The sequence below is a fragment of the Oreochromis niloticus genome, linkage group LG7 (assembly GCF_001858045.2).
Source record: "Oreochromis niloticus isolate F11D_XX linkage group LG7, O_niloticus_UMD_NMBU, whole genome shotgun sequence".
Classification (NCBI taxonomy): domain Eukaryota; kingdom Metazoa; phylum Chordata; class Actinopteri; order Cichliformes; family Cichlidae; genus Oreochromis; species Oreochromis niloticus.
Window position 1 is genome coordinate 8808748 of NC_031972.2, and position 60948 is coordinate 8869695.

The 60948-nt window shown below is 40.1% G+C and overlaps 5 protein-coding genes and 1 long non-coding RNA gene across 7 annotated transcripts; 3 read left to right on the forward strand and 3 right to left on the reverse strand.

Moving 5' to 3' along the window:
* Positions 1 to 17687: 17687 nt before the first annotated feature.
* Positions 17688 to 19298, reverse strand: LOC102076393 (uncharacterized). The gene is made up of 4 exons (XR_001222981.3): positions 19159 to 19298; positions 18558 to 18596; positions 17845 to 18029; positions 17688 to 17759 (listed from the first exon to the last, which is right to left on the reverse strand). It is a non-coding gene; the product is annotated as an uncharacterized LOC102076393 (long non-coding RNA).
* On the forward strand, positions 19289 to 29652 carry prrc1 (proline-rich coiled-coil 1). The gene is made up of 9 exons (XM_003439616.5): positions 19289 to 19382; positions 22331 to 22466; positions 23336 to 23719; positions 24217 to 24362; positions 24623 to 24725; positions 24814 to 24977; positions 25592 to 25695; positions 26070 to 26172; positions 28061 to 29652. Exons 2-9 carry the CDS (start codon positions 22370 to 22372, stop codon positions 28274 to 28276), a joined length of 1317 nt encoding a protein of 438 aa, XP_003439664.1. The 5' UTR covers positions 19289 to 19382; positions 22331 to 22369; the 3' UTR covers positions 28277 to 29652.
* A 7412-nt stretch (positions 29653 to 37064) lies between these two features.
* lage3 (L antigen family member 3) lies at positions 37065 to 39390 on the forward strand. Its single transcript, XM_003439469.5, has 3 exons — positions 37065 to 37182; positions 38353 to 38481; positions 38578 to 39390. Exons 1-3 carry the CDS (start codon positions 37136 to 37138, stop codon positions 38690 to 38692), a joined length of 291 nt encoding a protein of 96 aa, XP_003439517.1. The 5' UTR covers positions 37065 to 37135; the 3' UTR covers positions 38693 to 39390.
* Positions 39391 to 39947: 557 nt separating this feature from the next.
* Positions 39948 to 45630, reverse strand: wdr45 (WD repeat domain 45). The gene is made up of 11 exons (XM_025909242.1): positions 45473 to 45630; positions 45186 to 45284; positions 43685 to 43759; positions 43234 to 43338; positions 42968 to 43073; positions 42793 to 42887; positions 42631 to 42710; positions 42331 to 42539; positions 41746 to 41847; positions 41515 to 41660; positions 39948 to 40904 (listed from the first exon to the last, which is right to left on the reverse strand). Exons 2-11 carry the CDS (start codon positions 45232 to 45234, stop codon positions 40795 to 40797), a joined length of 1077 nt encoding a protein of 358 aa, XP_025765027.1. The 5' UTR covers positions 45235 to 45284; positions 45473 to 45630; the 3' UTR covers positions 39948 to 40794.
* A 1665-nt stretch (positions 45631 to 47295) lies between these two features.
* LOC100698461 (astacin-like metalloprotease toxin 5) lies at positions 47296 to 51246 on the reverse strand. The gene is made up of 10 exons (XM_005449448.4): positions 51093 to 51246; positions 50966 to 50998; positions 50817 to 50882; positions 50350 to 50399; positions 49823 to 49892; positions 49638 to 49752; positions 48900 to 49072; positions 48574 to 48655; positions 48366 to 48487; positions 47296 to 47567 (listed from the first exon to the last, which is right to left on the reverse strand). The coding sequence occupies exons 1-10, from the start codon at positions 51142 to 51144 to the stop codon at positions 47518 to 47520; spliced, it is 813 nt and encodes a 270-aa protein (XP_005449505.1). The 5' UTR covers positions 51145 to 51246; the 3' UTR covers positions 47296 to 47517.
* Positions 51247 to 51881: 635 nt separating this feature from the next.
* zcchc9 (zinc finger, CCHC domain containing 9) lies at positions 51882 to 58154 on the forward strand. 2 transcript variants are annotated; one of them, XM_003439471.4, is made up of 6 exons: positions 51882 to 51973; positions 53355 to 53758; positions 56405 to 56555; positions 56641 to 56733; positions 57179 to 57247; positions 57530 to 58154. In XM_003439471.4, exons 1-6 carry the CDS (start codon positions 51883 to 51885, stop codon positions 57640 to 57642), a joined length of 921 nt encoding a protein of 306 aa, XP_003439519.2. In that variant the 5' UTR covers position 51882; the 3' UTR covers positions 57643 to 58154. The 2 variants fall into 2 exon arrangements, with proteins under 2 accessions (XP_003439519.2, XP_005449506.1); XM_005449449.4 differs by lacking the exon at positions 51882 to 51973 and adding an exon at positions 51990 to 52141.
* Positions 58155 to 60948: the final 2794 nt, after the last annotated feature.

Below are 60948 nucleotides of genomic sequence, written 5' to 3' on the forward strand. Positions count from 1 at the left end.
ACTCTGTGCCTCTGCTCCTCATCAGGGCTGTGTGAAGCACAGCAAAGAATTCAGTCAAGGCCTTGAGCCATAAACAGACATCACGCACAGACATTGTTTTCATAACCAAACTGTTTCAGACCTTACCCCTAAAATCTACATAAATGCCCTTTGGGTGACATAAAACACATTTTAAGTAATCAATGGTAATCAATGGCTCCTCATAAAAATTATGTATTGGGATATTTGTGTGCAGCATTTTGCATATCAGCATAAGCATTTGTTAGCAAAGCATTCTTCATTGCGTCAGCGTGTGTGTGTGTGCGCATCACTCTCCGTTGCACAAGCGTGTGCATGTGTATGTGTATGTGTGTGGATCACTTCTCAGTGAATCAGCATTTCAATTTGTGTGCGTGTGTGTGTGTGTGTGTGTGTCATTTCTCACTCAAAAAACAAGTGCACATCTGTTCATGTGTGTGTTTCTTTTCATCAGTGTATGTAGATGTGTGTGTTTGTGTGTTTTTGTGCTCATCACTTTCCTGTTCTGGTGTCTTGGGTAAACCACAGCCTGAAGCATCCCCTGGGGTCCTGCCCTCCTCCTTTTCAGTCTATTTGCGACCATTGCTGCTGCTGCTGCTGCTCAAAGTTCTGTCCATCCTGGTTCTGACCCCAATTGGGGCAGTCCTTTCTCCAATGTCCATGCTCACTGCAGGTGAAACCTGCATCTTCTTCTGTGTTTTTGTCCATTCTGAGGTGCCTGTTGACCTCAGTTGCTCCTCCTGTCTTTGTCACACCCATTTTGCTGCCGTGTTGGTCCATCACTGTCCTGCACAATGTAAATGCAGAGTTATCAAGGTCAGCATTCTTTTGCTCGGCCTTACTTTTCATTCGGGCTTGGCGGGCGTCTCGTCACAGCTCTGTCAGCTGAAGCTGTCTGAGAATTTTCCCCCGTGTAGTGAACCGGGCCTTAGGTTTTAGTGCTCTCCGTCTCTGCTGCATGAGATCGCATTCCTGCAGCACTGTTGACCTTTTCAGGTTGTTGTTGTGGGTCCAGCTGTTGCAGCATTTGGTCAGGGTCACGTATAGGGGAGAGCAGGAGTCCAGGTCAGCCTCGGCTTCCAGGGCCGGCAAAGCAGCCTGTAATTAAACATAAAGAAAAAACAAAAACAAAAAACAAAACAAAACAAAACAAAACAAAAACAAACAGAAGTGTACGAACAGGAAAATGATGTTGTGTTGGCTGTGTTACAACGAGAGGGGAGAAACACCAGGCCAGGCCCTGTGTCAGCCTTCTCTCCCCCCTTTTTTTTTTTTTTTTTTTTTTCTCTCACGATATATTCAACTCATAACTCACCAAGTCGACAGGACAACATGCACATGTTCAAATTCTTAAGATCATGTTTAAATTCACAAAAGAGAATTTTCTTTCCATCAGTAATCACTTGTGTTGTTCAATCATCAGAAAACATCTCACAATTTGACTCTTAACCACTAAATTTGTTGTTTCATCACTGGTTGGTCATACCAGTCTCTTTATTTTCTTTTTCTTTGAAGCTAAATTGTTGTCCTGCAACCCAGAGGGTTTATTTGTTAGTAACGGATAAACTTCATCATTTAACAACAGATGTATGTTAATTTTTTTTTTGCTGCTTTAACCTTGCTGGAAAATCTTCACATGTTCATGAGTGTAAGCTGTTTCTTCATTGCATGTGTGTGCATTTTTAGGCAGGTTAATTTTAACTTTTTCTCAAACTAGGCATTACCTTAAAAGGAGCCTTTCTCTCACATTTCTCTGCTTGTGTGTGTTTTTGTTTCACCTTTTGTTGTGATGCTCCGGACGCCTTCCCAACCTCCACAAGTCCGTTGGCCCCAATTTTGTGTTAAAACTTCTCTTAATTTCTCCTCTAATTCTCTCCTCGCTGCTGTCTGTTTCACAGCTGCTGATTCTTGCTGGGTGTGGTTCCCCTTACTATAATTTTGCTTCGGCCGCTGTGCTTGTGGGGGCAGTTGGTCCAGGTCCGTAGCTTCCTGTATTAACACACTAAGAGATTTATTTAATATCATTTTCATCACTGTTAAACAGATAAGCAGGCAACACGCCCACCTTGACAGCGCAAACTGCACGCCAGTCTCCCAACACATTCCTCTCTCTGCTTCTCAATAATTCTCCACTACACACCTCTTACTATCTCTCACTCCTTTTTTTTTTTTTTTATTAAGATTACACCACAGAGTAATGCACCCAATTATGCCCGTCTGTCTCTATGTGGCTCCAAATTCCCTCTTTATTTAATTTCACGCTATCAGGGGACAGGCACACAACAATTTCAACCACTGAAACGTCACTGAAACGAGGACTCTAACCTCTATTTTAAGAAATGAGGACTCTAACCTCGGTTTTCTTTTTGACTACTCTAGAGCTCAACCTTTGATCGCAAAATGTGTCTTGGTCTAGTCCAGAATAAATGTGAACCCGTGATTACACGGCCGTTCCAGTGTTATTCTGTTATCGTTTGAGGGCCCTCAGCTCTCAGGTGATAAGCCTGGACCTCCAGACGCCGCTGGTCCGTACGCCGCGTCCAACGTACGGTGGGGGAGCCAACCCCAGGGCAAAATTAATTTCCACAGGTACACTAGGTATCAACCTTTGATCCTAAAATGTGTCTTTACTCTAGTGTCCTCCTAATCACACATCAACCGTCACTGTCACTGTGTTCACGCTTCACACACGGAAACACACCCAGAGCGCGTCTCACACGCAGAAACACACACAGAAACCTCTGAGCTCACCTTTGAAATGCAAGCGCACCACAAGTCAGACTCTATTTCACCTCTATTTCATATGCTAAACTTTGGTTGCGTCTTAGAAGTTTTCCCCGTTTCTTGCAACAGAAGCCAGTCTTAGACAAAGTTAAATGTGGAAGGTAACGTGGGCTGCAACTAGACTCAACGTAGTATATTATTAGTATCTTGCTAGAAGCAGTTCCTATGACACACTGGAATTCAGCCTCAACTTATGTTGTTAGTATCTTGCGCCGAAAACCAGACACCGACAAATTTAATGTGAAAATACGTGTAACTCAGCGAACAGATTAATTTGGAAAGCCCAATATGCACATTTGGTATTTATAATACAACAGGCTGTGCTTACCTTTTTGTTTAGGCCGGCCCTCTGTTCACCTCGCCCCACGATCTCACCACAGGCCAAATCTGCCCTTCCTCAGCACACCAAAGATCCGGGTCACCAGGCACCAAGTTGTTAAAATCTCCCAGTTCTTTTAATCTTTGGGCTGAAGGAAGGACAATACTCGGTGTATAAATGCTCAATCAACAATATTTTATTTCCATATAATTCAACACTTAAGAGCATAAGAACCATCATGATGGGGAGACCTGCCTGCAGAGGGTCACAGCAAGTCTCAAAATGGTGACGGGTTACTCAGCCTTTTATAGCCCCTAGTAGCCCCCGAAGAGACTGGAGTGCTCATCACCACACCAACCGCCTGTAAGATAGCAGAGAGACCATCTTGGATTCACCAAAGCCACTGCAAGAAAGTGAGTGACAGCCCAGACTCAGACTCCAGCACCCCTACCTTCTGGTGATCTACCTGGTGAAGAGAGGGCTGATTGGGTATATCCCGCCCTCTACTTCTCGCCAGTAGTCTACTCACCCGAGGATCTAGGTGTGTTTGGCTGTCATGAAGACACTCGCCATCCTAGCAGCTGTCCTCCTGCTCCTAGCAGGACTCCTCGCACTTTTCGAGGACAATAAAGAACAAAACACAAGCCAAACGTCCCGCCAGCTTTTCGGGCGTTGGCTATCAGCATAATAAAATCATCATCAACGAGACAAGCTCATCTACCATCTACTCCCTTAACTTCCTTAGTATCTTTCAGGGACCACCCCAACACAAGATAATCACCATTGAAGACGCTGGACTTGACAATGGAACGTGTGACCAACTTTTCTGGATCAACTTCAACGTGACAAACTTCGACAACACCTGCTGTACCTACATCCTGGACAATGTGCATTCCTCAAACATGACTGATGCTCTGAATGCCTTGAGGCAACTGAAGGAAGCCCAAAGTCAGGACTATGTGAAAAACACCACTGATTGGTTCACCTGGCTTTTCAACGGCTCATGGCTACAAGTACTGAAGAGACTACTCATTGGAGTTGGAGTGTTTTTAATTTTGTTCTGCTTCTTTGCCACATGTGTTATCCCATGTCTAAAAGCCATAATCAAACGAATGATTAACACCTCACTTGCAGCATATGTCAGTATTCCACTTGATTTAGAACCTAATGATGAGAGTGAAGATGAAAATGATGAAAATGCCACTGTTTAAAATTATAATGTGAATATAACCATGTTTGATTAAAATCACATACACAATGACGAGCTACTTGAAAATGCAGACAGCAAGAAAGTAGACTTTGATGTTTTAAGCATGTTTTATGAAGAAATTAAATCAGCAAAAACAGGAGGGAATGTTAAGAGATTTTTACATTTACTTACTTTGATAACTTTTATTTTGCTTAAGTATAATTTCTTGTGAGAACATGATGTGCCTGCAACCTACAGATTAAGGAACAGAAGCATGCGTGAGGAAGTTACAAAGTAATACACTCTCAGGCAGAGACCGTTCCAACCTGAAGCTGATATGACAAAAGATACTAGTTCCTCTTGTCTTATGGATAACGGCCACTCATGCGATAACCATATCTAGAGATGTTTTTCTATTACGTATGCTCCACCTAGAGATGCTGTGTAATCTATTCTCTGCTATAAAATAAAGAACGGACTGAGGCTCTGCGCTTCTTGCCTGTGTCTTGCCACGCAGTAAGCCTCGCCCATGTACATGCCATAAATTGAGTTTGTGTTTCTTGCTTCTCTAAGGTTTTTTCCTTTGACAGTAACGAAAAGCAGTTAACACCTCACGACCAGCTCCCAATCATCAATCGTATAGTCGCATGATAATCAAACCAGTTTGAAATCCTGTCGCCTCTCACACTGCGCATGCACAAACACAGAAATGAAAGAGAAAAGGCGGAGCAGCACGGCAGTGCAGCATGTGATCTGGACACAAGAGATGGAGGCACAACTTGTAGGAAGAGGCAAGCTCATCCAAGTACGTAAGCGTAGAGCTGCCACCCAGGCAAATGAAAAATAGAGCTATATCATGTTATAACGTAAAAAGTTTATTGTTCTAACAATATACCTTTCACGTTTGAACAATATAATATTTACATTGTACGAACGTGATAATTATGTATATTGTAATAACGTGATATTATATTGTTCAAACATAAAAGGTATATTGTACAAACATTAAAAGTATATTGTTAGAACAATAAACCTTTAACGTTATAACGTGATATAGCTCTATTTTTCTTTTGCCTGGGTGGCAGTTCTCTTTGTGATTTTCCTTGCTAACCATACTTTCTTGTGCTACAGTTCCTGGATTCACCTTGTCTCAAACCTCTGGCTTACGCTCCTCTCTCAGACTCAGGATACCAAACCACCATTTTGGAAATAGCACTGAGCCTCACCTGCCTGCTCTCCTGCCACCACACTCCATCAGGAACCTCCAGAGCTCAGGTCAGCCTTTCACACCACTCAGCTCACCCCGGATTCACGTCACCCTCTCTTTTTCTCCTCCTGCTAGTAAGAAAAGCTACATAATACACTTACTATCTTCAGAGCTCCACTCCACTGCTTCTCTAAGTCTGTGCTCTCTCCTCAGTGTGACCGCTAACTACTCTGTTCCAGTCTGCATCTCAGGCCCTATTTTCCCCTCTCTAGATCCACGTTCCCCTAGCCACGTTACCCAGGCCACGGAACGTCAAGTTCTGTGTTTCATTGCTTTTTGCCCTTGCCACGTTTTCTTATTCTAACCAATAAATATATTGTAAAACCATCTGCTGTCTCTGTTTTGGGTTTCTGCACCTGAGTCCAGTTTTGGTACTGACCACTCTGTCCTGTGATACAAATTCCCTAAATTTAATGTTTTCCTATTTAATTTTCAGTTTTTGTTCAGTTTTTTTGCTTTAACTGACAATTTCTCTTGAGTACGTGCTCTAACAATTGCCCCAAAAGTTCACTCTTGTTTATCTTTACTAAGATAACAAGAGTGAAATGCACTACAAAACAGTATTAACCTCTCCAGGCTTCTGAAGGATATCTAAAGATCTCCTTTGAATGTTGTCTGCCTTTCAATGTCTCCATTCGTTATAGTCATAGAATTCTACCTTGTAATTAAGTTGGGGTGCAGCATCTGGGAAGTTCATGTACTGTCTTCTCAATACACAAATGGCCTTGCATACTCTGTGAAAGACTTTACATGCTGTTGGTTCACTGAACCCACATAAATCCCCAGTTTCTCGGTGAAAGGTGCCACATGCCAAAAAAACCAGCACCTGCAGATTGGAACAGGCTGTCCTCTTTGGAAAACAGATGAAAGACTGGGTTCCAAAAGGGAAATGATCCCCACAGCATTTACGTTATGCATTCAAAAACGATCTCAAACTGATGTTTTGTAGTGTGTCACTTCTGTCAGCAAGAATTTGTCTAGCAGGTGGTATTCGTTGACCATCACTGAGATACTCAAAGTAATCCATGTGTCTTCTTCAGCAAACAACATTAATCTAAAGTTAGACCTGCCTGCTGGGAGGTTTTATTTAAACCTCAATTTATGCCTGAACTAGCTCTAATCTTCTTTCAGGAAACAAGCTTAGTTTAGTTAGGAAAAAGCTTAGTCTAGTACTGTTTGTGTGGTTTTATTCTTAGTTAGGGTTTGGTTGAAGCTTAGTCTAGTTGTGTTATCACCTATGTCTCCGTGTTTGTGAGTCTTTTCCTGTCTTGTGTGTTAGTCTAACATATGTTTCTTGTCTGTTTCATGTTGTCAAGCTTGTGTTATCGTGTCTACGTCTCTCCATTTTTCCATCTTTATTTTGACAGTCTTGTGTTTCCTTGTTCATTGTGTTTAGTTTTACTTTTTTCCTGTGGCATCATGTTCATTTGTGTCAGCTGTGTCTCCCCAGGTGTTTCCACTTCCCTCATTACCACCTTGTGTATTTAACCAAACAAGGACCAGTATGAGAAGAAAATGATCAGGGATGTAGTCTATCAGAATAAAAACTAACAAAAATGAACAATTGTCAACAACTGGAGCATTTATTCTTTCAAGGGAGCGAAAACATCAAATACAAGGTTTCATGCAAGTTCCTCGAACGGTGAACATTCCATAACACATTTTTTCCATCATTTCCCTCCTGTTTATGCAATTGTGCTTTAAAATAAAGCATGACACAACCCACATTACAGCTAAAAGGATATATACATATACATTCATTTAATCAAGGCTGCGTCTCATCTGGTTATGATTGTCAATTTGCTCATCCTAAGTGCTTTACACTTCAGCTACTGCCTTTACGTCTTTATAATCTCTGTTCTCCAGCTCATGATAATACTGGTCCATGTGTGGATTTGGTGATATAGGTACGTCTTCGCCACAGCAGTCTCTATCAATCTTTGGGCTTGTCTTTATTATGTTTTATCAATCCCACCCTCCTTTGCCTTAAAACTGTCACACAATGACACATTTCCTTCTATTGGCTTCTCAACAAACAATGATGAGTCTTTGGGCTGGTCCCTTCAGGCACGGGATGCAACAGCACCTGCAACTGCTGCAGAGACTAACACAGAACAGATTAGAGTGCTCCATCTCATCTAATGGATTGTCCGCCCCCTGAGTTTTCAGCTCCTCTGTTAGTGTAGTTAATCCCGCCAATGCTCTTGTCACAGATCCATCAGGGGTAGTATTGTTAGGTATGACAGTGCAACAGCTAGATCCGAACATTTTACTTACTCTATTAGCATATCTAATGCCATTCTGTTTTGCCATGTTATCAGAGAGGTTGCTTGCAGCTGTTCTGAAAACCCCTCTACTGTGATTCAAGGATCTTTGTTGATTATAATGAGGTAATTTATTCAATCAACATTTTTATTAATAGTCACCCACCAAAATACAGATTTGAAACCCCGTTGCTATCTGGTTACATGCTTTAAAGTCATCTGGGACTCCTCTTGGAACGCCTATAGTGTGTGTGTATGCATGTGTGTGTGTGTGTGTATATGTGTATATATATATATATATATATATATATATATATAATTCCTCCTGATTCAAATGTGGCCAGTTCTTTTCTATGGATTGTGTGGGAACGTTTACTTTCTGATGCCAAAGTGTTTACCTTTAGGCCTGGAAGCACTGTAAAAGGCATAACCAGATAAGTTAGGGCACACGTATCTTTCCACTGTGCAGGTAGTTTAGCGCGCAGCTTCTTATTCCCACACAGCCACCAAATATCTGCTCTGCCAATAGCATGGTTTAAAAACCAGTATGCCTTATAGAAATTGGTGTCAGAGGTTATGTTTATGGCAGTGTTGCACCACTCTAGCTTACCCAAGTTCCTACCTTCACTGGCCCTTGTGAAGGAAGTCTAGTTTCCAAGACTACATGAGTGCATCAGGAGGGACCTGTGGTTTAACTGCAGGAAATAAATAGTGGTGAGTGTGACAAGCAGTGTCATTAGGCAGTGAAGAGTTTGGGAACAGCTGCAGAACACATTTTAGGCTTTTTGGGTTGTTATTTCTATTAAGTCTAAATGGCACATTGGTGAGGTGTGGTCACACAGTCTGAGACCACAGATTGCTGGGCTGTCCAGAACAGCCAATCTTGCCATACATTCTTATCAGTGTAACCAGTTTCTATTTCTAATGCTTTCTCTGGATCTTGTTTTTGTTTTGTTTTACCTGCCTCAGAGTTTTCTGTAGTTTGGTTAGTGGTTAGTTAGTAGTCATGTTTTGGTTAGTGTCAGTAATCTGTGTATTTGTCTTCTGAAGCTTCAAGGGGGAGATCAATACTGCTGCTACAGAAAAGAAACCGTTAGTTAAGTCTATCACTGAAAAGCTTTCAGATTCTGGTAGAGATCATTTAACAGGGTGTCTGGGTCCGGCACACATGGGGCTCTGGGCAGCAGAGTATTGTTTAGTGGTTGGAGGCCCCACACTAGCTGCCATCTGTGTGATGGGGGTGCTTTCTTTATAGGAAACAGGTGTATTGCAAAGGGAATCTGGACACTCTCTTTTTAACCCTGCCTTCTTTAAACCTTCGACTATTGGTTTTATACCTTCTTTTATAAGCTTCTTTTTTTTTTAGTGGGTACTGTCTTTGTTGAGGCCAATAAAATTATTTTGGGTATGGCTTGAATGATTATTTTTACTGGTTCTATTCCTTTAATAATACCCATGTCCGCAAACCCTTTGGACCAGAATGTGTCTGGAATATCTTTGAGTTTTCTCTTCTTCTGTCATAAGAAAACACATGGATACCTGTCATTTTCTCTGATCATCTAGATGTATTTCTTTTTTTGTTTGTGTGCTCCAGTTTAACCTTTCAAAGAAGGACAGTACTGCCCCTTTTCATCTACTGCCTGTCTCATTTCATCATCCAAATCCTCTGTTTCCTCACATCTTGTTTTAAAGGCTCCTAAATCCTGCCACTTCTCAGTTTTTCTTTTTGCTCCTTTTTTGCACGTGAGGAGCTCCAAATCTTCTGTCCAAGGCTTTTTCTTCTGGGCCTAATTTACAGGCCACCACTACCCTCCCCCTGCACAGACCAATATAAATTTGTGAGCACTGTAATTTCTGGTACTGTAATTATACCTAAAGAAATGTTTTTGAATGTTGCACGGTAGTGCCATGTCCACAATCTGAGCAGGTGCATGCGAAACTAAGATGTGAAAACATGAACATGGACCTGAACAGAAATAAACGTGAGATCTCACAAGACATGAAGGGAGGAAAACAGATTAACCGACACTGAACAGGGGAAGACAGAGGACTTAAATACACAGAAGGATAATGAGGGAAGTGGAAAAACCTGGGGAAACACTGATACTGACACGAATGAACATGACGCCAGAGGGGAAGTAAAACTAAACATACTGAACATGGAAACACTCTTCAACATAAAACAGGAAACATAATGGGATGTAGACATGACAACACTAGCTTGACAACGGAACACGCAGTGATGAAACACATGACAGACTGGGGAGACACGGAACAGAGAGACACATGAGAACAGATAAGGGAGACGAAAGCACTGGCATAACTAAAATTAAAACACAGAGGACAGGAAAAGAGTCATAAATAAGGAGACATTGAAGAAACATAAACTAGAATAAAACTTAGCTAAACCCTAACTAAATAACACCACAGGAACTTAACATTATTGCAGTCTAACATAAGAAAATCAAAAATACAAAGTAAACTCAAAACTCTGGGTCACGCACCCAGCCCCCTGACAGATAACATTTGTATGGCCTAGGGTCCATTCATATCAGATTCATTCAGATATACAGAAAGCAGCATTCAGGAAACCAAAAACCAAAAACTGGATCATGTAAAAGCTAAAGGTAAGATAAATATGATGATTTGGTGAATTTGAGTAAATTAAATGAAGTCTATAACTTCGTCAAATTTTATGTTAAATCTTATGGCTTGTGTTAATTTGTCTTTTTCCTCAGTCATGACTCTGTTTATTCCCTCTCTATCTTATGTTTGTTTTTCCTTCTGTTCATGTCTGCCTCTTTTGCTCTCTCCCTGTCCCTCGCTGTTGCTTTCTGTCTTTCGGTTCTGTCTGATGCGTGTGTCTTTCCACGCCAAGTTGTATGACTTAGTCTCAGTGTGTTTTTCTCATACTTCCTGTTTTATTCTGATAGTCACTTGTCCTGTGTGCATCATATTCAGATTTGCTTCCCCTGTCTCAATTAGATTATGTCCAGCTGTGTTCCCTAGGTGTTACCTCTCTGCCTGATTCTGTGTCTATATAATGCCTGCATTTCCTTCTGCTCCTCATCGTGATTTTTCTCTAGCTGCGTGTTCCACCTGTTTGTATATCTGGGGTCCTGCCAGTGAAGCTACAGTGGTCCCTTGCTATAACGCGATTCATCTTTTGCGGCCTCGCTGTTTCGCGGATTCTTTTTTTTTTTTTAACAGTACATTATGTTCTGCGTCGTGATTGGCTGTAGACCATTGTCACTCAAATGGTAAAATGGTAAATGGCCTGTATTTGTATAGCGCTTTACTTAGTCCCTAAGGACCCCAAAGCGCTTTACACATTCAGTCATCCACCCACTCACACACACATTCACACACTGGTGATGGCAAGCTACATTGTAGCCACAGCCACCCTGGGCCGAACTGACAGAGGCGACTCAATCTCGTGCTGCGGTCCTGTACAGTACAGAATGCGTAAAGCTTGTCAAATTTACATAAATCTCCGATCGCTAGCAGTGTGACTCTGAAGTGCTGTACTGTATGTTTGTAAGTTTTCTCCCCAACAAACACAACAATGTCGATGAAACGTTTTTCACAGTCAAAGGAAACTGCGGGTGCTTTTGGTTTCATTCTATAATACTGGACTTATTTTCCTACGAAGGTTTGAACTTTTAAACAAGAGAGAAAAGTGTGAAAATGTTCATGCCCGTCTGAGAAAAGTGTATAAAGTGTGTAAAGTTGGCTACTTTGCGGATTTCACCTATCGCGGGTTATTTTTTAGAACGTAACTACCACGATAAATGAGGGACCACTGTATTCATATTTACCAGCAAAATAAAGCTGTTTTGAGCTCAGTCCTGTCTCTGAGTCTGCATATTGGGTACGCAACTCTGCCTACCATACACAGCATAACCTGACAGGTGATTCAACTTACCATATTTCTGTCCGTCACTATGCTTTGAAGTCAGGGAAGGAAAAGACAAATTCATTTTCATTAACATCAAGTAATCCAGTGGTATTTGCCTATAAATGATTTGTTCTAAAAGAAACTGCTAATAGCTCAGGGCCAGAGTCAGGATCATTTTATGATTAGTTTGCCAAAATAAAATAAAATTTGTATATCTTTTTTGCTGGTAACTAATGTCCTATAGGAATACAACTGCTTGCCACAATCTCACATTTCTGAATAAAAATGGCAAACAAAGCATTTACCTTAATTGTCTTCTACCAATATAATTTCACTCAACATGTATCTCTTTGAATGAAGCATATTTAACAGGGTAGATTTTACCGTACTTACCTGTTTAATGAAGTGCTGTTGTCCAGCAGCTTTATGACTCCCTTCATAAGTAGTGTCCACTGAGGAAAACTCCAACATTTAGGCAGCAAAGCAGGGGGACGTAAGTATACCCATCCCCTAAAGAGGGGATGGGTATACTTCAAGGTGGTTCTAGATCCCAAGCTGTGCGCTGAGTAGAGCCAAACCATATCTAGCTCAACCTCATGACTAGCTCAGTTTCCTTCTGTGGTGGCAGATTTCTTTTCTCATGTATTAATCACATATTTTAATCATATCACTTTAGTATAGCAAGAGCACTCCTGTCACTTGGTTGTATGCATGTGCACTACAAGTGGGCCTTATGCTCTACATACACAGTGAGGCCATTGTAATGGGAGACGTAAAACAGATAGTGAGACTCCTTCTACTTATCAGGGATGTAAATCCTTAGGTGACGGCTAAGCAGAAAACAAGGTCATAATTCTCTCTCTGAGGGAGAAGGTTTTAAGGATGGGACTGAAGATATAGAGGTATATGATATGCTGTGGAATGTTATTTGTTTGAAGAGTGTTCTGGAAAGGTATAAAAGAGTTCAGGGCGGTGTCCATCCTCGGAAAAATGTTTGGTGTTTGATCTGAACGTTTTCTCGACATTGCAATGTGTTAAAAGTAAAAAATAAAGAATACATTATTATTATTATTATTACATTAATTAAACCACTTCAAATCGAGCTCACTGGGTCAGTTGCAGGTTATTGTTAAAATTTCCACAACACTTCCCAACCAAAAATGTGTGGTTCCATGTCTCAAGAGCTAATTTCAGCAGCCAAAGATCAGATCACCAGGGCTACTACCTTTGATTGCCGCCTGACTCACAATTTTGTAAACCAGTTTTACACTGTGGGCATCTTGTTATCATGAGAATGTATATCACTAATGCTTTTTACAAAATGAAAGATGTTCCTGCTAGGGATAAAAATAACTAAATAAATAAATAAATAAATAAAAATAAGTAACTGAATCTTCAGAAACCTTAAAAGCTTTTTAGAGTGACTAGAAATCCATTACTACAGCTTTAACTGCTGGAACAGATGGAAAGAATGTATCCACCACAAAAGTGTCTGAGGTTTAGGGCTTCTAGCGGATAGTGACATGTAGGCACACTGCCTCTTTTCAGACTTCTCTGGGTGTGACAGACACCAAGCAGCAGAAAATGAAGCTGGTCCACAAAGGTTTTAATCCAGATAATCTTAGATGTCTTTCAGAAAGACTATACTTCCTTAACATTAGCTCTGTATTGGGACATTGTATCTGGAAAGATCAGCTTATAAACTGGGATAGTCTCTGTATGCACACAGAATGATTCTCATGTAATTTTTTTCTTTTAACTTTTCTCTATACCATATTGAAACATATGTCAAAATACAGCTATTAATGTGAATCTGTTTTTGTGTCAGACTTTAATATCTAACTTCACCCTCACATAGTTTACACAAATTCATAACTGTCACATCAGGCACTCGGTGAGAGGACTCTGAGGCTGGGCTTACAAAAACAGTTCAAAGGTTTATTTAGAGTAGAAGTTTCAAGGTAGACACACACACTAGTAAGGGGGGCATCCAGGAGGGGTAAGGGTCCAGACATGAGGGGAATCCACATGATCCACTGCTCTCTCTCTTTCACTCCAAACACAGCAGAACAGGGTATCCAACACCACCTGCACACAGAGAGGGCAAAGGCACTAAGAGGATGCGACAGGGAAACTTGCAAATCAAAGTGACTTGCAGGGGCCAGAGTTTCGCTACCAAGGTGGATCAATGTTCCATCGACGACTGGCAGTCCTCCTGTGCCTTAAGTAGGAGCTCCAGATTGCTTATCTTCCACAGGTGGGGAACCAGCCACAGATGAGTTGGGCGGTGACTCAGGAGCCCCACCTAGGCATGACCTGGAACGCAAGCAGAGAGAAGGAGAGAGAGGGAAAAGAGTCCACTGGGGAGCCCGGGTCCTGACAATAACAGACAACTTCACCCTCATAGAAACGAATATGATTCTTTTTCAGCCTCCTCTCAACTATTCTGCTGTTTTCAGAGAGAAATTGCTATAACCTACACTTATACTGTATTATTACAATTCAGATAAATTAACATGTAGAAGAAGTTTCTGGCTCTCTCAGTTCAGAGTTTATGAATTTTGTAACATATTCTGATTTGATTTGCAAAGCTCTTAATATTGCCCTAATAATAAGAGACAATAATAGGAGCTCTTATTATGGCTCTATAAAAATGTTCTAATAAGATGGAGATCTCTTTTGAGTTTTGCCAAATTCATCATGTGAAGCTACCTGCTGTGGTGACTCCTTGTGGGTAAGGGGTCAGCCAAAAGTAACTTTTCACTGTGACAGCACAATGATGTACTAGTTAGCACTTCACAGCAAGAAGGTTCTTGATTCAAAAAGTATTTTTATGTGGACTTGTTTGCATGTGTTACTTGTGCCTGTGTGAATTATTTCCAGGTACTCTGACTTCCTCCTTGGAGCCGAAGGACACTCATACTTGAATGTTTCACTCTTTGTCAGGAGTGCCATGCTGCTGACTTGTCCACACAGTGACTGCTATGATAGGCTCCAGCTCACTGACTGAAAGTGCAGATGTTTTTTTATAATGTAGATGACATTTTGTAATGTATAAAAATTAGGGATGGCCAAGCTTAGAAGATTTGCCAAATAATCATTGCTATTGTCACCAGTTTGTACCAGACATACTAGTACTAATCTAATTGTTTTACATTTTAATTGATATCCAACGTTTTTAAAACATTCTGTCCTAACCAGATGGAGCATAGCTGGTGAAAAAACACCATAAATTTGTTAATCTTGGCCTGATCTTTTTATTGACATTATTATTGCTAGTTCTTTTAAAGGCTAAAAAATTTAGCTTTCTCTAAAAGTTGCATGGACTTTCCCTTAGCAATAGGGTGAAGAGTTCAGTCACTCAGGAGGGACTCTGAGTAGAGTCAAAAGGAGCCAGTAGAGGCAGACACCTCCTGTGCAAGGTGTCCCAACCAATCATGTCCTATTGGCAGGAGGCCCTGGCACAGACCCGGGACTCGCTGGGGAGAATATATCTAGCCTTCATGTTTCCCCAGATAATCTGGAGGAGGTGGCGAGGGCAGTCTGGGCTTCCCTGCTTAGGCTGCTGCCCCCACAACCCGAGTTCAGGTAAGCAGAAGAAAATGGATGGATGATCAATCATTTTGTAATATTAGATTTTTATCTTTTGTTGAAGTGGATGTCATGAATTTTCAACCAGCGTGCATCATTAATATTGCACAGCGCAATGCATCAGACTTTTCAGTCGCAGTTTATTTGTTTTTCGGATGTTAACTTGTCACATTTTAATAATACTTTAACATCTTTTGTAGTAATAAGTTTTCGTATCATATTTAAGATCAGTTTATTTCAGGCATTTTTCTTTCACTGTAACACGTAATGTTGTTAATGCATGATGCGAAGTGCCGTACAGTTAAATGGCATGTTCACTATTGAAGAATCCGATTAATGGTTTAAAATGCCTTTGTTTAGTGAGCTTTTGACATTAAATGGTTTTTGAATTTAGCTTGCAATCTGAGTGTTTAGTTTTAGACTAGTCGGTTATTCAAATTTATTTTGAAGAAATAAAAGCATGAATAATCATGATGTCAAAAATCTTTTGTATATATTTAGTTGGCATATTCTAGCATGCTAAAAAAAAAGCAAAAGAAGGCCAAGGGAAAAGAAAAATGTAATTATTGCCTCAACAACAGCATTAGTCCTCAAGTCTTTAACAATTAAAATGTGTTTATTTTTCACCTTGTACAGTTTTGTAGTTTATGATTAACAGCAGTAGAAGGACACTATATATCACTGAGATTGTCTAAATTATTGGTATAACTATGTCTTCTTTCACCTGTCATAGTGATATGCAAATGGGTGTAAAACTGCATCACCACTCACGTATGCTTGCTCACGCAGTTGATGATCAGACAGCCAAGATGTGGTTTGTGACACATCATACACAAGCAAAAGTACATTAAAACACAGAATATGATGATGGGTTTATCATGAGGCGAGCTGAAGGAGGAGTACAGCCTGCTGCTAGGGCAAGACAAATGTCAATCGCAGAGTCCTTTGGTGTTGCAGCTAGAGGGAGAAAATGTGGAGCTGTTGGCGAGGTGTAGTACTGTTGCAGAATTTTGGAAAGTAACTTACGTCTAAACTTAGGTTTTTGTGTCTATGTTTAAATGACGGGAATTCACCACATCCTTAGAATTACAGAATCCCATTTGTTCACATTTTGTAGCGCACTTAAAGTGGATTATATAGACTATTCTGTATCTTTAAACATATACAGCATACTCGCAGTAAAACAGCAACAGCAAGGGGTTATATAAAAATAATAAAATGACAACGCCACCTAGGGGAATTTCACCCCCAGGAACTATAAAGTCTTCTTAAAAACCAGAAAAGGTCGCACAGGTTTAGGGATGCACAACTGAGGCAGATTGGGTCCAATATTGATATGTCTTTAATTAAGCTTATAAAAATAAAAAAAAGAATAAGACAATAAAAGCTGAGTGTGGTATAGCCTATTCTATAACAATGTCCTGGATTACATAAAACCATACACTGAACTGGACTTAGGAAGGCCTGAGAATTGCTGGGAACATGCAGTGGCCACCAGCTGCGTAACAACACCAGGTATCTGTACGGCTCGTGGGCCCCGCACCTTGACAGTACCTACAGGGTCCTCTGGCACTTGGTCAGCAGACTGGTGACACTGATGCAGGGCCTCCAAAACTGGCCCTGGTCCCTGGGACACAGAAGGTGAATTAAACAAAGACCCACCATAAGCCCCAAACAGCTCTTGATAAGAGCGATCGCATTCATCCCTAAAATGCCAGGAACAGAGGGCATGGCACCAGGAGTGTCCCTCAGTACAAGGATCCAACAAGAGGGCATTTCCTTACCACACAGAAGTACACTGAGCTCTAAATAACCAATATAAAGAATGGAGAACCCATTGGCAGCCCAAAGCTGCAACCAGTGGCATGAATGAAGGCATTCTTGTCCTCAAGGTGCAAAATGTGTCAAAAAGAAACTCTCTGTGATGGTGGAAACCATAGACCCAGTAGCCACCAAGCACGGGACAGTCACCCCATTTATCAAAACATCAATCTCAACAGACAGCAACTTAGGGACTTGGTAGGGACTGCACTACCAAGTCCCTAAATTGCTGAAGTTCTTCCTCCATAGTGATGGATTTAGACCGGAAGAAAAGAGGAAAAAAAACACTAAAACAACAAGGTGCTAATATCCTGTTGCTCTTCCTTCTAAATGTGGATACTGCTGTCTTATCTACAATCAAAACACTCTGAAATCTTCAAATTGTCATGGTCTGTGTGGCAGACCGTGGGAAGTGGGTAATGAGGACCCAGATGCAGGACTCTTAATGATGAGCGGTGCGTTTATTTACAGTGATGTAAACAGTTCACACAAAGCCCATGCACTCCCCTGACTCCCATGCCGTGTCTTCTTCCCAATTGCCTCGTGCTCTCCGCTCCTGTGTGTCAGCACTCCCAATGTTCGCTGCTCTCGGGCTTCCCATGCTCCTCCTGGGGGGAAACAATAGACGCAGCCGTCAAGACACACAACCCCTGTGGGAGTACACTAACTTTGACTTGCTCTCAAGACACTGACATGGAGTCTCACTCAATCATCCCACGTCGGTGGAGGCTTCACCACACCATGAAGTCGCTCCCTCCGCCGACGCTGATCCACTGCAGGTGTGTGGCATCCTCCTCGGGCGTGGCCAGCCATCCTCAGGCCTGATGGTGCCTGTAGCCCGGCCTCCTGGCTACAGCCACACCCACACACACACCTCCCTATATATACACACATGGAAAAAAAAACCCAGACAGCAGAACAGTGCACACACATCTTCACAAAATATAAAAAGGTCCACAACTGCTGAGGGACCCTGGGTCGCTCAAGCCCAGGTCCCTGACAAAAAAAGGTGGATTATTATCTCAGAGCAAAACAATTCATCATGAAACCAAACCTCTACCTTAAGTGTGCATCCTGTCGTCAAACGCCAAGAATGTGTCGAAGTGGTCAAAAGGGATTATATAAAAATAATAAAATGACAATGTCATCTAGGGGGATTTCATCCCCAGGAACTAGAAAGTCTTCTTAAAAACCAGAAAAGGTCGCACAGGTTCAAGGATGCACAACTTAGGCAGATTGGGTCCAATATTGATATGTCTAACCCTAACCTTTTTATAAATTTATAAAAATTAAAAAAGAATAAAACAATAAAAGCTGAGTGTGGTATAGCCTATTCTATAACAATGTCCTGGATTAAATAAAACCATACATTGATCTGGACTTAGGAAGTGTGGAAAATGACCCACCACCAAAGGTCCCACGGCTACTGGTGTGTCCTCGGTTCACTGTAATAAAAACACAACACAACACGTTAAAAGTCAAAGAAAAACTCTAAAAGGGCACAGAGTACCAAGTTCGTTGCGCACAGTCAGGAGACAGTGTACATTTTATTAAAACAAGAAACCACTTACACGCACAACCCTTTAAAACAAAATACAGAATACACAGACTGAATAGCTTGCACCACACGAGTAAATAGTGGCCTGTACTGGTTATGGTTATTAGGACATTGATCGTGGCCCCTCACAAGTAGAGGAATCCTGTACAGCTGGATAGGTACAGATGCCACAATTAACCAGCATAACGCACGGGCAGAGGATCACTCCCGCGGGCACAAGTATGAACAATAATACAAAGTGAGAGAGAGCAGTGGCGAGTAGGTCATCCGGCTACAGAGACAACTAAAATGTTTCTCAACTTCGTTATAATTTTCAATTTAGTCACATTTTAAACGCAGGTACTGAATTTTCAGTTTTTTTATTCCTTGTATGATCACTCTTCATAAGAAGTCTGATGGCTTGTATACATTATTAAGGTATAGTTTGAAATACACTACTTGTAATTTACATTTTCCAAACACACAGTATCGCCGATTCCAGCCTGGATTTTACTTGGTATCACATGGGAAAGGGAAATCAGTAGTCCCGCACATCACTAGTTTCGTAAGCCACGTAAGACGGCGTTTAATGGCAGGCGTCACACTGGAGCAGACGTGGCAAAGCACCACGTCATCACTGTGGGCCGGCGCTTTATTATTATTTATGGGTGCATTGTGTTAGTACCGCCAGCAGGTGAGTAGTTAAGTTACTTGTTCTGTAGAGATTATCAAAATAGTGGCACATGTCATGCTGAGTCTTTTTTAGAGAATTAGATAAAGATGTGCATGGTACTTTGTCCGTTTTGTTGTTTTTTTGGGGGGCTGTGAGGCACATGCAAGTTGTGAACAGTCTTAAAAAACGCTACACTGCATTCATTTGGATCTCTTGTCGTTCTATGTGGCGTGGCAGACACGGAACAAACCTTAAATGTGTCCGCGTCAGACGATATAGATCCGCTTTGTTTCAGAGCACAGCGCTTGCCTCTTCGTGTGCGAAAGGGACTTAACTTAAGGTTAAACCCTGGGTTTTTGTACTACCAAGGTGGTTCACGTCTTACTGGGGTAAATCGCTGTAGTAAGTTGTGCTGCAAAGCCTGACCCGCAGCAGTCTAGATTCCAGATTAGAAATCACCAGGTGTGAATTCATGGTCTGCTGATCATTCAGAAAATATGATCACGCTTGCTGGAAGACCTCTGTGGAGAAAGTAAGAGGGTCTTCTGTTTGTTTCTGTTGGGATCAAACAATTTTATTACTGTATGCTCCTAAAACACACACCTGATAACCTGCTGGGAGCAGGTTATCTTCTGAGTTTGGGATTAAAATGCGTTGCAATATAGATTCTTTGCTGTGAGAATATGTTTTACATGTGCAGCTTAATGCCCAGGTTTAACGGGAAATCTATGTGGGGAACCTATGACGTCACTGTAAACTCCTGACGTACCATGTAACCTGAGGTGCACCTCCCGAGAATGTAATTACACAGTGGGTCAGTGCAGACTTCAACTGTTATGATTGGTTTGTTCAACACGCTTGATTCCTTATTTGCATTTCTGGCTACTTTTTCACCACAGTTGTTGTTTTTTTGTTTTTTGTTTTTTTTAAATTTAACAATAAGATAAAATCACTGCCTCAGTATAAAGAAGAATGATCCATCTAAGGACTCACAAATCTACAAAACCAGTCAAAACTTTGGGCACACCTTCTTATTTATTATTTATTTATTCTTATTTATTTTCATGACTATTTACATTGTAGATTCTCACTGAAGGAACCAAAAAATAAATGGACACATATGGAATTATGTAGTAAACAAAAACTTGTTTTAGGTTCTTCAAAATAGCCTCCCTTTGCTTTGATTACTGCTTTGCACACTCTTGGCATTCTCTCGATGAGCTTCATGAGGTCGTCACCTGAAATGGTTTTCCAACAGTCTTGAAGGAGTTCAGAGATACTGAGCACTTGTTGGCCCTTTTGGCTTCACTCTGTGGTCCATCTCATCCCAGACCATCTTGATTTGGAATGGCTGTAATTAGGTTTAGGTCAGGTGACTGTGGAGGCCAGGCCATCTGATGCAGCACTCCATCACTCTCCTTCTTGGTCAACTAGCCCTTACACAGGCTGGAGGTGTGTTTGGGGTCATTGTCATGTTGGAAAAATAAATGATGGTCCAACTAAATCCATTGGGATGGCATTTTGCTGCAGGATGCATACTGACACAGCAGGGTGCAGCCTTCAATTTTGAATAAATCTCCAACAGTGTCACCAGTAAAGCACCCCCCACACCATCACACCACCTCCTCCATGCTTCATGGTGGGAACCATGCATGTAGAGACCGTCCGTTCACCTTTTCTGCATCGCACAAAGACACAGCAGGTGGAGCCAAAGATCTCAAATTTGGACTCATCTGACCAAAGCACAGATTACCACTGGTCTAATATCCATTCCTTGTGTCTTGATGGATGCTCAATCATCCAGGTAAGTAAATCCCAAAAGGTTGATTCTGTTCATCTGGACGTTTCGTCACTCATCAGTGTGACGAAAATGGTGGAAATCATTTCAGGTGACTACATCATGAAGCTCAGTGAGAGAAGGCCAAGGGTTTGCAGCGCAGTTATTTATCATTTTTTTTCTTTGCTACATAATTCCATATATCTTGCTTCATATATTTGTAGATACTTAATGAAGCAATCAATGTAGAAAGTAGTTAAAAAAAATTAAATGAGAAGGTGTGTCCAAACTTTTGACTGTTAGTATATGTTTGCCTTAGGAGTATGGAAAAAAGAACTTCATTTTAGTTTTTTCTATTGGCTGACACAGCATATGAAACATCAGAACATCACCGAACTAAATGCACTACACACAGGCATAAATGTGGGCAACAACACTTTTGTTTTCATAGGCTCCTCGAATCCTCGAAGGTTCTAAATCAGGCACAAGTCTACCTTACTTAAGCCAATAAATGAGGCTCAAACTGTGCGATACATTGTCACAGGAAGGTACATGTATCAGTTTGTTGATTTAGAAAACCGAGTATACCTGTTCAATCAATAAAAAGAAGTTCATAATAATCTGCAACAAACTGAAGTGACTATGAACGAGCTTTGTAGTATATGGCACTGGATGGCAGGCAGGCCAGTTCAGCACCCTTACTCTTTTAATACAAAGACATGCTCTTGTAGTATATGCAGTATGTGATTCAGTATTGTCCTTCTTAAATATGCAAGGCCTCGACATCATCTGAATGGGAGCATATCTTTCGTTAAAATCTGTATATACCTTTTAGTATTGATGGAGCTGGTCTACCTGCAAACAACCATGGCATCACCAGTGCAATACTTTAGTTTATATCCACAAACTTAAAGCTGAAAGTCAGTACTAAAATCACATCTTGATTGTTTAATAGAAAATACACATTGGTAGTGCGCAAAATAAAAAAAAAAGAAAATTGTGTCTTTGTTCATATACTTACAGATTTAACTTTAGAAATTTCTCAATTTCTTCCATGGAGTTGAAGAAGGTTTAATAAACATTATTGTCAGTCAAACTTTATGTGCTATAGTTCCCAGAGTGCACATGCAGGAAATGAACAATTGACTGACAAGTTGAACACAATATAATTCATCACAACATTTTATTGCAGCTATTCTGGGCTGAAGTTAAAATAAATACTACAGAGAATATGATGGAAGAAAGTGGGATTGAGACTACACCTCCTGCCAGCCCTACCCCTCCTCTGACTGTGGGTGGCCCAGTCGGAAGCCTGCCCACCACTGCTGGTAAGACATTTAATGTGCAACTATAGAAGCAAATCAACGTTCCCTTTGCTTGTAGCTTAGCCGAGTCGAGATTTTAAATGTCATTTGCTACAGTTCACATCGTTGATACAAATTCAAGATTGGTAATACGTGTAAATAAATTTTAATTCTGGTGATGTGGACGTTATGGATACAACATCTATCCATTTTCTACCACTTATCCAGAGCTGGGTTGCAGTGAAGTAACAATAACAGAGAAGCTCAGCCATTTGGCTCCACTTAGAAATTCTGTTCATAACAGAATCAATGACAAAGTGCATCCCTGATGAAGTCCAACATCCACTGGAAACAAGTCCAACTTGTTGCTGGCAATGCTAATTAAGCACTCGCTGTGGTTGTACAGGGACAGAATGGCTTGTATTATTAAAACTGTAAAATTAATATTAAATTAAGATACTCACTTGCAACAGTATTGATACCAATTGTGCTGTCTTTGCCTTCTTCAGCTGGCACACAACTTGACACAACATTGCTGCAGACAGCCAAACATGGCTCCTCCTCCCCTCAAAAGCTATAGTAGTTAACATTCATAACACTAAATAGCAGTTTAGGAGTAAGAAGAGTAAGAAGTAAAACTCTTACTGCACGGTGTGAATGTTAATATTAGCAATTTTACTTCTAGCAGTTACCTAATAGCCATGCTGCAAGGTAACCTGAGCAGAGAGTCTAGAGTGTGGAGAACTAATCCAAGCAAATAAAGAGTGAAATCAGACAGGTTTCAGGCCCAAAGAGAAGAGCTGAGGATATAAAGACCTGCAGAGTGAGAAAATGGCAAGCAGATGAGTAGAGGGAAAGCTATCTTTGATTGGATGTTTCTCTTTGTTTTTCAGGTCTGTCCACTTCACTGCCTCTCCCAGGAACAATCAGTTCCCCCTCAGTCTCGACTTCTCTCCCCAGTGTCCCACCACTTCCTGCCTTCAGCAGCCCTCTGGCTGCACCGCTTCCCCTTTCTTCCCAATTTCCCCCTGCCTCAACACTGGCCTCACCTTTCACCAGCAGCTCTGCCGTCCCTCCTGCTGCCTCCTTCTCTTTGCCTCCTCAGGCCTCTTCCATCAGACCACCTCCTACTGCTTCCAGCATGTTGGCCCCTCCTGTAGGTCCACCTGTATCGAGCTTCTCTGTGGGTGCAGGATATGACATCACACGAGGTCATGCTGGTCGAACCCCACAGACACCGCTGATGCCAACATTTTCCAGTCCTGCTTCTATACCAGGTCAGAGTGAAAAATGTGAAGCTCGGGTGAAATTTTCACATCGGATGCTCTGTTAAAAACTGCAACCAAATCAGTTTGACATTAGGGTTATCAAAAAAACAAAAAAAAACCCAAAATACCCACATACTAGCCAACACTAAATATTACTATTAGATGTTTGAACGTAAGGTAAAGTTGGTATCATGGGCATCAGAATGCACACAGAAAAAATCAGTGATGAGGGTCAAGAGAGGAACTGAGGTAACGATGGTGAGGTATTAAAGAGTGAAAAAAACAAGATCCAGTGACCATCACAGTGGCAGATGTCTAAGAGCGGGTCTCCAGTATGAATAGCTGGAAAGCACCAGGCTCTGACATGACAACGTCAACCTGGCAATCTAGCCAATAAGGAAACCCAAAACGGAACAGGCAGCAGATGCTCAGAGGACATTCTGTAAACAATTGATTTAATTTTTAAAAAGTACAACTTCTTGTTAAAAAATGTTCTATATTTTCAGGTGTGGTGTCCAACCCCATGCTTCAGCAGTCAGTCATTAGAGGAGGATTAGATACTGGATCTTCAATCACTTTCCCGGAGGAACAGGAGGATCCCAGAGTGTCTGGAGACACCAACAGTGGTGGAGGCATCTGGGGCTTTTTCAAGGTAGAATACAAATGTTTGAAAGGGGACTTTTGAAGCTTGATGTTCCCTATAGCTTTTTTGCGATATGGTAGGACATATTTTTCAAACATAAAATGTCTTTACAATGATGAAGTTTACTGAAAGTGTCTTTAATTAAAGTTAATAGGAACAGTTGGTTAAGTGTGTGTGTGTGTGTGTGTGTGTGTGTGTATCCATATGCTGATCTAGTAGCATGACATTTTTGGGTAGTCTTATTCTGTGTGTATTGTGTGTCCCCTCAGGGAGTAGCAGGAAACGCTGTAGTAAAGACAGTCTTAGACAAAACCAAACACTCTGTGGAGTCCATGATCACTACTCTTGATCCTGGCATGGCCCCATACATGAGTAAGTTACCCTGTTTTACCCAATTTGAAAAAAATGTACTAAACATTCAAATGTTCTTAATAAATGTTTCTGTGTTGTTCATCCTCAGAGTCTGGTGGGGACATTGACATTGTTGTGACTTCAGATAAGGAGATGAATGTGGGGGCCGTTAGAGATGCTTTTCAGGAGGTTTTTGGGCTGGCCATGGTCACTGGAGAGTCTGGTCAGTCAAACATAGCTCCACAACCTGTGGGCTATGCCGCTGGTGTCAAGGTCAGTGGACTGCTTTTACTTTACTTTACTTCATTCTCGTTCAACTTTTTTCAAGCATCACGTTTGTTTTCCTTGAATATGTTTTATAGCTTATTTATTTATAAATTACATGGCTTTTAAGACCATCACGTGTGAAGATAAAAAATTATATAAATGATGCAGTGCTAGATTTGTTAAGAGAAAATATTTTGAGAACAAAGTCTTAATATTGTGGGAAAAACGAAACACAAAATAGGTTGCTTCTGAAAAATTGTATGTAACCTTTTAATTATAATAACTGGATTGCATAGAGAGTTCCGCATTTTATGAGTCAAGACTCATTTTAAAAGGATTTTCAGTTTGCATCTCTACACACAGTAAAAGAGAAAAGAGAAAAATGTTAATTATAATGATGTATTAGTTTATTAAAATATCAGTCTGGTAATTTTTAAGTTTATTACTTATTTGTTTCTTAATTTATTCAAAATGAAAGGCTGAAATATCCCAGTTACATAAGTATTACTAGTGTTTGAGTTTGTTTCAGAACTTGTTCTCAGTTTAGTTCTTGACAGCACTGATTATTGCAACTTCAGTCATACACATGTGTGTGTCTGTCTGTCCCTGCGTGTCTGCAGGGGGCTCAGGAGCGCATTGACAGTCTGCGTCGAGCTGGTGTGATCCACGAGAGACAGCCAGTGGTCTCTTTAGAAAACTTCATTGCTGAACTTTTTCCTGACAAGTAAGAAGGTTTTGACTGACTTCTGAAAAGAAAGCACACACATTCTTAGAGGCCTAGCAGACTTTCCATCTCACAAACAGTTCACAGTACTGCTGTAAACAGCTTGGAGCATCCCATAAAAAACAAAAAAACATGTGTGGATGCTGGGCTTCAACAGTTTTCATCTACAACAGGACAGAAATGCTTTTTGACATTTCTATTCACCTTTCATCTTCCATTATTTACTTTATAATTAGTCATGTGTTGAATAAAATGCAAGTAAAATATTCACATGTTTGATGCAGTTTGATATTTTTTTTGTGGCAACAAACAAAAGCGTTAACATTTAGTTAAAAGCTCTAAAAACAACAACAAAACCTTCTTTTTGTTTCCAGGTGGTTTGACATTGGATGTTTAATCCTTGAGGACCCTGGTCAGAACATTCACATCGAGGTCTTCACTCAGGCAACCCCTATAGCATTAGAGCACGTCCAGCAGGTATCATTTGGTTTACAAAGAAAGAGCTTTTCTGGTTGAAGTTTAAATATTAAAAAAAAAAAACATGTTCAAGAAAAAGAGACTTTTACAATTTATAAAACCAAATAGAAGTAAAACTGTGCGGGTGGGGGTGGTGTGGAGTTTTTTGGCTGTGTATATGTATGGTTGCTCCTGGGGCCTTGTGTCTGTACGTGGAAAAAATGGTGGTCATGGGGAATGTTGAAATGAAGCCCTGCCTGTAGTACAGGCCTGCTTAAAAAGGCCTGTTACCTTCTGTAGTCAAGCTAAATCAACATTGCTTGAGTAAGTATTGTAGGTTCCCTTTAGTTTTTGATTTGTTATACAGTGGTCCCTCGCTATATCGCGGTTCAGTTTTCACGGCCTCGCTGTTTCGCAGATTTTTTGGGGGGGGTGCAGTTTTGCAAAGTTGTTTGTTTGTTTTGTTTGTTTTTTTTACAGCGCATTGTGTTCTGCGTCCTGATCAGCTGTAGACCATTTTCAATCAATCTCGTGCCATGTCTCCTGTACAGTACAGAACGCGTCCAGCTTTTCAAATTTACATAAATCTTTGCTAGCAGAAGGCAACAAACACAACAGTGTCGACGTCAAAGGATTATAAGGAACATTAAGTGAAACCAAACAGTCAGATAAGTCAAACTTTACTGAACTCATTCTTCTTGCTTCCTCTACTTCCATACCATTGATTCATTAATATTGAATTCTCTCACTCTATTCGACCGTGGTTCAGGGGGTTGGGAAGCTCATCTTGTAACTAGAAGGTTGCTGGTTCGATCCCCAGCTCTGTCTGTCTTGTGTCCTTGGGCAAGACACTTCGCCTACTGGTGATGGCGCGATATAGCTCGCTTCTGTCAGTCTGCCCCAAGGCAGCTGTGGCTACAACTGTAGCTTGCCTCCACCAGTGTGTGAATGTGAGAGTGAATGAATAGTGGAATTGTAAAGTGCTTTGAGGGTCTCGAAAAGCGCTATATAAATGCAATCCATTATTATTATTATCATTATTATTATTATTGTTCCTGTGTTCTGGACCTGAAAACAGGGTTTGATCTTTGGTTTCATTCGATAATACTGGACTTATTTATCTACAAGGTTTGAACTTTGAGAGTGTTTAAACAAGAGAGAAATGTGTGAAAATGCCGATGCCTGTCTGAGAAAAGTGTATAAAGTGTGTAGTGAGGGGTTTTACAGCCTTAAAACATCTATAATAATTGTAAAAAAATAAAGTTGGCTACTTTGCGGATTTCACCTATCGCGGGTTATTTTTAGAACGTAACACCTGCGATAAACGAGGGAACACTGTACACTATATTGACAAAAGTATTGGCTTGCCTGGTTTTACACTCAAACAAATTTGAGTAGCATCCCATTATTTATCCACAGACTTGAATATGTTGTCCACCCGCCCTTTACAGCTATAATTCTTCTGGGAAGGCTTTCCGCAAGGCAGGTAATGTGTTTGTGGGAAGGTCATGAAATTGGCAAACATATCTTGGGATGCTAGAACTAAGCCCAACTCCTGAGCAAATAAGAGGGACCCATTCTTTTACAAATGTTTTTAAAAGCAATCTCCACGCCTAAGTATTTACATTTTTATACACCTTAAAGTGATTGGAATTCCTGAATTTAATGATTTGGAAGGGTGAGCAAATACTTTTGGCAATATAATATCCTGTCACGGTGATAGAAGATAAAGTTTCCCACCTTCCTTTGTTTTTATTTAATTTTTAGTTTTCAGGCTCTATAGTTTTCTCTTGACTTTTTGTCTTTGAACAAAAAATGTCAGGTTGAACCGTAGAATTATTTTATTCAAAATCTCCCATGTAGAAACCTGCTACAACTCACAGTGTTTTTGTAACCTTCCCCCATATAGGCTCAGTCCATGACCCCTCCTGACTACAGCCTGCGCTGGTCAGGTCTGAGTGTTACCGTGGGTGAGGTCCTGGAGCAAAACCTTCCCAACATCAACAGAACAGACTGGCACCAGGCCATGACAGGCCTAACCCAACGCCAGATGATCCACAGTGCTTCCAAAGCTCTGGCTGGTATCTACAAACAGCAGTTGCTTCCCAGGACTACGTCAGGCTGAATGCTTCAAGTTTCTGTGACATACTGAGAGGCGGTGGACAGTAAACTAGCTGATGGGACATGAAGGGACATGAAATCCCTATCCTCCATCCATCTGTCCTGCACAACAAAGCCAACTGCACATTTCGTTAAAGATGTTTGTGCCCACAGAAGTTTTGCTGGCATTCTCGTGTATTTTAATGGGTTTTACTGAAAATTTAGATTGCATTTTGTTACGATCAAGCTATAATGCTTTCTGATCCTCTCTTCATCCTTTTTAAAAATGTTTATCAGTATAAGCACATATTAAGGCAAAGTTTAGTGTTTTATTTAGGCATTCTTACTCTTAATGTAGAGCTTTTGTCCCATTTGTACTTTTCTGTACCCTAAGTCCAGATTTAGAAGGAATAATGCAGCAACTACCTGATGTGATTAGGCTGAATGAAACATTAAGAAGCCCTACAATATAGGAAAAAATCTTTTTTTGGGGGGGCGGTGTATTTTCTACCATGCCCTAGGGCCATTATAACCAGCTACTCCCTATACAATGTACTAACTGCATGCCAACATCTCTTGTTACTCCAGACTTTTTGCTGCACTCATCCAGGGCTTAATCACTAATTTGTAAGCTTCATACCCAAAACTTTCCTCTGACGTCAAACAAGTTTAGACAGAATGCAGCTTCCTTTTTTTTTTCTTTCTTTTTTTTTTTGGCAGTGTAAATAAAATCCAATTGGAATTGCAGTTATCAAACATTAATTGTTATGATTAACTGTTATTTGTTGATACAATGCTCAGTTAATACAAAAATAAATATAATTGACCATTTAACCCGAACAAAAAAAAATTGAGCCATGTCATTACAACATATCTATACATAAAAATCTTAATTTCACATATTGTTACCTTGATGAATGTGACCTAAATTAACTTTGTAGCAAACAGCAGACATCTTCCTGATGCTACTGACCTCCATCAGCAGGATAATACATCCTTCAGTATCACAAAAACTGCTAATGGATGGTTCAAGCACTGTAGCATGGAGTGTTGAGACTGGCCCAAGCCTTCCGTGACATAAATCCAGTTGAGGGCGACGAGTCATATTTGCAGACTCCTTGGATGGCCACCCAATTAATGAAGTATTTCGATTCATTGTCCTACATAAAGACCATGGCTGACTTGAATGCTAATACAAATTTATACATAAAGTGTTTCTGTCCCATGCAGCTAAACCATAACAATGATTTACTTAATTTATTTCTTAGGGCTTCAAGTGGTAAGAAACTGTCAGAAACACTAGATCTAACTTTCTGTCAGTTACAGTTGGGTGTAAAGAATATTCTTATGCATATCTTGTGCTGTGCCTTTTTACATAAATAAATCACTTTTTAATGCTGATTTGGATCCCCATTCCTTAACCAAAGGATATATCACTGCTATACAATACTGTGCAGAAGTCTTAAGGAACATTGGACTTTCCTGAGAAGTCCAGCATAACATTCAACTCCAAAAGCAATTTTTTCTGTTCATTACTGGAAATAAATGACTATTAACTGTCTGGAGGTGTGTTTGGGGTTATTCTCCTGTTGAAAAATAAATGATATCCAACTAAATGCAAACCGGATGGGATGGCATGGCGCTGCAGGATGCTGTGGTAGCCATGCTGATTCAGTGTGTCTTCAATTTTGAATAAATCCCCAACAGTGTCACCAGCAGAGCACCCCCACACCATCACACCACCTCTGCATGTTTCATGATTGGAACCATGCATGTAAAGACAATCTATTCATCTTTTCTGCATCACACAAAGACAAGGCAGGTGGAACCAAAGATCTCAAATTTGGACTCATCAGACCAAAGCACAGATTTCCACTGGTCTAATTTCCATTCCTTGTGTTTCTTGGCCCAAACAAATCTTTTCTGTTTGTTGCTTTTACTTAGTAGTGGTTTCTTACTAGCTATTTGACCATGAAGGCCTGATTTGTGCAATCTCCTGTGACCACCGCATGGTTTCCACTGAACAGTTGACGTAGAGATGTGTTTGCTGCTGGAACTCTGTGTGGCATTTACAGGGAGTGCAGAGTTATTAGGCAAATGAGTATTTTGTCCACATCATCCTCTTCATGCATGTTGTCTTACTCCAAGCTGTATAGGCTCGAAAGCCTACTACCAATTAAGCATATTAGGTGATGTGCATCTCTTTAATGAGAAGGGGTGTGGTCTAATGACATCAACACCCTATATCAGGTGTGCATAATTATTAGGCAACTTCCTTTCCTTTGGCAAAATGGGTCAAAAGAAGGACTTGACAGGCTCAGAAAAGTCAAAAATAGTGAGATATCTTGCAGAGGGATGCAGCAGTCTTAAAATTGCAAAGCTTCTGAAGCGTGATCATCGAACAATCAAGCGTTTCATTCAAAATAGTCAACAGGGTCGCAAGAAGCGTGTGGAAAAACCAAGGCGCAAAATAACTGCCCATGAACTGAGAAAAGTCAAGTGTGCAGCTGCCAAGATGCCACTTGCCACCAGTTTGGCCATATTTCAGAGCTGCAACATCACTGGAGTGCCCAAAAGCACAAGGTGTGCAATACTCAGCGACATGGCCAAGGTAAGAAAGGCTGAAAGACGACCACCACTGAACAAGACACACAAGCTGAAACGTCAAGACTGGGCCAAGAAATATCTCAAGACTGATTTTTCTAAGGTTTTATGGACTGATGAAATGAGAGTGAGTCTTGATGGGCCAGATGGATGGGCCCGTGGCTGGATTGGTAAAGGGCAGAGAGCTCCAGTCCGACTCAGACGCCAGCAAGGTGGAGGTGGAGTACTGGTTTGGGCTGGTATCATCAAAGATGAGCTTGTGGGGCCTTTTCGGGTTGAGGATGGAGTCAAGCTCAACTCCCAGTCCTACTGCCAGTTTCTGGAAGACACCTTCTTCAAGCAGTGGTACAGGAAGAAGTCTGCATCCTTCAAGAAAAACATGATTTTCATGCAGGACAATGCTCCATCACACGCGTCCAAGTACTCCACAGCGTGGCTGGCAAGAAAGGGTATAAAAGAAGAAAAACTAATGACATGGCCTCCTTGTTCACCTGATCTGAACCCCATTGAGAACCTGTGGTCCATCATCAAATGTGAGATTTACAAGGAGGGAAAACAGTACACCTCTCTGAACAGTGTCTGGGAGGCTGTGGTTGCTACTGCACGCAATGTTGATGGTGAACAGATCAAAACACTGACAGAATCCATGGATGGCAGGCTTTTGAGTGTCCTTGCAAAGAAAGGTGGCTATATTGGTCGCTGATTTGTTTTTGTTTTGTTTTTGAATGTCAGAAATGTATATTTGTGAATGTGGAGATGTTATATTGGTTTCACTGGTAGAAATAAATAATTGAAATGGGTATATATTTGTTTTTTGTTAAGTTGCCTAATAATTATGCACAGTAATAGTCACCTGCACGCACAGATATCCCCCTAAAATAGCTAAAACTAAAAACTACTTCCAAAAACATTCAGCTTTGATATTAATGAGTTTTTTGGGTTCACTGAGAACATGGTTGTTGTTCAATAATAAAATTATTCCTCAAAAATACAACTTGCCTAATAATTTTGCACTCCCTGTATCTGGGCTCTAATCTGAGGTGCTGTCAACTTGCCATTTCTGAGGCTAGTGACGCGGATTAACTTATTCTCAGCAGCAGCGGTGACTCTTGGCCTTCCTTTCCTGGGGCGGTCCTCATGTGAGACAGTTTTGTTGTAGCGCTTGATGGGTTTTTGCAACTGCACTTGGGGACACATTCAAAGTTTTAGCAATTTTGCTGACTGACCTTCAGTTCTTAAAGTAATGATGGACTGTTGTTTCCCTTTACTTAGCTGATTGGTTCTTGCAATAATAGGAATTTTAACAGTTGTCAAATAGGGCTGTCAGCTGTGTACTTACCTGACTTCTGCACAACACAACTGATGGTCCCAACCCCATTAAGAAGGAAAAAAATTCCACAAATGAACCCTGACAGCTGTGAAGTGAAAACCATTTCAGGTGACTACATCATGAAGCTCATTGAGAGAAGGCCAAGGGTTTGCAGCGCTGTCAACAAAGCAAAGTGTGGCTACTTTGAGGACTCTAAAATATAAAATATATTTAGAGTTATTTATCAATTGTTTCTTTGCTACATAATTCCAGATATCTTGCTTCATATATTTGATGTCTTCAGTTTGTAACTACAATGCAGAAAGTAGTAAAAATAAAGAAAAAACATTAAATGAGAAGGTGTGTCCAAACTTTTGACTGGTAGTGTGCTTTTGTTATATTAAAGTAATAATAACAAAATATAAGGTTCAGTTAGCTTTGCACAATAATAGCTCGTAGAAAAGTCCTCCAAAGAGCTACTTTTTACTTTCTTACTTTGAGTACCTTTTACATCCAGTACTTTTTTACTTTTGCTTGAGTAACAAAATCAGTACTTCATCCTTTACTGGAGTATTTTTTAACACTAGTATTTGTACTTCTATTTAAGTACAGAATGTCTGTACTTTGCCACCCCTGGTTGAGTGTAATAAGATTTAAAGATTTCATTTATTCTTTAAGGATCTGTAACGTTTTCATCTGCGATTCTGATTTCATTTACTTCATAACTTCATTTCATTCACTTCTCCTCTCCTTTTGTAACAATTTTATGTGCCATGCCAAAGCTTTTCCTGCCTTTTCTCCCTAATTGTGTTAGGTCTGCTTCATTCTAAATAGTTCTGCTTAGGCTTTGTCACTAATTTATCATATTTTGCTTGTAGTTCTCTTCAAGTACAAGTACAATTCACCCAAGCTCACCAAAATTGATTGGAAGAAAAGAAAGAAATTTTTCCTAGGCATAAAGAACATGAAAATCTTGACCTATCCTGCTTTGTATCAACAGTTCATATTGCTGGTGTTATAAAGATGTGGGAGCGTATTATTACTGAACATCTCCATCTATTTATCACCGTAATGTACTTATCTTTTCCAGCAGGATCTCTCCAGACCTTTGTAAAAGCAACCTAAGAGGTACATGAATAGAAACCAATTACATGAATTACATGAAAGCTTGAGTAAACATGCAAGGTTTTTGCCATTGCAAACAAAACAAAACAAAACAAAACAAAAGCTTGTGAACATTATGAAAAGCTATGTTTCGCTAATGTGTCTCTTTAGACAATAAGGTCCATTTGAAGTGGTTGGGCTGGTGGGCTGATGTGAAGAGACTGAAACTAGCACCACTGGCGAACAAGGGGCTGATCTCGTTGACCTTGAAACACAGTATTGTAGCTCAAGAGTTGGGAGGTCGCCTTGTAATCGGAAGGTTGCAGGTTCGAGCCCCAGCTTGGACAGTCTAGGTCGTTGTGTCCTTGGGCAAGACACTTCACCCATTGCCTACTGGTGGTGGTCATAGGGCCCGTGGTGCCAGTGTCCGGCAGCCTCGGCTCTGTCAGTTCGCCCCAGGGTGGCTGTGGCTACAATGTAGCTTGCCATCACCAGTGTGTGAATGCGTGTGTGAATGGGTGGATGACTGGATGTGTAAAGCGCTTTGGGGTCCTTAGGGACTAGTAAAGCGCTATACAAATACAGGCCATTTACAGTAGTCAGCTTTGCTCTGTTTGAAACTCTGGTGACTAGCAATCCCATAATTTACTAAGAACTCAGGTTATTTCTGTTCTTTCTTCTTTTCTTCTACACCTAGAACAAGCTAGCCAAACTTTCTGGTTTCTTTAAGGTTGAACTGACTAATTTTCAGTCTGAACAAACTTTCAGGCATGTGTGTACCTAGGATTGATATTACTGGAATGTTTGATTGCTGTTCTTGGAAAAGATACGAATTCAGCTTCTAAGGGGCTAGTATGAGGAAATCAGCTTGTTAGAAATATGACTGTACATCAGGTTTTCAGTAGAACCTTGCCGACTAAGCAGTATTGCTGGAAAACATGGCATCAAAATCAAGTGAAAGACTGTGAAGTCAGCTTGTTATTCTGAGCAAAATTCTCTAAACCAGATAAGCTATATTCAAAGCACGATTCAGACATGGCCATGTACTAAAAAGCTCAACATTACATATACTTCCACTCTCTGGCTTTATTTACCCTAACATCAGCAATCAGGCGATCACACGAAGATACTTATCATCTTGTTAAGTCAACCCACAATTTCGGAATGCTGCTATGACCACATTTGCTGATTCATTCATTTCATTTCTGATCACATAAGTTATGTTTGTTTGGGCAGTCAGTTGGTTTGTCAAGTTCACATTTTTCTGCCTGAGTTCAGTTTTGTTTCTTTGGCTTCTTTTAAATAAGAAGGGGTTAAATAAAGGAAAACCCTCTTCTTCCAATAAACCCGTGACTAGGGCTGGGCTATATCATACCGTTCACGGTAATACCGGTGTAATTTTGGGCAACGATAGGAAAATGAAATATCGCGATAGAATATGGGTAAAACGCGCATGCGCAGTGCCTTTGTTTACATACGCACATGGCGGCGACGCAGAATGAGAAGAGCGAAAGCGGATCGTTAAATGAAACAGATGAACCAGAACTGGTTTGTAAAAATGCTGCAACTTCAGTGGTGTGGAACTGGTTTAGCTTTCGTCTGTCAGATACACACCAAAGCACTATTTTTGGTAGCGCATGCTAGCGGGCCGTCATTATTACCGTGTTGTTTGGAAAATACGGCGCACTTAAAATCAATCCTTGGATTTTTCTGAAAATCGACAGTGCCCCTTATAATCCCGTGTGCCTTATGTATGAACTCTGGTTGTGTTTACTGACCTCGAAACGATTTTATGTACACGGCTTGAAAATCTGTCAAAAGTTTTAGTACGACTTTGCTAAGCTACGAAGCCGCAAGGCTTGATGAATTGTCGGAGCATTACGGCTACCGCAGTCAGGAGCCTCGCGGAGTGATACGTACTGTGCTTCAACATAATATTACCGTATTGTGTGTGTATAACCTCTTTTTAAGTTTTGTGGATATTATACATGGTTATGCTGAGGATATGTCGGCCAGTTTCCACTGGAAATGCCTTTTGGTTAAACTGTCAGTGAGGAATTTGCACTGTTACATTTTTATATAACTTTAATGCACATAAAAATCAGCTGCTTCTTTAAGTGAAAATACATTGATGGCTTTTTGCACTAATAAAGTTGTTGAGTTGTAAAGTATTTTGTCTTGTGTCAATTATATCGTCAGTTATATCGTTATCGCAAATTTTCAAATGTATATCGTGATAAATATTTTTGGTCATATCGCCCTGCTCTACCCGTGACTCTTGCTTTTTAACTCGGTCCATCACATAAAAGGAGGATTTGTATGAATTAAAAAACTTTAATGTAAAAGCAGCTCTCTTACCAGTTTGCGTCTTGTCAAGGTGTATGGAGTGGCAGTGTGATTTTCCAATTTCTTTACTGAATAATGCTACTTTAAGGGCTTAATGATTTGATCAACTCCCTCCATGTGGTCAAGAGACTGAAAAATCTGCACATGTTTCTCCTTTCTCCTCACAAGTTGTTCTTTACTTTAAAAAATTCTGGCCAACATGGTCAACTTTCCTTAGAATTGATAACTAAAAGTGTCCACCATAAAACTGGTGTAATATATTGAAATCTGTGATTATTCATTATGAATTGTTCTTGTGATTATGAATTATTCTTATACACTGCAATAGGTCATCTAACTATTTAAGTTGCTTTTGAAGGTAACATTTTACTGAAATAAGGTTTGCAAATGTGAAAAGAACTGCCTGCATTTGAAAGTAGTATATTAATACTAATTGTAAGGTACTGTACACATCACATTATGAATCAAAAACTTTGAACCTAGATTCACCCCTGCTTTCTTCCTCAGGATGTCTTTTGTCCTGTTTTCCTCTCCTCACCCATAGCACATAGCTGCCCCTCCCTGAGTCTGGCTCTGCAGAAGGTTTCTTCCTCTTAAAAAGCAGGTTTTCCTTCCTACTGTCACTACGTACTTGTTTGTTGTTGGGGTTTTCTCTGCATTATTGTAGAATCTTTGCCTTATGAAGACCGTTGAGGCAACTGTTGTTGTGATGTGGAGCTATATAAATAAAACTGAACTGAACTTAATACCATCATGATGGTAAACCTTGATGGTTTCAGGAAGATATGAACAAAGCAGTTATTAGTTTTTTTAGTTGCTTTTAAACACATAAAAGAAACCACCTAGAGGTATTCCAAATAGATTTGACTGGTGGTTCTATCCATACAGTTTTATGTAGTGATGAAACGTGAAATTAAAGGTCACTTACCCAATCCCCAATCTCAATACCTCAAAGTAGCTGCCCAAGTGCCAGGAGGTGTTTCAGGTTGGGTGCAGGTTGGAAGACTTTGATTTATTATAAATTTGGAATTAGTGGCTGCCCTGCCATAAAAGTTACACTTCACATTTCTTTTGAAAAGTTTCTCCTTTTCGAAATAAATAAATGAAAGTGTCAAAAAAGTCACACCCAGGCTACTTTTTTGACATGTTTGTGACATGTGACGTGTATTTTTTCCATAATTTCTTAAAAATGTATTTTTCATTTTAAATTTCTGTTATCTTTCTGGTTTCGCTTCTATTGGATTTAATCCATTTTGAGTTAGTATACTGTTATTATTATTATTGTTGTTGTTCCAGAAATCTATTTTTCGTTTATATTAGTGAATTTAAATGTTATTCTCACCTAGTTTAGTTAATTTTTAGTTTATTTTCAGTTCACTAAAAATATTTATTTTTATTGTTGTGCAGTATTCACTGTTGTAATACTGCATACTGCCGCTGGGGACAGCAGTCCTTCTTCGCTGTATCGCTCATACATGGAAAGCGTTTCCTTTTCCGGTCCGTTTCAACACAACAGTCGCGATGGCGGCAGCTGGAGAAGCTAACGGAGGAACAGGCAAACTGGAGTTGTATCCTTTACTGTTATTGTCAATATTTAACACTGAGGTCTATAAAAGCTTTAGTGATATTTTCTACTAGCGAAGGGCAAAGTGAGGCTGCTTGAAACAACAAAACATTCGAAGTATTTGTTCCGGTAATTGTATCGAGGTTTCGAAATAATCTGAAACCCATGTCCACAGTGATACCTGCTGGCCTATTTGGCTATGGGAACATCTTGATAATGCTATTCTGTAAAACAATGATGCAGACAAGCCATGCACAATTCAAAACAAAAACATAATTGTGATCATCACATGTTTTGAAAAATCCCCGCACAAACAAGGAAAGAAAATATCGAGGCTTGGTAAAGTCAACAAGCTGTGAATGTAAAGAACAATTTCCTTCAGCAAAAGTACCCCTATAACATTCTTGAGGCTGTTTCACTTTAACACAGTAGATGTATTTATAAATTAAAACACAATGGGGAAAGACTTGTGTTTATTTTAGTAACCGCACACAGCTTCAGCTGTTTTGGGGCTCAGTCTGTTTGGGTGTGTTAGGTTGACTTTTAAGCTTAACAGGAGTTTGTGTCATCAGGTTTGTTCGATACACTGTCAAGCGAAGCTAGAAGCTGGCATAGAGTTTAAAGTCTGTTTTCCTTCTTTATAAAAAGGTAACATTTATTACATTTTCTCAGGCTAATTCTGACCAATCGTACCAGTTCATTTCACGCTCATTGACCAGTACATTTTTAAATTATCCTCTGAAGAAACTTTATTAACTTAACTTTATTTGCAATGTATAGCTACTGTGGATGTTGTAACATGATGTTTGAGTCTGGAGTTTTGGTTATAGTGAACCTGCACCTTCCTGTTGTTTAAGAGATATTTGCACCAGAAGAGTCAGTGGGAATAAAGAAAAGGGGTGAAAAAAATGTTAAGAAATAGGTCGCTTGTAATAAATGGATGTGTTTTTCAAGCTTTTATTTTTAAAGTATAAATATATTCCTTATGGTGGCGCAGTGTGTCAGTAACAGATTATAGTAAGGATGAAGCCTTTTTAATGCAGCAAATAGCATTTTCCATTGAAAGTAGGGCAAAATGAGAGAACAGACAGAGTCAGAGATGAAAAATCCAGCCTCTTTTATTTTTCTCCCCTGCCTCAGTCATGTCCTCCAGTCTTCCTTGACCCTTGTGCAGCTCTCTGGACGTTCCCTTTCCATCATCTCGTGACGCCACCATCGCTCTGCGGTCGCTCTCCCCGGACAAAGAGCCCCGGAAAGGCGGCATAAGCAAACTGATTACAGTGTCTGGCAGTACGCTCTCTGTGTGAGATTATCTTCCTTGGCTCCTTCGCAGGCTGTATCAAACCGAGCCCTAACATCTGTGGCCTTTTTGTACTAAACGTCTTTTGCTGTGTTTCAGGAGGTGGAGCGCTGATGAATCACGAATCCTCAGAGTGTCTGTGAGCTCGTTTCTCGATCATCTATCCCTTGTTATGGAGACCATGGAGATGTTCGGTCCACCTGTTGCCGTATGATGTATAACAAGTGATTATAGACTCTGTTTTTGATCCTTGGAACTGAGGTGCTACAGACTGGACTGAAGTTTGATTAAGTGAGCTAAAGTAATTGGCACCTTCGACTGAACACAGTAAAAGGTGGTTGTTGAAGTGGAACTGAGGGGAAGATCAAGACACTGGCTCAGTGTTCAGTTGAATAATTTCTACAGCTGTGATTGAAATAGATTCACAGAATGTATCTGATGGAGGTATAACCATAATGATTCTTTTCAAAAATAAAAATGTATGATTATACAAATATTTAAAACTGAGGTTGGTTTTAAATATTAGTAAGTCAGTAAGTTCAGTCTTGATTTATTTGGCTACAGCTTCTAGATGCCTTTTAATTTTGTTTTGCCGGCAATCGTAAAGTTACCATTTTGGACAGCTAGAAAGATACTCTCACTGAATGTATACGTGTTCCGATGAAGACTTCTCATCCAAACAATGAATTAAAAATCTGTCCAGCTATCATTATGTAAACCAGTCTGAGGCTTAGACCATCAAATTGATAGAATTTGTAAAAATTAGAACTTTTTGGCACTCATTTTTTCACACATTTACATTTGAAATCATTTATGTACATGTAAATAAAGAGTTTATGATTACTGAAAGTAGGGCTGCAACGATTCAGCAAGTAATTCGAATAACTTGATTATAAAAAAATTCAACACAAATTCTTTGCTTCGATGCTTCATTTAATACAAGGCTCTGTAGCGTGCCATTGTCACCATGGAAGTTTGAGCATTTTACCCACATTTGCAGCTAAAAACAGACTTGCAATAGTCACTTACTTAGGAGCAGCTTGTGGACCTAAGAGCAGACCACAGTAACCTCCCTGAACAGGGTCCAGTAACCATCACAGTGGCAGATATCCAATAAAAGGTCTCCAGTATGAAGAGTTGGACAGCAGCAGGTCCCGACATGCTTCACGCATACTGACTGAAGAAGCTGATTCCACAAGCATATGGCAGCACAAATGAACCAGCTGCTAATCGACGAGAAACACCCAGAATTGCTAACTGAAGGTCCCATCCAACTACAAGCCAATAGCCTGCCTGAGTACCACATGGAAACTCCTGTCAGGAATCATAGTGGCTAAGATGAACAAGCACATGGCTAAATACATGAGTGGGGAACAGAAGAGAATAGGCAGCAACACCAGAGGAGCGAAACACCAGCTACTGACAACAAGAAGACCTGTGATTCAGTGCCCCACACCTGGATCCCAGAATGCCTAGAGTTGTACAAGATCAATAGGACCCTAAGAGCGTTCATCGAGAACTCAATGGAGATATGACGTACAATACTAGAGGCAAACTTCAAGCCCATAGCACTGTAGCTCTGTCCCCACTGCTGTTCTGCATAGGCCTGTCTACGGATACTGACTACGGAATGGAGCAATCATCTGCCAGCTCCTCCATATAATAAGCTCAATGCCTTTTATCCATTAACATGATGTTTGTGCAATCAGAGTAAACCTCTGTCATGCTACCCTTATCTGATTTTTACTACACTACCAACTTCTTAACGCAAGTTTAAAAAGAACAAAATAAACATAAAATAAATACATGCAAAATACTATTTCTTTAAAGGGAAATACTCCCCAGAGAGTGAGCTGCTCTGGAGGAGGTTTGTGCTCTGCTACAGCAGCATGACAAAATAACATCTCTATGGGAGTGCTTCCTTTTTATGCCATGAAATGTGCACCATACATTCACTAATGTAACAGGCAAATAACAGGGCTTCATGTTCTGCTTTCTTAGCAAAAGTGAATTAAAATTTCAGTGTCATTTTTAATTCAATATTAGTTTCTAAGAAATACAACATACATAACATACATTTCTGTTTTTACCATATAACATAAACTTTTCAGAGTGATGATTAACAGCCCAATAGAAAACTTTATATTCACACTGCTATACACTGTAAGTAAAACTGATTACATAAAACTTCATATAACAGACTCTTTGCATGAAGTCCGTGCTCCTCAGATTCACAGCAGGAGATAATTCATTAAAAGTAGTCTGTTTCCATTCATAATTCTCATGTTCATCTATAACTGGTTTCTCTGTGTGGCCTTAAAAGTCATCATCATCACATATGTCCAGATACACATCGAAGGCCTCTCGATTGCAGTTTCCATCAGGGGTGAACACATACTTATGGAAGGTCCCGTCCACACATATGGCTGCAGGAGACAAAACAGAACTACAATGACAATTTTCTTTTTTAAAGGCACAAAGACTGTAGCACTGTGGCTCTACGGTATGTGGAGACAATAAAATGGCACAATGACACATATTCTTGTTCTTGTTAAAATATCAGATGCCATATGTAAATACAAGTGAACTCATACTATGTGTAAAACATGCGTGCATGGCGCATACAGCGCAGAATGGTCATTATGGGAATTTTTTTTTCTGGATTACTTTTTGTTACTGCAAAGGCCGACACATATATGATCCAGGGCTGCAGCTACAGATTGTTTTAGTAATTCAGTAATCTATCAAATATTCAAGCTATAAAGTTTGTTACACTGTGACCGACTTAATCAGCATTATTTTGCCACCCATCTCCTTTTTTATTGTTGAGCCCCAATAGCGGGGGCTCTGGTGCTATGCTACCATGTCCCCACGATGGAAGTCCCGGCTCTTCCTTCTTTGTTTAGCAGTGAACGAGCCAACCATAACATGCTAGGTGTAAAGTTATGGTTATGTCACTGTAACAACCAATGCAGTCATGTTGCCGTGTTGTTTATATGACAAAAGAAAACATTTATATTTTGACGTTTCCCTCACCAATGACTGAGTTGACGTTCTTGGAAGTATTCTTTCCAAAAGCACAGATACAGGCACACTCAGCAGGCACAGTAAAGCTGGCCAATGACCATTGGCTGTCCACATACTGACCAATCACAGGACCCACCTTCCCAACACGTGCCAGCCTGTGGGATGAAGAGGAGCAGAGGCGTGAGGATCACGATGGTGTGTGTGTGTTAAAAGGACTGAATTAGCAGAAAGTGGTCTTACGCAGAGCGACGGTTGAGTTTGGTGTCTTTGAGTGCAAAGATGTGAACTGTGCCTTTGTCACTGGATGCGCACAAGAAAGATGAGTCATGGCTGAAGTTGATGCTGGAAAGAATGAAAAACCACAAGTATCATTTTACAACTGCCAAACAGGCCATTCTGTAGCTTGGCTACTCCTCATCTCATATTTCATGACTTGTCCTAAAATCGGTTTATTCATCATGCAGAATAAATATGGGATAAGAAGGCCTTTTTCTTTGTCTTTTATTTCTCTGATCTTGATGGAGGAACAGAAAATTAATGTATTGTTTTATTGCCAAAAAAAATCCTAGTTTTTAAGATGTAAGATATATATTAGTTTAGACTACTGTAATTTATTTAATTAATGAAAGAAATTACCAGAGAACATAATGTGCACATTAACAAATAATGGGCCAGATTCAGCAACCCCTGTTGATGTTACAAAGCTATGGTTAATATCAACTGAAGCTGTGCAGTGGTGATCTTTTTTTGAATGAAATGTGTAGACAGATATTTTCATAACTGGCCCTATTCGGTGCACTACCCATTTACTACTGGAGTGTTTACCAGTAAAGAGTGGCAGGGTCTGTTCCTCTGCGCAGCTCCACCAGTTTGTCCCTGGTCGTTGTGTCGAACAGGCGGATGAGGGTTCCTTTACGAGAGGCTGAAGCTGCCACGCTGCCGGGCTGGTTGAGGGCCACACAGGCAATCTCGCTCTGATGGGCGTTGATAGTAAAAGGGGCAGATGATGTTCCAGGTTTGGTGTTGGACAGGTCCTGAATAAAAAGCAACATATTAGACTACGACTTTTACGACGCAGACATTTTCTTCAGGAGAAATAAAACGTCCTGTTTGTTTGTGACTTACAACCAGCTGCAGGCTGCCACATTTGTGACCTGGGAAGACCAGAAGCTGTTTCTCCAAACTGGGACACAAATCACAAAGACCTGAAAGAAAGAATTCACTGTATTCAAAATGCTAAGCAGGATGTTGCAATGGAAAAACAGCTCTACACAAGTAGTATGATACCTTTGGGGTTATCTCTGGTGTCAAACTCAAAAAGCTTGACAGGGTTGTCTGGAAAACTGTACACATAGATCCTGTTCTTCAGCACAATGATGATCCTAGAGGGAGCAAAGGCAACTATCATTTTGACAGTTCAGTGACAATAAACAGAGTATGCGTGAGGTGATGTAAAACTCACTTGTCGTGTCTCATGCGGACAGCCAGAACAGGCTTGGTGAAGGTGAATTCCAGCACCAGTTTGTCCTTAGGATCCCGTGACTCCCGAGCATCGTCCCAGATCAACACTGAGACATAGACATTGTTTCCTTAAAAACTCTGTATTTTGCATCATTTGTTTAAGGTGTGCTCACATATTTTGGGCATAGCAAACATCTCTCCTAATAATGACCTCACAGAGGCCGATCAAAGCTGTACAATGCACAATCCTACTTTAAACCAACTCACCAGATATTTCTGAGAATTTAGGATTGACTCCACCTCCAATTATGGCCAGCAGGTTAGAGCGATGCAGCATGGAGCACAGGGCTACACTGCCAACCTGCTCATGGTCTGCCAAGGACACAAACACATATTCAAGTCCTTTTTAGGGGAAGGTGCACGAGAACAATGTTTTCCTTGTATTCTCGTTATAAGTCATAGTTTTCTCAGCATTTCAGCCACTTGAGGTACCACAAAAAACATTTAAATACACTAATAAAAGTCTGAAAAGTATTAACATCTATAAACACATAAAATGTCTGAAATATTCATGAAACATTTGAAAATAATTACCAAAATGTCTTGAAAAATATTGGTAACATGTCTAGAAATAATGAATGAGCTCTCTCTCAGGCACTGCTCTACATGTTGTCCAAAAGGTGCAAACACTGTTAGAAAGCCGGGTCAGGGGACTCACCCAGGTGGCCCTTCTCCATTAGAGGCTCCACGTTGTAAATCCTGACCCCCGTCTCCATAGCGCAGCAGAAACAGCCTGGTGATGATAAGAGGACAGAGAAGATTTAAACCTATGAATCATTCTTATTTAGCTTTAGTGAATCCAACATGTTAGCTGTCTGGAGCCGTTTATAACTCAGTAATAATCCTCCAAACTGAACCAGGTGCTGGGGACATCAGGTGCTTTTTCATTGTGTTGCCTCTTTAGTTCTATGTAATATTCTGGATATTTATAATTGAGCTATTTGTATATATTAAAGTTATTTCTTATATTTTGTAACTTATATTTTGTAACAAATTTCCCACGTGTGGGACTAATAAAGGTTATCTTATCTTATCTTATCTTGTAATCTATTTTATTACTTAATTTAGTTCAGTCTGTTGCTGTTACTATCGTCTTGAGCAACTGTAAACACATCACCAGAGCAGATGATTTGCCTACATCTCACCCTGTCCCAGCATCCCCCCTCGTCTGTCACACCAAACCTCTGCATGTCTTCTTTCACTACATCCATAATTCCTTTCTTAGGTCTTCCTCTTTCTGCCTGGCAGCTTGATCTTCACCTTCTTTTGTCCAGTTTAATCCTCTATCTCCCATCTGCACATGTCCAAAACATGCCTATCTAACTTTGTCTCCAAACTACTTAACCCACACCTTCCCTCTGATCTACACATTCATCAACACATTGCAATACATTTGCAGTTTAGACAGAAGATAAGTCTCAGCGCTGCTGTGTTGGGGAGAGCTGTGCTCACCAAGCAGTGACCAGGTCAGAAAATCAGACGCTTAACCGGCAACACAAGTAATCACTGTTAATTAATGAACGTGTGGATGGATATCGGGAGAATAACTGAAGGTACATATAGATTTTCCTTTATCACACATTTGCCTGGTTCTGTATTTCTTATTAATTCTGTTTTTGTATATGTAATATATTTAACCACAACCACAACTAACTTAATACATGTAGTTTCTGTCTGGTGGTTAGCTCGTAAATTGTCAGAGTTGTTCCAGGTTTTTCACAGCAGTGTTCAGTCATGTTCAGTTTCATCTATGTGTGTTATTCTAATATCATACCCATCTAACCTAATTTACCAAATTTTCAGAAAATGACTTGTAAATTAAAAGACATAAGAAATCTTACATGGATTATTTCTGAGACACAACTTTATGTTGAAAAGCTCTGAAAAGAATGTATTTACAGAACAAAGCCATTTCCCTTGAAGGCCTTCCCTTTGTGTAGCCAGTGAACTTGCCACCGTTCTCACACCACTTTCTCTAGTTTCATTTTACCCAATGTTATCTTGTTCTTTTGGGTGTGCATTTTCCCCTTTAACGTTAATATGAATAAAATGTTTCGAGCCTCTCCGTTTGTAAATCTGCCAGGTTTCTCCTCAGTAACTCAACTTAGTTTGGAATCTAAAACGTGCACTAACTCAGTTCATGAACAAAGGGAACTTACTTTGGTCCTGATTGAACTGCAGGCTGTTTACTCCTCTCTGCTGGGCCATGGCTCTCAAACAAGCAATTACCGGTAAACTGCAGCTTCGGTGGGAACAATCTGAGAAAGATGGGACAAAAGAACAGGACGGATGTTCAGGCCACAGTATTCGTTTTTTTTTTTTTCTGGACGCTTTAAGCTGAGCAACACAAGCTGGCAGAGGCAGCTAGCCACATTAGCAGGAGACAGAAGCGATCATTTGTTGGTTTTTCTCTGGGTTCAAATATATATGCATATGCAAGTCTTACCATAAGGCGCACACCAAAGACGACACGAACGATTTTAGGCGCTGACCAAACGTCGATTGAAAACAGAAATATTGCAACACACAGGTTTGTTTTTGTTTTCCAAGGACGACGTCACCGACACGTGCTTCCGGTTAGGTTCCGCTTCCTGTTAAAAATAACTAAACAAAAGAACGTTAAATTTCTATTAAACGTTAACAGATTCATTGCATAATCTGAGTTCATAATTGTAATAAACATATTCATATCAATTATTAGCCAACCAGCTTATTTTCATCAGAATAAGTAGTCCTTCAAACTGGTTTCTGTGGGGCCTTCTTCTTCTTCTTCTATCTTTTTATGGCGGTTGGCAAACGCCTTCAGGTGCATTACCGCCACCTTCTGGACTGGAGTGTGGCTCGGAACAGCTTTTATACCCACGCTCTCATATAACTTATGAGAAAATGGGTGTTGCTCTTAAAAACCCAAATATCGCACTATAAACTACATCACCTGTATTCCTTTGTAATATTTCTTTTACCCTTAATTGAAGTCTATTTTTCTGCAATTCATGTTCAAATGTCTCCTCTTGTCCACAAAATTCCCAATTCCCTGTCTCATACTTATTCATCTTTTTTTTTTAGTGTGCCATTTAAACTTGTATGACCAAATCTTACTACATCTTTTCTTTTACTATGGCTTCTTCTACATTGTCCAACTACTCTCGGTATACTATAATATCATCTACCTTTTCCGTCTCCATCCCATTGTGCCTGCCACTTTTTCTTTAGCTTCACCTTACTTATACTTTAACCTCACCTTTACTGCACATCTACATTACTACTTCTTGTTGCAGTTTGCAAGCTTATCTGCCTGTTCATTTCCATCTACACAGATATGTGCAGGAATCCATAAAACACATTTCTGTTCCTCTTTGTTTGATTTTTCCTTTGACTTTTCCCTTAAATGATCATAAACCTGGCTTTTATTTAGCCCTCTTCCCTTGCATAGTAAATGAAAATCAGGAGTTGTTTTGTCATATAGCCATGGCACTGTTGGAGTAATATTTTTGTTACCAATTCCTGTCTCATTTATTTTCCCCCTATAATCTAACCAAAACTTCTTATTCATTCACTTTTTTCTTGTTCTTGATAAGGTTTAATTATATTCTGTGCTATATGAATTTCACTACAGTGGGGCAAAAAAAGTATTTAGTCAGCCACCAGTCATGCAAGTTCTCCCACTTAAAAAGATGAGAGGCACCTGTAATTTTCATCATAGGTATACCTCAACTATGAGAGACAAAATGAGAAAAATCCATGAAAAATGTCTGTCTGATTTTTAAAGAATTTGCTGTCCAAACCATCTCACTTCATCTCCACATCGCCCAACCAGAGCTGTCTCTCTGTCTTCATTACGCCTGTCCTTCCTGTTCACTTCTCTGATCATCAGTTCTACCATTCCACTATTCAAAACATGTTGCTACTCTACCCATGCTCCATATCAGTCCATATTGCTCTTATTCATGTTAAAGAGCCCCATTGAAAGAGCCAGTAAGGGCTCCCCTCCACCTGCTTGCAGGCCCATATGTAGTCCATGGGACATAATAGTATTTCAAGTTATAAAAAGTAAGTCACTTAAGTAACAACCTCTCCTCTGAGGTTAAAAAAAACAAAACAAAACAAAAAAAAGCCTAGTGAGCCTGCTAGTAAGTATAGGACACCACCTATTGGCGACCTTCAGAAATTGAGTGAGTTCAGTGTGCACATGTGATCATCAAGCTTGGGCTTTACCATTTCTTCCCCAGAAGCAAGAAGTGCAAACAATAAAGTCTTAACAAATTCTGGTTAGAGAGGAACAAAGTATTTTGGTTTATTGAACAGTGGAGATGAATCCACCAGATCCTGGCCAGCATATTTTCATTAATAGATGTGTCAGCAATGACAACTAGTTTGTTTGCTGACTGCTAGTGTTATTGGACCATCTGGTGGCATTGTTCAGGTGCTGGAGTAGGGAAATGGAACTGCACTGCTAGTAATCTGGTTCTCATAGCCTCCATGGCACCGAGATCAGACATCATCCCAGTCATGGCTTTCCTTCTCAGTTTGTTTAAGGGAATCTTGGAAAGATGAGAAACAAGCAAAGATTAAAAACAGCATTTTTGTAAGCTCATTGAGTCTGCATGTATCGAATTACTAGTTAACTTGGAGTTTTTTAAAATATAATAAAAATTGTCTCATAAATGGTTTTACTAAGCTTTTTCATCTCTTGAAGTTAAACTGCTGCTATCATCTTCGTTGTACATCTAAATGCATCCTCAATAATCGAGGCAAGGAAAACCCAGAGAGGACATGCTGGGATCATCATGTCATTGCCTTCTTTTAAAAATTTCATTTTGCAAACTCCAGATGAACAGAATCAGCTTTCAAGGGCGTCTTGGTTGTCAGATGTCAGTTCAACATCATTTGACTGCCATGTCTCTGTCAGACATCTTTTCTTTGTTTGACATTTTTCCCCTCTCTGTAGTTGGTTTGCATCTTTTCAGTCCTTAATTTCTGTGACTTTAGCCGTTTCTTTAACACAGCCCCCCTCTGGCATTTAGTAATCTGTTCATTCGGGTCTTAAAATCTGTATTCTGCCACACTAGTGTTTTGGCTGTTTCTGCTGGCTGACTTACATTCTGAGACTGTTCAGGGTGAGAGTTATTAGGTCTTTATTCAGTTTCCTTCAGTTATTCTTTTACTTTCTATTGGGGATAGAACTCAGGTATCTACTCCAGCTTTCAACTGCTGAATGCAGTAAATAATAAATTACAAAGCCCACCCTACATTTCCTTGGTTCTGGTTCCAACTTTAAAGCTTCAAAAAGTGGAGACACAAATGAAATTTGTGTGCAGTGAGCAGAGTTGAGAGTATACCACAGCTGTAGAGACGTCGAACCCTTTCAATGTCAGTCTTTGTCAGTTTATCTCTCTGTCCCATTTCCTTCACATTTTTCTTTGGGAAGATGGTGGGCAGGCCGGTTGCTGAAAAAAAATCCCTGATACAAGAGTAATCATCAGAAAGTACCACATAACCTTTAAAGAGAAACAGTTTAAAATACACTTGTCATTTTGGGTACTGTACCTTCCATAGTGCATGATGGAGGTAGCGTCATATGGAAGAGAAAAGGTCTCGCCATCTTGCATTCTGAAGTTTTTCTCCATCCCTGAAAGACGTGATATTTTTTTGGTAAATGCACAATGTGTAGTAAACTGTGGTGAAGCGCATCTTCCAAGACATGAGTGTTTGCCTCACACATGTAAACAGGTTTTTTTTTTTTTTTTTGTCTTGTCAAATAAAGGGAAAGCTGGAGTTTGAAAAACACATACAAAATAATTTCTCAAGTATTATGACCATTTAGCTACCATAGCTTTTAAACAGTACAGATAATATTTGAGGAGAACCCTTACCTGGCATAATGTTGCTGTGAATAATGGTGATGTACTGTTCACGGTCCATCCTTGTGTGTTCATGGTGGAAACCCAGAGCGTGAAGAATCTCATGTGCAATGTTACCTACCATGCACTGGGCCCCAACAAAAACAGGCTGCTCACCACCCTTTAAGCCCACAAATGACGCACAGCTAGAACAAAACTGCAAGTTAGTGTCCTGTTTTTGTTTTTTTTAATGAGACATCCATCTTTAAACATTAATATCTGAAAAATATAAAGCAGTTGTTGCTGTACTTAATCTTGCCAGCAGTGAGGAGAGTATTTTTCTTTTTAAACCAGCATTGTGTGCCTTGGTCAGGGTGCTTAAACTCACTTTCAATTTATCCATTTCCATCCTCACAGTCATGAGCTCTGAGGCATGACTGAAGTACCAAATTCACCATTTTTTGTTTTGTAGCCTGACACTACTGACCCACTGACTTTGCTGAGTGATTTTCTGTTATGTAACAGCAGTTATTAGATTTAGTGAAGCCTGATATTGGTAAAATATTCTCAGTATGCTGACCTGCAGTACAGGCAAGAGGTTTCTGCAGCCAGGATGTCATATTGTCATGTTAAGATACAGAAACTGAATATTTCAGAAACCCAATCAGAACACAGGTAAGTGCTGCAGAAAACTTGGGGTGTCCAGCATACAATCTGAGCTCCAACTGCAGTTCAAACAGAGTGTAGACTGAGCTTCAGAAAACTACATACCCTGTACTGGTTTTGAAGAGCAGGTAGTTTTGCTCGATGGTTCGCTTGTGAAAGGATACACAGGTGTGTTTGGACACCATCTCCATAGCAGAGAGAATATCATCTGTGCGACTAGCTGAAAAACAAAGTGGCAGTAAGACAGACTTCAAGTATTCAATGATCTTTAATGCACATACTGTGCTTACCTAAATCTGGGCTAATGATGTAGGGTATCTCCAGAGTTGGCCAGCTGCTGCTCACTGCATTCCTGTCATTCTGCAGAAGAAATGAAATGCTTCGAGTGTTCACGGACTAGTCCACATCACATCTAAGCTCAGTGTTATGAAGCTTAAATGACCTCACTGAACTTTTTCCTAAGATTTTTCTTGTCTTAATTGCCATGTTCATGCCCTACTGAATTTGTTTTGTAAATTATGGTTCACATTAGACTCAAAGGGGGCAAAGCCCCACCTTGTTGTTAGTTTCGGTGATTCTGATCATGTTTGGATTCAGAACACCGGAATTATGGTGGCAAAAAACGCTCAGCTGGAAGTTTATCACAGGTCCCACTAACATGGCTGTGGCTATGTGCATATTTTATAAAGAGTACGATTCTTGCAAACCTTTTTCCTAAACTCAACAATGTGCAGACATTTCAAAGCAAATTTTGTGTAAAAGTCTGTCTGTGGATCTGTTGCCTCAGTTTTGGCATGTGTACTCAGGTTAATCTCACCAACAGCACCATGTCTCCTTCTGCCAAAGCATAGTTTTTGTCCATCAGCTCTAACAGAAAGAGAAGAGGAGATCAGCATGAAGCTACAAAGTGCTACAACAAAGTTATATTGTTCAATCACATTCACATTCAATTATTTTCTATCATTAGTTCATGTGATAACTTTAAGGTTTCCAGTGCTTGTTTCGAAAAGGTTTGGCTATTAACTACAACTGATATCCTAAAAACTTCATAAATAAAGGCTGATAAAAAAAATTTATCAGCCACACCCTTGAGGTGCTACCTAGTTAGCCAAAATGATCTGACCCACTAACAACAAACTCCATCTGGAAGAATTAACGCAGCCCATATGACTGACTGACACTGAATAAACATGGAGCTTGTGGTTGCACACAACTGACTGTGCGCAGTGACGTACAGTAGCATGTATGGAGAAAAATTATGACTAAAACACTGTTAGGGCTCACCTTCTAAAGTTTCTGGGTTTTCCTCCATGTAATGCACCGCCTTGATTAGCCAGTCATCTTTAAGTGCTGTAAAAACACATTTACACAGCATAACACTCATAAATATCAGAACACTCATCCCTCCAGGTTTAAACGGGAACACATTATACCTCGTTTGGCTTGTTGTAGGGGACTGCAGTACACTGAAACACAACAGGAGAGAAAATCCCCTGATTGCTTGTTTAAAGAGGAAAAATGTAATTAAAAAATGAATCATGTTAGATGCTAAGTTTTTACCATCTTCCAGATATTCTGCACACACAAGAGCAACACAGAGTATTTGCAGCATGTTGTATAAGGTCAGGACACAAGTGAGGCTTCCAGCTCCTCATCCTCATTAATTGCACTAAATAAAATCAGCTGTGAGCTGATGCTGCTTCCTTCTTCAGTTCTGTGAGGATCATAGAAGGAGGTTTCACAGTTTTAATAAGGCAATACAATAATACATTTTAATCTGCCAGTATATGTTGTAGGTTTTCACACATCTATTCAATTTATTCTGGGGGTTTTTTAAGATATCACCAAATCACAACAACAGTTACCTCAAGGTGTTTTATAGTGTAGGTAAAGACCCGACAATAATACAGAGAAAACAGAGGAAACCCCAACAATCAGACGGCCGCTATAAGCAAGGGCTTTGGTGACAGTGGGAAGGAAAAACTTCCCTTTAACAGGAAAAAACCTCCAACAGAACCAGGCTCAAGGAGGGGTGGCCATTTACCAAGCCCTGTAGATGGGAAGGAAGTCGGAATACAAAACAGAAGACAGTTAAAAAATAATAATAATAATTTTTTAAAATTAATTTATTAATATATATACTATGTTAATATTTTATTAGCAGCAGTGGAGAAAGTATGCAAACCCTTAAATAAAGTTATATGTATAACTTTCCAAATTATAAAATATATATACACACACATTTATATATATTTTGTTTTTTTTTAATGTATTTTTTATTTTTCTATTTCTTTATTTTTTATTACTGCGCTCATATGCAGTAATCACTCCACACCAGAGGGTGGCAGACATGCGCCATACACATGCACACAAATCACTATTAAGAAAAAGACAAAGTATTTCCGGTTTAAAAACCAAACACGGGCTGAAGACGTGGGAAGGTAACGCTATTTAGACGAAATTTCTTGACGTTTTTAAGGACACTTTTATCAAAATGTCGAACAGACAGGGAGTTTGGTATGTGCTTAGCGGTCGCTGACGATAGAAGAAAATACGCTGCGGTAGTGATGCATGTTAATGGGTTCAAGAACATGCGGTTCAGCTCTCAGGTACTAGACAACATGCGTTGGTTTGAAGCGTTGGCTGAAAGCGTTGGCTGATTTGGAAATGGCACACGTTCACTGCTGCGTTTAAACAACGATCAGCGGGGGGGGGGGCATTGGAAACTTCACACCCTCTTTCGACAAGTTTGTCCATTGGGCAGATTTGTTTTTGGACAGGCACTTTGTATTGTAAGGTTAACCCCCAACAACAATACAGAGAAACCCCAAACATCAGATGACCCCATGAGGGGCGTCCGGTTGGAGGTGAGGGGAGGAAGACAGGACGCAGACATGCTGTGGAAGAGAGCCAGAGATGAATAATCATTCATAATTAAATGCAGAGAGGTGTATTAATGTATGGTTAGTGAAGATGCAACCAGTGCATCATGGGAACTCTGGTTAGTTACCATATTTCTAATATTTTTATGGCTGAGTACAAAAGTCTTAATTTTATCTGAAGTGAGGTGACTGATTGGAATCTTTGCTGCTGTTTCATTCATTATGAGGAGACTTGAAATGTTCAATGTTTCCTCCCTGCTTCATGGTGCTGGGAGAGATTTTCAGTTGCTAGAACTCACAGACTTTAAAATCATACCTCCAACACGGTGATCTTAAAATGCCTGTCATCTCACGTCACAAACCAAAACTGTCTGAAATCTAAACAGGACAATACTTTTAACACTAGAGCCAGGAGGGATCATTTTAACTACGACCTGCAATAACAGCAGTAATGATGAAGTTGTTAATTTTCATCTAATTTCTGTTCTAATTTTAAGTGGAATTTGACAATATAAATATTTAAGATTACTTTATAAGGTTATTGTGATCATGTTACAACAGCCTTCATGTCAAAAGGCATCCAAATAACAAGTGGTACGTAACCAGGTTTACTAGTGGGGCAACCTATTACTAGTTTTGCATTCATTTCTACGGGGTCAAAATGAGGTAGGGGTGACGCGTACCATTGCTTTAGAAGTTCATGGCTGGTATAATTGCAGCTGACCAATAGATGTTACTGGTAGGATCCATCTTTGAGGGTTTGAAGCTTCAAATCATTTTTCAGTACAACCAGGAAGCAACCTGAAAAGGTTAACAAGGCTGTATTCACCCATCTATATCTGAATGCTTTTATGAAGACGTTTGGAAATATTCCTGTTGATGAAGTGTATGTCACCAAGTTTGAAATTATTCTTCTTGTGCTTCGTTCTTTTGTTTGCAGTCATGACAAGGTGGGCGAGAGCTAACAATGTCCATAAACACAAACCAGCGGAGGCCACCCCCTGGAGTCAGCTGAGAACAGGACGACCACCAGGAGCAGGAGGAGGAGGTGATGGCGGCAGCAGCAGCACTGCTGGTGTTAAAGGAGTAGCTGAGAGGAATCCTCTGAGAAAGACACAGCCCAGTGGGTCTGCTATAAAGAAACCCAACGGCAAGAAAAAGCAGTACATCAGCGAGGATGTAAACGGCTTCCTGGAGTATCTCCAGCAAACCGGGCAGCACCTGGCTAAAAAAAGTCAGGAGGGAGAGCATGAGCTCAGAGAGGAGGTGCAAATTGCTCTAAAGAAAGACAAGAAGAGGGAGGACAGGAGGATAAAAAGACAGACCAATAAGAAGAACAAAATGGTGAGTTGTTGAAAGTCTGAAATATTTTCCCAACTAAGACGTTTCGAAACTCCCAACATGTTCACAGTAGTGAAGTAGTTGTAGTAATAGTAGTAGTTCACAGTTCATTGAATTAGAATACCTACATTTGGTCTGGAAAAATAAAGTAGACACAAAAAGTGAAGAAAATTGTGTTTGGTCGATTATTTCTTTGTTGTAACAATATATAAATCTTATACAACTGGAAAGCCTGTTTATTTGTAAGGAAATTCCATTTGTGGTTTGAGCTGTAATCATCTTACATCAATTTAATGTTGTAAGGTGAAGATCCTACATAGTGCTCTCAGTACTCTTGCTGGAGTCGGATCAATTTTCGGATCAGCAGAAAAAAAAGACAAAAATTTAACTCGCCATTTAATTATTTAAGTATTTTTTGCCTATTAAAAAACCTTCAACTCAAGACTCATTCCAGGCAATTATATAAAAACAAATTAAGGTGCAATATAGGGCAGTACAGGGCTTTCTATCTACCACTCCGCTGTGATATAATGAGCGGTCACGGTCACGTAGCTTTCCTTTGCCCTGTAGGTCCACCCATTTGTAGTTAGGGCAACAGAAGATGCCTGGGACAGTTCAGCCGTAACTTTAAACTTTTCCTGCTCATACATGCTTGGAGCGATCTTGTCACTCAAGTGGACGCGCGACGGGATGTCATAGCGTGGCTCAAGCACGTGCATCATAGTTTAAACTACTGCTGTTAGCTTAAATCTCGTTCAAATGACGTTAATGCCATAACTGCATTGACGCGGCAAATCTCCGTTGACTAGTTACCGTGGATCACCCAGTGCGTGGGGCTGCACGGCGTCAATGCGTCAACTAACGCGTTGACTAGTTTAAACCCCTTGTTTTGCACAACGGAATACGGCCTCCCGTCTGCAGCTAAACACCCCAATAGCTTTTGTAATAGCTTTAGCCCGGTCGGATTGGGCAGCAAAGGGCTGCTTAAATACCGCAAACTCCTCTGCTCCTCCACTTGGACCGCTAGCGCTGACCATAGCTATCACTTGACAGACTGACCACGCGCACCATACACATACTTTTTTCTTCTTTTTCGAATCTTCGGATCACGTGCGTGCCGAACTGTGGAGTGGGATCGGTTCGGATTACGGATCAACCGTGATCCGTTGCACCACTAGTAAACAGAATTGGTCCTTGCATGGAAACCTGTGGAACTCCACAAGGTTAACTTGCATAAACAAATTGGAGTCTGTTAGATAGATATGATTGAAACCACTGCAGCGCAGTACCTGTAATACCTACAGCATGCTCTAATCGCTCTAATAGAATGTTATCATCATTTGTAACCTTCACTAAAGCTGTTTCTGTGCTGTGATGAGCTCTGAAACCTGACTGAAACACTTCAAATAAACCATTCCGCTGCAGATGATCTGTTAGCTGTTTGACAGCTACTCTTTCAAGAATTTCTGAGATGGAAGGAAGGTTGGAGATTGACCTATAATTACCTCAGACAGCTGGGTCAAGTGATGGCTTTTTAAGCAGTGGTTTAACTACTGCTACCTTGAAGGACTGTAGTACATAGATTAATAGAGACTGGTTCATCATATTCATCTATCCACACCCAAATTCTGGGGTTAGACTCTGATAAACCACGCTCTTTGAAGGCAAACATGTTCATGTTGGAGGACGGAGTTCGGGCTTAGACTGTGGAAAGTTAGTTAGCTGGTGAGCTATAAATATTCCATACTCATCGTTTTCCTACAGCATAATGGATAACCCAAAATAAATCTTAAAGCAAATTCAGTTCAGTATTTTTCAGTTCAATAAAGATAGGGCAGGAGTGTGAGATACTGCCACCTGTGGTCATTTGGGGAGGACTGCAGTTGTTGAAATCTTCCCACCTGTATGAGGTATGAATATACCTATTAACCTGTTAGCCATTATTGTTATTTTCTACAAATTCAAGATGGCATTTAAAAGCATTGCAGAGTTAATTGTTTTTAACAGCATCTTCTACCGATGTGCGTGACACACTAAGCCTGCCACCACAGCCGTGAACATCACACCTGTCAGGAGGCTTCATGGTGGCTAGACCTGATCTGGAAGTGACACTTTGTTGTCATTTTTCAGCAATAGTGATCCAGGCTTTCTGAAGCTCCTTCAAAGTTTCAGTTTGGACATTGGCTGCTTTTTCACTCTTCTTTAGTCTAGTTCATGTTCCTTGCATTTTGACAGGAATGGTTTTTTTTTCTCTATTAACCACTTAACACTGATGAACCAGTGTTGTGTCTACATGTAACTTTAGGCACAGTGTAAGGCACTTTGTTACCAGCAGCTCAACACAAAAACACACCCTCCTGTTTCTTTAGTTGAATCTATGAAAAATTCCAAGGATAACTAAAATAAGATAAAGAAAAACAGTAAATCTCTGTGATCAGTTTGGCAAGCTGTGAGTTGACATATAAATATTGAGCTCACAGACTTTTTAATGAAAGTGTTCAGAGCGCATCAAACTGTTATACTTTTAAAAAGTTTTTAGAAGTTGTGAGGTTTTTTAAAAAGAAATCTTGGTGAACTTATAGAAATTCTGTTGACCCTGATGTGATCTGATGTGATCCTCTGAAGCCTCACTCATGTGTTTCTTCTCAGTTCTGTTTTAACTGCAGGAAGCCCGGTCATGGGTTGGCAGACTGTCCAGAGGCTGACAGAGATGAGGAGATGGGCCGAGGCATCTGCTTCCGCTGTGGCTCCACTGAACATGAAATCTACAAATGCAAAGCTAAAGTGGACCCTGCTCTGGGTGAGGAATAAACGCAGAGACTAACACCTGAACAGCTGTATCAGATTTGCCTGTAACACTGCTGTAACCATGCTGCTTCTCTCAGGTGATTACCCATATGCAAAGTGCTTTATCTGTGGTCAGACTGGACATCTGTCACGATCCTGCCCTGATAATCCCAAAGGACTTTATGCACAAGGTAAAAAGACAGACATTCATACATCATGTCCTCAGTAAGTAATTTCACACTCACATGAGAGGGGATAGCTGTTTCCATGTCTGCAGTTTATTCAGTCTTTAAGCTACAGTGGCAGGAGGTCTTCATCTAACCTTTTAGCTCTCTAAGGTAATCTTAATCAGAAAAGAGAACATTAGCATTCAACTGTTTGTTTTAAAGCGCCTTGAGGCAACTGTTACTGTGATTTGGTCCTATATAAATAAAACTGACCCAGCATCTTTTTATGCATCTGATTCTTAAATCCGCAAAGCAGACCTATTGTGCTCATTTCTAGCTTTATATTTTTATTTTTGGAAGCTAGCTTTGCACCATTGACTGTTTAAATTAATCCTTTACGATGACAGAACTGCATCTGCATCTTGTGTTTTTAACGTGTTGTTAAGTGCAGCTGCTGATATGTTTGCAGGAGGTTGCTGTCATGTTTGTGGCTCAGTGGAACATTTTCAGAAGGACTGTCCAGAGCACCAGACTTCAAGTGAGTTTGCTTTCAGGATTTCAGTGCACCTGAAAAATGATCTATTTTAGATTATTTTGTTGCAAAATCACTCAGAAGTCTTATATTAATGAGAGAACATCTTCGGCTTAGGAAGCTGAAAATGTAAAGGTCTGTTGTAGGGCTATAACAAATGTGTTTCTAGCCTACTGTGCTGTGGTGGGTAGCTAGAAATAATGGGAAAGGATATGGGCGGGATATGGCTGATGTTTCTTTTCCTTATTTCCTCTTGTCCTTATTCTTTCCCTCTTCATATGCTTCCAGATAATCATGTGACAGTGGGCTGGTTGTCCAACAATATGAGTGCAGACCATGAGGAAGTGCACATTCCAGTAAAGAAAGCCAAACCCAAGCAGCCTAAAGTGGTGAAGTTCTAATCATAGAACTGAGCAGTGCTAATGTGTGTCCCTCATTGTACTTCTCTGACCCACCTCAGCTTCTGGACTTCATAAATGGACAGGTTACCCACTAACAGGCAATGAAGTATACCATTGTATATGAATGAGATGTTTTTAATAAAATGTTTTTCACAGCTACTTTTGATATGCTATGGTTAAGAATTCTTGTTGCAGGAAGTAGTCATGAGTGGACTCAGACTGAGGCCCCTGCAATTTCCCTCAGCGCATGGATTGCCCACTCAAACAGTGGATTGCAAATTAAACAATCAGGATGTGATTGAAGGGAATTTTTATTTCACCAAGAATTTTACAGTCATCCACTGGGTTGTCTTCTTTAGTGGCTATAAAACAGCTTGTCATTCAGTTGTCCAATTACTTTTGAGCCTCTGAAAATGACAGGGTGTATAAAAATGGCTCTCCTAAATGGCTTGTGCAATACCTTTGTTATTAAAGCTGTCATTAAATAAAAAGTCTTTGTACAGAGGCTGTAACTTAAGGAGTCTATGTGTGGATGTGGACTTGCTGCATAATCAGCACGTGTGGTTGTGATGCTTTGTGGAGCTGCAATGTGGAAGCACGGCCACTGAGAGGCAGTACTAAGTCTTTTTGAGCTTCTCTTCTGCACCAGTTAAGCTTTGGCATGCAAAACGTAGAGAACTTATTTATATACTGTATATATACAAGTAGCTGGAATTCACCCAGAGACACTGACAGTCAGTAGGCTGCAGGCCTTCCTCTAAAAAATTGTGTCTTTGATTCTCACAGCGCTGAAAGTCCTGTTTTTATGTTTTGCATAAAAATCTGGTACAGTGTCAACAACCAACATCTTTTTCTCTTTAAGGAATGTTTTAAAGCTGCAAGGAAAATTTCCTTCTCATAGGCATAAGGGAATAATGTGATAATATTGCAGTGTGTTTTCAGTTTTCACAGCTTACCAGGGGGCTTATATGACTGATCAATAAGAATGTCAGCAGTCGGACTTGATAAAAAAACTGAACCTCAAACATAATACACTGGCAGCTACAGAGAGGAGACTCACAGGCTCACAGGAAGCTTCAGGAATAACAGATCATTTTTTTGGACTTTACTCAAATGTTCATGCCAGACTTTTTCTTTCAAGATGGAGATAAATCTTTGTTTTCAGTGCAACAGCAAGGACCTGTGTTGCACTGAAAACTTCCCCCTGAGAGCACGAAGAAAAGAACTTACATAATTGATGATGCAAAAGGTTTCTTGGAAATCCAATGCAGTCGTCAGCAGACAAGACTGCTTTAGTTGATGAGAAAAATAGTGGCTATCAATGCTGACCTGATGTAGTGCTGGCCTAGAAAGATCTTTCTTCTTGTGTTTATTTAAACACTTTACATATCAGAACATAATAATCATCTTGTCAACAATGAATTACAGTAGTCCAGCCTAGAAATACATTAAATAGTTTTTCAGCATTAGTATATTTCTAATTTTAGAGATTTTGTGCAAATGGAACAAAACATTCCTATATATCTGTTTAATATGTGCATTGAAGGACATATCCTGGTCAAATACGAGTCCAAAAACATCAGCAATCTAATCACTCTGGAAAGAGTTACAAGGCTCTATCCGAACAATCTAAAGTCCGTCATTGTAGTCCAAGAAAGATTATTCACGAGTGGAAACCAATTAAGACCCAAAGGTCTGACTGTGCAATGTTCAGAGAAACGGCAACAACCTCCCCCCCCCAACAAAAACAAAAACAAAAACTGAAGAGCTTGATCTTGGACTCATAACAGTACAACTGGAAAAAGTTTGTGCGATTATGACTTGTCAGCACAGAATCAGAATACTTTATTAATCCCTAAGGAAATTATGTAAAAGCACAGTTTAGCTTTGCAGAGCTGCATCTAAACAAAACATAAAAAACTTATGGAATAATAAAACCAAAGTGGAGATGTTAGTCCATAGTAACAGCAGCATGTTTGGAGTAAACCAAATGGCAGAAACACCTCAGACCAGCTGTGAACACAGTGCTGGAGTGATGATGATTTGGGCACCTTGCAGTCGAGTGGAGTATGAACTGCTCTGTATACCAAAGTTTTCTAGAGTCAAATGTGAGGCCATCTGTCTGACACTTAAAGCCTGCATGAAACTGGTCATCTACAGGGCAATGAATGCAAGCACAGCAGCAAATCTACGACAGAATAACTGAAAAAAGAAAGAATCAGTGCTGCAGTGGTCCAGTCAAAGTCCAGACCTCAAACACGCCTTAAATGCTGTGATGGGGTCTTCATTGAGCCGTGTATGAACAAATGCCCACAAACCTCAATGAAATGAAGCAACACACTTACATTAAGTAGTGGAGCACAATGATGGCATCGACTCATCCCCTTGCAATTCAGTTCAATATTATTTAAATAGCGCCAAATGATAACAACAGTTCCCTCCAGTCATTTTATGTTGTAAAGACCCTACAGTAATACACTAATGCACGGTTGAATTGTTTCTCGTGTCTAAGATAATGCAACCACAGTGTTAAGTTCATATGCACTAGTCAGTTGTAACTGATCACAATTGTATGTTAAAGTGATTTCATGAATTAGATCATAAAGTCCTATATTTCTCCATCTTCATCAGCCACATCTCTGCTTTACCTGGATGTGTTGCGTTCCTCTTCTTTCTCTGTAGGATTGCTGCCATTTCTCTCACATATTCACAGCTATGGTTTTGGTTAAACCTGGATCATGCAGTCTGAGTTGGTCTCTCTCTGTGACAGTTAATAAATAATGGACTTTAATGCCTCTGTGGAACAGATTTGGGTGGTACTCCACATGTTGTTTAGGTTAACATCTTTGCTTCACTTCCAAAAGAGTTAATCAAAGAAAAGTCTTACAGAGGAAATTATGACAAATGTATATTTGTTTTATATGCTTGCATCTTAATGACAGTATATTTTTCACACAGTTGCTCATAGGAAGGATAGTTTCTGAAAATTCTGGCACAGTAAATCATAGTAGAGTGAGTTGGGGAGAGTGGCTACTCTCATAAGACCCCCCCCACAAACACACACACACAGTCTGCACACAGCTGGATTCATTCTCATGGAGGCAAAGTGAAACTGCAGCCAGACAGCTCCTGCACTGTGCCAGCTCGCAGCCCACAGTGGAGGATTACACAATTTACCAAAAAGTTTTCATCCACAGGAGAGTGTGCCTTATAACAAAAGCACAGAGGCTTCATTCTCTTATGTCTCCTGGTTCCAATTTCAGAGAAGCTGAAATGGGGTCTTTCCTCCAACTATTGTTTTTATGA

What these genes read in the sequence shown, in the direction of transcription:
- lage3 (XM_003439469.5), top strand. Translation starts at nt 37,136, where the DNA reads ATGGCGGCAGCTGGAGAAGCTAACGGAGGAACAGGCAAACTGGAGTT. An exon ending in GGAACAGGCAAACTGGAGTT is followed by an intron (nt 37,183 to 38,352) that starts GTATCCTTTACT and finishes ACCCTTGTGCAG; the next exon opens with CTCTCTGGACGTTCCCTTTC. An exon ending in TCTGGCAGTACGCTCTCTGT is followed by an intron (nt 38,482 to 38,577) that starts GTGAGATTATCT and finishes GCTGTGTTTCAG; the next exon opens with GAGGTGGAGCGCTGATGAAT.
- LOC100698461 (XM_005449448.4), bottom strand. Translation starts at nt 51,144, where the DNA reads ATGCTGCAAATACTCTGTGTTGCTCTTGTGTGTGCAGAATATCTGGAA. An exon ending in CCTACAACAAGCCAAACGAG is followed by an intron (nt 50,883 to 50,965) that starts GTATAATGTGTT and finishes GTGTTTTTACAG; the next exon opens with CACTTAAAGATGACTGGCTA. An exon ending in CTCTTCAAAACCAGTACAGG is followed by an intron (nt 49,073 to 49,637) that starts GTATGTAGTTTT and finishes GTTTTGTTCTAG; the next exon opens with CTGTGCGTCATTTGTGGGCT.
- wdr45 (XM_025909242.1), bottom strand. Translation starts at nt 45,234, where the DNA reads ATGGCCCAGCAGAGAGGAGTAAACAGCCTGCAGTTCAATCAGGACCAA. An exon ending in AATGGAGAAGGGCCACCTGG is followed by an intron (nt 43,339 to 43,684) that starts GTGAGTCCCCTG and finishes TGTCCTTGGCAG; the next exon opens with ACCATGAGCAGGTTGGCAGT. An exon ending in AAACTCAACCGTCGCTCTGC is followed by an intron (nt 41,661 to 41,745) that starts GTAAGACCACTT and finishes TTCATCCCACAG; the next exon opens with GCTGGCACGTGTTGGGAAGG.
- zcchc9 (XM_003439471.4), top strand. Translation starts at nt 51,883, where the DNA reads ATGCGCCATACACATGCACACAAATCACTATTAAGAAAAAGACAAAGT. An exon ending in CAAAGGACTTTATGCACAAG is followed by an intron (nt 56,734 to 57,178) that starts GTAAAAAGACAG and finishes ATATGTTTGCAG; the next exon opens with GAGGTTGCTGTCATGTTTGT. An exon ending in TCCAGAGCACCAGACTTCAA is followed by an intron (nt 57,248 to 57,529) that starts GTGAGTTTGCTT and finishes ATATGCTTCCAG; the next exon opens with ATAATCATGTGACAGTGGGC.
- prrc1 (XM_003439616.5), top strand. Translation starts at nt 22,370, where the DNA reads ATGATGGAAGAAAGTGGGATTGAGACTACACCTCCTGCCAGCCCTACC. An exon ending in GCATCTGGGGCTTTTTCAAG is followed by an intron (nt 24,363 to 24,622) that starts GTAGAATACAAA and finishes GTGTCCCCTCAG; the next exon opens with GGAGTAGCAGGAAACGCTGT. An exon ending in TGGCATGGCCCCATACATGA is followed by an intron (nt 24,726 to 24,813) that starts GTAAGTTACCCT and finishes GTTCATCCTCAG; the next exon opens with AGTCTGGTGGGGACATTGAC.